At 35.4% G+C, this 71575-nt stretch overlaps 6 protein-coding genes and 1 long non-coding RNA gene across 9 annotated transcripts in view; 3 read left to right on the top strand and 4 right to left on the bottom strand.

Moving 5' to 3' along the window:
- LOC136823780 (green fluorescent protein-like) overlaps positions 1 to 5601 on the bottom strand; it is a 9579-nt gene extending 3978 nt beyond the window's left edge. Inside the window, exons 1-3 of one of the 3 annotated variants that reach the window (XM_067079951.1) lie at positions 5320 to 5600; positions 4285 to 4573; positions 3326 to 3899 (exon numbers count right to left, since the gene is read on the bottom strand). In XM_067079951.1, the coding sequence (XP_066936052.1) occupies positions 3699 to 3899; positions 4285 to 4573; positions 5320 to 5528 (699 nt within the window). In that variant the 5' untranslated portion in view covers positions 5529 to 5600 and the 3' untranslated portion in view covers positions 3326 to 3698. Of the gene's footprint in view, positions 1 to 2138; positions 2507 to 3325; positions 3900 to 4284; positions 4574 to 5319 lie in introns of those variants that run through there. The other 2 variants (XM_067079950.1, XM_067079949.1) reach the window with 2 other exon arrangements.
- A 5662-nt stretch (positions 5602 to 11263) lies between these two features.
- LOC136823779 (green fluorescent protein-like) lies at positions 11264 to 16971 on the bottom strand. The gene is made up of 3 exons (XM_067079948.1): positions 16716 to 16971; positions 14961 to 15249; positions 11264 to 13048 (listed from the first exon to the last, which is right to left on the bottom strand). The coding sequence occupies exons 1-3, from the start codon at positions 16922 to 16924 to the stop codon at positions 12845 to 12847; spliced, it is 702 nt and encodes a 233-aa protein (XP_066936049.1). The 5' UTR covers positions 16925 to 16971; the 3' UTR covers positions 11264 to 12844.
- Positions 16972 to 30309: 13338 nt separating this feature from the next.
- On the top strand, positions 30310 to 32383 carry LOC136823864 (green fluorescent protein-like). The gene is made up of 3 exons (XM_067080020.1): positions 30310 to 30593; positions 31173 to 31461; positions 31754 to 32383. Exons 1-3 carry the CDS (start codon positions 30385 to 30387, stop codon positions 31952 to 31954), a joined length of 699 nt encoding a protein of 232 aa, XP_066936121.1. The 5' UTR covers positions 30310 to 30384; the 3' UTR covers positions 31955 to 32383.
- Positions 32384 to 36166: 3783 nt separating this feature from the next.
- On the bottom strand, positions 36167 to 40258 carry LOC136823856 (uncharacterized). The gene is made up of 2 exons (XR_010849076.1): positions 39619 to 40258; positions 36167 to 37857 (listed from the first exon to the last, which is right to left on the bottom strand). It is a non-coding gene; the product is annotated as an uncharacterized lncRNA (long non-coding RNA).
- Positions 40259 to 46296: 6038 nt separating this feature from the next.
- LOC136824024 (peptide methionine sulfoxide reductase-like) lies at positions 46297 to 60285 on the bottom strand. Its single transcript, XM_067080184.1, has 5 exons — positions 60082 to 60285; positions 53070 to 53195; positions 48312 to 48563; positions 47393 to 47629; positions 46297 to 47077 (listed from the first exon to the last, which is right to left on the bottom strand). The coding sequence occupies exons 3-5, from the start codon at positions 48542 to 48544 to the stop codon at positions 47071 to 47073; spliced, it is 477 nt and encodes a 158-aa protein (XP_066936285.1). The 5' UTR covers positions 48545 to 48563; positions 53070 to 53195; positions 60082 to 60285; the 3' UTR covers positions 46297 to 47070.
- Positions 50089 to 52844, top strand: LOC136824023 (para-nitrobenzyl esterase-like). The gene is made up of 2 exons (XM_067080183.1): positions 50089 to 50195; positions 50423 to 52844. Exon 2 carries the CDS (start codon positions 50435 to 50437, stop codon positions 52160 to 52162), a length of 1728 nt encoding a protein of 575 aa, XP_066936284.1. The 5' UTR covers positions 50089 to 50195; positions 50423 to 50434; the 3' UTR covers positions 52163 to 52844.
- Positions 60286 to 67018: 6733 nt separating the features above from the next.
- LOC136824022 (NADPH--cytochrome P450 reductase-like) overlaps positions 67019 to 71575 on the top strand; it is a 6840-nt gene continuing 2283 nt past the window's right edge. Inside the window, 5 exon segments of the mRNA XM_067080182.1 lie at positions 67019 to 67300; positions 67978 to 68324; positions 69501 to 69680; positions 70636 to 70840; positions 71538 to 71575. The exon segment at positions 71538 to 71575 is cut by the window's right edge and continues 453 nt beyond it. Of these exon segments, the coding sequence (XP_066936283.1) occupies positions 67021 to 67300; positions 67978 to 68324; positions 69501 to 69680; positions 70636 to 70840; positions 71538 to 71575 (1050 nt within the window). The 5' untranslated portion in view covers positions 67019 to 67020.

The raw sequence follows: 71575 nt of genomic DNA, 5'->3' as shown, positions 1-71575 counted from the left end.
TGATAGCCTAATTAACTTACGCTCCAGTGGTTTGGTGAAATAGCTCCAATTCTGGCTTTCCAAGTTAGGATGGACCTTCCCGAAGGCATTTAACGGTGGTTAGACTAGGTACACAGACAGTCATACAGAAACACCATAAAGTAAAAGTATATATAGCTATAAACTCAAAAAGTCTTGCTTCCTGAAGGCACGTCTCTTCATTGTCTACGCTGCGATCATCCTGAAAAAGTACTACCGTGCGTTGGTCTAATGTCGACACCCCTCTTCTAATTTCGACATCCTTCTTTAGAAATAGAAGTAATAGGACGGTTGGAATCAGTGATGGACTCTTCAACTGATTGCTAAGCAAAGAAAATTTTTTCAATCAGCGATTCCGACCTTCCTATTATTCTTATCTCTAAAAAAGGGTGTCGAAATTAGAAGAGGGGTGTCGACATTAGACCAACTTACGGTATGCACTTGAAAAAAATTTAGGCGCATTTCAACTTTTCTCAACTGTACGTCTGAATGGACCACAATGGCATTCCTTTATTTTTCTTTTGACCAATAAAATAGAAGATTTTGTTTGAGAAGTGCAATCACAGCGTAAGCAAGTGGAGGCCGGGCCTTAACTAGGATTAGTTTCTATTTCACCCTATTTAAGATGGCGCAGAACTTTTTGATGAATTTCATACGCAGTATCCTCTTGACTATTGTTTAATAGGCAAAGTTGCAATAGAAAATTGTTGAAATATAGCAGCCAATGAAAAAACAAGCTATTTCTGATTGGTTACCTTGTTGATTTATTCACCACTATATATTTTACCTACAATCTAAGATGTCTGTGGCACTATCAGAAAAGGTCTATTTAGTGAATAATAATCACGATATATATTGTTGTAAGAAAGAAACTAGGAGAAAAAAACAAACAGGAGATGTGAAAACCTGTAAGCTAATGATACCATAATTTTTGAAATATATTTTTGAGAAGCTTTTCCAGCTTTTCCTTAAATTTTATTGAATTATCAAGCTGCGAATTCTTCAAGTATTTTGTTAATGGAATATATTTTTTTTTCAAGCAAATGCCTCAATCAATCAATCAATCAATCAATCAACCAACCAACCAATCAAACAATAATTAAATCAATCAATTATTCCTGATTATTTTTTTTAATGTTTTAATCTTTGAATGCATTAAAGCTTTATAAGTGCTTGACACGATCTTTATGTGGGGGCATTTAGTGAAAGCTATGACTAGTTAACTTTGTATCATAACTTTATATTGAATAAACATTTTAATGAAATTTTTTCACAGTGATGATCTCCTAAGATCAAAGAATCTCTCCAGTGAAAATGATAGTTATAGCACTTTTCTACAAGATCTTCATTTTTTTCTTCTTCTTTTTTATCTTCATTTTTAGAATTTTTTTAAAGATTTTTTTATTTCAAATTGTTCCACTCACTAATATCTTTTCAATGATATCAAATTTATAAAGATTGAAGAATTCCTTCAAAAGTTATAGGTAAAAGAAAAAAGAGTGCACACTTATCGTGAATAGACTTTAGATTTCATATTTCTACAGACATCTGTAGAATTACGGCAAATTAGTAGATTGCCACACAACAGAGTCTATATTGTATACACCACAATGAGTAATTTAGCGCTGACAAGTAAGGGCGAAGAATACAGTATGGTTGAGTATAATATCGGATAAATAGCAATCTAGACAGCTAGCCTAACTCGTCAGTTAGACTGTTTACTCGTCACTACAAAAGTTCTTGGGTCAGGGGTTTGGAGCTCACCGAGGCTAGTCAGCAAGGATAGTTGTCCTAAGATTCGGTAAGAATCTTGAATCGATGTAACGCTGATCAAAACTATCTCGCGTGGTTAAGTTAAAGATTTCATCCAAGGATAGTTGTTCTAAGATTCGGTAAGAATCTTGAATCGCTGTAACAGACAAGAATCTTATTAGCATCTTACAAAAGAATCTTATCAGATCTTTAAAGATCTTAAAGGATCTTGGCACGTTCGTAGTAAGAAACTGAACAAGAACTTGCAAAGTTTCTTGATAAGATCTTATCAAGAACTTATCAAGAATTTTTACCAGGGTTTGATTGTAGTCCTCTGGTTATTATGTTAAAAAGTATGAAATACTTACAAAGCTCCATATGCCATTGTGCTTGAGATTGAAGCCCACGGTACTGGCAATTTACCAGTGGTACATACGAATTTGGTGTCGATGATGCCAGTTGTTGCGTCCCCTGTTCCTTTGCCACGAACTGCAAATCTGATTCCGTTAACTTCAGCGTCTAGCTCCATGATGAATGGGACTCTTTGATTTAAGAGAAGTGCGCCTGCAGAAGCCATTGTTTTTGTGGTTAGAGATTGTTTGTTGCGAGTTTCTTTGATTCTAGTTGCTCTGTGAATGATTCACTAGGAAACTTTTTGCTCCTTTTATACTAAATTTTTGACTCGGCCCCAAACGGTGTATTATTTATATCCCGTTGTCAACCACCAAACAACAGGAAAGCCCCTTTTGTTTTTAAAATAATTTGTGATGTAAATTAATGGGGGGACACAAACTAACAGGACATTTATCAAGTTCTAAAAATAATTAAAACCAAAAAAATAAAGGCAATATAAAATAATGGTGCATTTTTGTGCAAAGTAATTGGGAAGGGAAAAACACAAATTTAGCGAGCCAAAAATTAGTATGAGATTATTATTTTCCCACTGCACTATTAAGTGAAATTACCAAATATTATTCAAAGAAGTCTAAATAATTGGCTTTCCCCTTGTTTAATTCCTGGTGCGTTGTAAAACATTATAATATTAATTATTGTTGGTCTCTAATCACTTATAATTAACTGTCTCTTGTCGCTGATTGATTTATTTCATTAGCTGGCGTATTATCGGATTACAGGCGGAAATCAATCATTACGATAGAAAACTTCAGATGAAATTAGCGTAATAATTTGATTGCAAGTTCTTCAAGGAATAAATGTTGACAAGTTTTTAAAACTCCTCAGTAATTAGTCCAACCGTTTGTTGAAATTTGAAACAAAACTCCTAACCCTTTCGCCGTTTGTTACTAACCCCAATACTTTTAGGTGCCAAATAAACGGGTCCCACGCTTATTAATTTTTCGAAAATTTTCCAACCCCAACGGACCTTATTAGGACTCCCACGTTTATTAAAATTAAAAGGTTTCTTATCAAATATTTTTTAAGATGGACTGCTAGATTCATGTAATACAGTACTGCGCTTATTTTACGAGGGCTTGTTACAGTAATTTTTTGTTCTTTTGTTGCATTTTCATACTAACCAAAACACATAGTAAAAATGTAAAATGTAAAAAGATTTATCTTTTATTTAATTTCTTTCTTTAAAATTCAAATATAAATATGAAACAATTAAAAGATGGAAGATTACAAAAATTATATAAAAAGACTTGTAGGAAACAAAATATACAAAAATTTGATTTGGATTGGACTACTAAAATTGAATCATATACCCAGTCGAGTCAATTTTCCTAAGGACCAAAAAACTTTCAAGTTGAGTTTAGTAATAAAGGAAATAAAGTGTATGTCACTCAAAACTGTATCAAACCCATCAGTAAATCCAAAAAGTGTTACATATATGAGTGAAAGATTAACTAAATAACTATGACGAGATTGCTGGATAAATTCAATAATAGCATAATGAATAATAAAATTTTTTAGTTATATGTTTCAAGATTTACAGCTCTGACAGTTTCAATCAAACACAAATGGTCTCGTGTTTCTTCGAGATCTTTCGAAAAGATGTTTCCAACATGAATATGATGATAGTTTGGAATATCAACAACTCCTCCTCCGAGTGGAGTATTCTTTTGTTCGTGTGCAGCCAAATGATGTCCTCCATCTTCCAATTTGTAGATCTGTGAACAAAGATAAAGATTCAAAATAAATAAGAACGACAGAAGAAAGAACGTAAAAATTGGAAAGGATTAAGACTGAAAAAACTGGTGCAAGCTGGAATCCGATATAACATCATGAGGACATAAGAAAAATCTACATACAGTAGATTTCTGAAACGTTTGTCTTTGGAATACGTACACACCTGTCTCATTGCCACGATGGAATTCTTTCCCACAGGTGGGGATGAAAGTTTCAATCAAAATCATGTTTTCCCCCGTGGATGAAATTTTAGTCAAATTTTCCTGTAGGGCAGTGGTCCGGGTATAGTTTGAAGCTATCAAGAATTATTTGTTGAATTCAATATCGACAAAAACAATAAAACATATATCTCCTAGAAGAACTGACCTTATTATAAACAACTCTGAGTCCGTTGTTTTCTTTGTCCGGCAAAACGTAAACTGCATTATTCGGACAGCAAAATTCGTATTGTTTTTGAAGAATGAGTCCGTCTTTTTTGAATCCTTCTCCTTTAAGTGTGACGCGATTGTAAATAGAACCATGTTCGTAAGTAACTACACCACGAACTTTGTATGCGCCATCATTTTCGAAGCTGATGGTCCTTTCTTGGATATAACCATCTGGCATTGCTGATTTGAAAAAATCTTTAACGCTGTCTGGATATTTGGTGAAACATCTAAATGTGAAACAAAATCGGAAAATTCAAAAGCTTTTAGGCAGCTGGAGAATTGTTTCCACGAAGGGCCACAAGACAACTCTTATTGAGTAAGAAATCCGCCTATTTTATAGGATTCGTGCATTTGTTACATGCTATTTCAAACTCAATTTAATTTTAAAGATGATCACTGTAGTTACGGAGAAATAGGCTAATAGAACTGTAAAGGAAGAATAGCCTCCCCCCTCGATGCCAATGTTATTGATCTCGGGATAATTACCCAGGTTAGGGGAATCATAGCGCTCGCCAGGCTTGCAAAACAATAAATCCGTATGGTATTGGTGACATTACTCGAAAACTTACTCGAAATGAACAGCTACTGATAGATAGATAGATATTTTATTACATATGCAATGCTGGACAAAAGGTTGTAGATAAATGAAATTTCAGTGAAAATTGATGAGAAATAGACAGACAGCATTTGATAAGTTTGGAAAGCACCCAGAACCTCTTGGGAACTTGTTTTTGATCGATATTGAAGTATTTTGCAAGCTGAAGTGTCTACAAACTTTTTGTCCATGATTATGAGATTTTTAGATTTTAGAGTTTTCGATCGTGATGTCATAAGATCTACGATCAACAGGGTTGGTTATCTATGAATTGAACGAGAATATGAGTATGAACTGAAAACTTTTGTTTGTAGTGCTTTTAGACAAATCGGTTACCGCTCTTCCTCTTGCTATTCTGTCAAAAACAGAATTACTTACAAAGCTCCATATGACATCGTACTTAAGATTGAAGCCCACGGTACTGGCAATTCACCAGTGGTGCAAACGAATTTGGTGTCGATGGTGCCAGTTGTCGCGTCCCCTGTTCCCTTGCCACGGACTGCAAATCTGATTCCGTTAACTTCAGCGTCTAGCTCCATGATGAATGGGACTTTTTGATTTAAAAGAAGTGCGCCTGCGGAAGCCATTGTCTTGATGGTCGGAGATTGTTTGTTGCGATTTCTTTGATTCTAGTTTCTTTGTGAATGATTCACTAAGAAACTTTTTGCTCTTTTTATACTAAATTTTTGACTCGGTCCTAAACCACAAAGCCATTTGATCACTGTAATTTATAAAAAGTTACACAATACAATACGAATTCAATCACGAATTGACAAATCAACAAGTCACGCAATGGGGAATGAAACATTATACAACAATGGTATGCCACGATATAATGTGGTCGATATTAGTTTTTAAATAGACCCTGGGTTAACAGTTTGGGACCCCTTTCCATTTTAAACAATCGTCCCATGATTTCTCTTGCAGCCTGCTTTTGTTATCAAAATCCTATTTTATACACACGGTCACTCAACAAGGAATAAGTTAGAAGGCGGGATAAATTTGAATATGGTAAAAACATCTCAAGGCTTTATGGACTCAAAAACAGTCAAAAATACTTACAAAATAGTGAAGATAAGGGTATTTTGATTAAAGAACAATTTTAGCCAAAACACAAAAATATAAGAAAATGCGAAGACTTCAAAAACTTAGCAAGTTCTAATAATAAATGTGTCGAACGGTATAAAAGTTACGAAAATCTAAAATTTTGGAAAGGTTCGTAAATTCTTGACATTTCGACCAAAATTTGATAATTGTGGCTGAAAAAAGGGTCGTAGAAACATCAAAAATTGGTCAAACCTTTCAAAATTCAGTTCTTCAAAGGGTCAATTTTCAAACTTTGGTCCATTCATACCCGTTTACTATCAAACCTAATTCACAGTGGGGGTGTAAAAATGGTTTGGGAAGCAATATGTTTGATAAAATCCTAGTTTAACAAGTTGGTTACTTGAAATCTCGGATTATTCTATACACTGTGGCCGTAAAATACCACGCGGACACTTTTTTGTCTGTTGATCACCCTAATCTGTAATCTGATATTCTTATGGCCGACTGGCGGCCGCCTTCTCTAGCGGGCCAATTTCTCATCGGAGAGGAACGATAGTCAGCTTTTGATATGCTGCATCCCCGGTCCGGTTCAACTACCCTCGCCCGAAAATTGAGGGCTGGATTACCAGATCACCCGCTGCAAAATCCTTGGCGTGATCTTGCAAAATTCTGTAATGTAAACCTTCCAGATGTTTCTGTATCTGGGTGCCAGATAACCTAATCGTCACAATTCTACTCTATTACTATTGTGTATTGTAATGTTTTATACACGTTGACTTTTTTCATTTTAATCATCTTTCGACAACAGTTGAAATGATGGATCGAAAAAATATCGATCGTGCTTGGCAGTTCATGGCCACTATAATGGTGTGTCCTTATTCTCTGTGCCAGTGAAAGGTAACATTCTCAATCTTTGAACCAGACACTTGGTTTTTCAGAGTAAATAATCTCTCAAAGGAGAAGATGAGTTCAAAAGACACACGAAGGCGGAGACTCGGGTGGATTAGGGCGTTTCTAGATTTCATTTTTGAAATCACAAATCACAAACTTAAGGTCGACCTGTTTTTTTTCACTGACACAGGGCTGTTTTACTGTCTTTGAGCTTGGATAAACTGTACAGGAGGGCATATAATGTGATTGAAACGTTTAAAATACATCTACAATCATAAACAAAATATTTGAAACAAAAGGGGAATTCTCTCAAAACTTTAAAACCGCAAGTGATTTTTAAGCGGGTTAAACTCCCGGAGGGGTACTAGGGTTGGCGAATGAGGGGTATGTGCGGACGGGACCTCCGAAAACCGACCCTTAGAGAGACCAAATTTTAGTGAAAAAGTGACCCTTAGAGAGACTTTTTCGAAAAACTTTCTCTGATTTTCAAAAATTTCCTACCCTTAGTTAGACTTTTTTGTAATTTTTTCTCTCAAAATCAAATTTTTTTTTTAAAAAAAATCGTGATTTTTCCCACCCTTAGAGAGACTACTTTGAAATTTCCTGATTTTTGTAACCCTTAGAGAGACTTTGAAAGGTGAAAAACCCGACCCTTACCGTCCGCACATACCCAGCACCTATTTTTGCCTAAGTACCCCCCCCCCCCCCGGGGTTAAACTACAGTTGGAAAGTAAACTTTTAACTCTGAGTTTTAACATGAAACTTAAAACTCAGTACCTTAGGATCTCGCGATCTAAAAGCACAAAAATGTTTCAATAAGGTTGAGAATATAGCCTGGAAGCCACTTAACCCCTCCCAAATCGAAAAATCCAATGAAACAAAGTGGAAGTATTGAAACTGCAATTCTCGCCCGATCTTTAAATTCGTTGAACTACCCAGAATTACCAATGCATTTCAGCGCCGATTGTAGGTGCTTTAATTTAACGTTGTTGGTTTATGTTTTAATTTGCAAATTTTTTGTTAAGGATAGATGAAAATTTAACAAATCTAAATCGATCTGGCCAGTCAGGGTGCAGTATGCAGTGTTGTCTACAGGCTTTAAAAATTCCTACGAATATGGATATGATTTCGAAAGACGATTAGGAGGAATAATTTATGCTTCAAAAATTATGTTGATAAAATATATTACAAACTTATGAAAAAATTTGAGAATAATTCTTTTGTGAACTATATACGAGTAATGTTCAAACTCTATCAATTCTTTTAGTTAAGTAACTCAAATAAATAAAATTGCGACGGAATATTGTCGGATTTTTCATAAAAAATTTTGATAAACAGGCGCCAACGAAGCTCGCTTCAAAGACACAATTTAAAAGATAGACGTCCCATCGTTTATATGTTCATGATGTAACTTACGATAATATTCCATGACACGCAAAGTCGTGTGCAATCTAATCTATCAGCATTACATGTTTTTGTTAATCCTGTAAAAATCCGTAATCTGTCAAAGTGGAAAACCCCCTGTTACTCTTACCAGAGTGTATCTCACGTTTATTGTTTCGTAGTACACTCTGTGTGCAAAGGTTTAAATGCTCTTACGATGTTAGGGAAATCAATGAATAACTTATGGGACCCTTAGTCGGGTCAAAACAAGGGTAAAACCAAGGTTAAAACCAAGGGTAAAATCAAGGGTAAAACCTTTCACCGTGGAAAATATTAAGTCAGGGGAACTAAGTAAAAGAAAGGTTTTTCTCCGGGAAAAGCTTCGTCACTTGTCTAAACATTTCTTCATTTTTCACAAGTTCTGGTGACTAAACTGCATTTTCAACTTTCTGAATAAGTATAAAAATAAGATGGTTGTAAGCCCCGGGCGATGGGGCACTGACCTTGAGGATCGACGGGGACGTGCCGCTGGAGTTTGAAAAGTAGACCCTGGGAAATCCTTTCAGAACGAAAAATCGATTTTCCCATTTCAACCCTGAAAATTGAAAGATTGACCTTGTCAGTTCAGCACCTTGAAAATTATCAAATTTGGGACCCTGTCAGATATCTCTAGAGTCTGAAAAAGGGACCCTGATCGGCGGCACGTCCCCGTACCTCATTTTGCCTAAGTGCCACCCCCGGGTTGCAAGTGAAACGAGAACCGAAAGATTCCTTGGTGACTACACTAAGAAATCAAGTCAGGGAAAATATACAGAAATATTATGGGTAGAAAAATAATGATCTCCAAGGTTACCTAAAAAATGATTGGATTCGATAATTTCATATTTTGCCTACTCAGATTTTTGAGGGGATAAATATTTTAGACTTGACACATTATGTTTTGAGCATTCTGGTGACAGCATCAGTCAATGCTAACATACCCAAGCAGCACTGACGAGTCCTGGGAAGGATGAAACACGTATCTGCGGATAGATGTATTACGCTCAGAACTTCTGTTCTTTGAGCAATCTATAGACTCTTTTGAGGAGCTACGAAAGGACAAAAGACGTGTGTGTGTGTGGATAGATGTATTTTAACGTTATCCAGATATTGGGTAAATCTGATAGAAGTAGTAATACCAGATATTATTATCCATATAGCGGTCATTAAGTAAGCCATTAAAGATTCAATCGGCGGGCGGTAATGAAAGGTTTTGTGACTCAAATTGTCATTACCGCGCTGAGGAAACTAAAGCACCAGGCTTCAGAGGGCTGAAATATCATTAACCGCCCGGTTATGGGGTAGTAACATCATTTGCAGCCCGCTCGGAATTGGATTGAAGTCGTTGCATTGAAGCGAAGAGACTAAACTAACGTCAGAAAAAACACTTCTTGGTCATTTGCGGCCCGCTCGCAAGGGCACTCAAAACTTGTTGAAGACATTGCATTGAAGTGAAAAGACTTGGCTGACGCTAGAAAAAAACGTTTGAATGTCCTATATGGATAATAATAGTAATAGCGTAAAGTTTTCGTTCGTTGTTGTCATTAATTCTGCCCTTGCAGTTTGATTATTAGCCCTCTTGTGCCATTTGCGCCCTCCGCTTCGCGTCGGGCCCAAATGACACTATCGGGCGAATAATCAAACTACGCGGGCAGAAAATAACAACAACGACCTCAAACTGAACGCTATTGTTATAACAAACACAAAAAAACAAACACTTAGATGACACCGTACGCAATTGGAGCTGGAATTACCGCCCTCCAATGGATGTTCAACGAACATACAGATATTTAGCACAGCATTACTGATGAAAGAACCATTCATCCCTAAAAGTTAATAAAAAATATTAACTGCTCGAATTATATAAAAACCAAGGTCAAACACAAACCGCTTTACAACATATGAGATTAGATTACAAAATAATGGCACTATATGGCTCCACTTGACAAATGGGCTACTAGTATTTTGCATAATCTTTACACAACACAACAAATTAATAAGATTAATAAAAACAGATCTCGGAGTTATCTTTGACCAAAGTCTCCAAATTGAAGTTCATCCACGAGATGACACATGACTCATGACATCCACTTTTCAATTTAGAGATTGAATATCCGTGGGACCATACCATACTTTCCACTGAAATCGAAGGCGACCCAAAGGCTCCTCTTTTTGAAAAATGTCTTCACGAAGGTAGGGGAAGGTACCACTCTTTCTCTCAGGATTAGTTAAGATTTACACCCCCTCCCCACAGACCCAGTAGGATTTTTTCAGCCAATGGGGATAAAAATAACGAACTGAAACTCTATGGGAATCGATATTCACATTTTTTATGGCTTGCGATATCAATTCTTTTGTTTTCAAGTCAGAAAATTCAGTGGGAATTGAAAAAATGGCATAGTACTTTGCAGTGAGAATTGGTTTATTTGATTACTGTCAGTGGGGACAAAAATTAGAGGATAATTTTTCACCGGGGACGATATTTTAGGCAATTGTTCTAGTAGGAGAGTTCCCAGTGGGTCTGTAAAAAGGGGGTGTATGAGGGTAGTAAGGGAAGGTACCGCTCGTTCTATCAGGATCACTTAAGAATCATTATTTCTATAAGAATGATACACCCCTGTCTCACAGCTCCGGTGGGGAGGTTTCTCTCAGTGCGGATGAAAATTTCTATCGAAATTCTAATAAGGATATAAATTCTATTGTTTCCAGCAAGAAATAATAATTTTTGTCAAACTATATTCAGTTGAAAGCTTTGGGTGACAGAGCAGCATATACATTTCGTCCATAACAAAGGTGACAACAATTGAAAGAGTATTTTGAATTATATTGCTTAAAACTTAAAAGTCAAGAAGGATTATGTAGGTTTCAGAGCGTTTCCCAATGGTTTTTAAACTTTTCTTGGGTTAAATTTATAGATATTTCTTCAGGCTGATCCGTGATCAAATGAATTTTCGGATACAAATTTCTTGTTTGTTTTTCTTCCTTTTTAAAACAAAGACAATTTAAAAAGCTTAATATGTAAAAAAAATATATAGAATAGAAATATTAAAGATTTGGCTTTAAAACAAGCCAGGGGGCACTCGATTTCTAAACGATGGCATGTACTTAGGCAAAAATTGGTGCTGGGTATGTGCGGAAGGGTCACAAAAGTCATAAAAATTCCAAAGTAGTTCAAAGGGGTCGAAAAATTTACGATTTTTAGGATATCTTTTGTAAAAATTATCTCTTTAAGAGTGAGACATTTTTCAAAAATCGAAGAGATTAAAAAAAGGCTAAAGGGACACTTTTTCACTAAGAGTTTGGTCTCTCTAAGGATCGCTTTTTGGAGGTCCCATCCGCACATACTCCTCATCCACCAACCCTAGTACCCCCCCCCTCTGGGGTGCAGAAAAAAATGGGTGTGAGTCAAAACTATAAAGATACATCAGATTTTTACTGTCAGACTTGCAATTCCACAGTCTCCAAACACACCCTTACAGTGTATCAAGCTAAAAGAAGACCCTTGTAGTGCACTCTATCAAAAGTACATACTTTTACAGTGCATTTCGAGGGTATCAAAAAACCTACCCTTAAGGGCGGCATATACCGTTGGTCAGACCATATAAATACCCCCTCCCCGGGAAAATAAGATAAAGCTGTCAGAAATATACACATAAGTTGACCCTCACTGAAACTCTATAGCTACTTGTAGTCGCCTTGATAAAATGTAGATAGTGTATGATAAAAAAGGTTGGTAAAATAATATAAGCTTGCTCGGGGAGCAAAAATGTAGAAAATAAAGCCTGGTAGAAATTTAGTTAAGTTCTAAAAAAAATTTTCCTAAAACCCGAAGGTTTTACTATACTACAGGGTGTCCCTAATAAAAGTATCGAGTTTGAACATGCGATTGAGTAAAAAAGTTTGTGTGTGTTATCGCTAAAATATAAGAACGTTCTCCATCACATAGGCTCATTACAAAAGGTAGTTACAACGTATAAATTAATCAATAGCCCTTTTTACTATTCCCCTGTTGCATAAATGTACGTCTTTAAAAATCAAAATTAATAAAAATTTAAATTTTCTTCGTTGCATTTGTAAACAGGCAGAGTATGTTTTTATTGTTACGTAATGACAAAGAAAAAAGAGGGAGAGCTTAAAATACAATTTTGTGAATACACACTTAAAACTTTCTACTCAATCGCATGTTCAAACTCGATACTTTTATTAGGGACACCCTGTAGTAGGCCTTTTTCATAAATAATTTGAGTACAACAACTGCATCGTTTTGAAACAATTTCCAAGGTGATTATATTCCTTGAGACTTCAAGTATTACTTTTTAAATAGAGTCAACTTCTTATGAACTCCTCTGAGAATCAATTACCAAAAGTAAAAATATTTTGAAATTAAGGTTTGAAATTAAGGTACATTGCTCATGACGTAATTTATGAAAAGGTCTATTTGGGGAAAGGTTTTACACCCACTTTAAATAAAACGAACTCTAACTTCAAATTAAAGCTAATGTCAATATCGGTAGGGTAAATATAAATTAATTGAAGAATATGTTCAGTTATTGTATGTTTCAAGATCTATAGCTGTGAGCTTTTCAATCAAACACAAGTGGTCACGTGTTTCTTCGAGATCCTTCGAGAATATGTTTCCAACATGAAGATGATGATAAATTGGGATATCAACGATTCCTCCGCCGAGTGGAATATTTTGTTGTTCGTGCTTAGCACAATGGTATCCTCCATCTTTCAATTTGAAAGCCTATGCGAATGTATAACAAAATTAGAAACTCCATTTTGCAATAATGTTGTGAATTTAAAGTCTAACTCGAACCTTTTTAATTAGGTGTCTTCGCAGCTGGAAATGGTGTAAAGTGTGTCCAGTTGCATAACTACAATCGGCGCCGAAATATTTGACACAAAAGGGAAATTCCCTCAAAACTTTAAAACTGCAAGTGATTTTTAATTGCATTGAAGTACAGTAAGCAAGTAGAATTTTAACTGTGAGCTTTAACATCAGACTTATGACTCAGGATATAAAAGCTCAAAAATGTTCCAATAAGGTTGAGAATATAGCCTGGGAGTCACTTAACCCTTCCCAAATCGAAAAATTCAATGAAGCAAAGTGGAAGTACTGAAACTGCAATTCTCTGAAAAACGTTAAAAACACCCCTGCCTCTGTGACCCAATGGGATCCACTCCACTGGTCACCCCAGTGAATTATTTTTCCAAAAATGGCTCATTTTTCAGCCCCACTGGACAAATCACTCACCCCACTGGAATGTTGTAGTAAAAAAGCACCCCATTGAAAATGATAAAAAGTTTACACATACCCCACTCGAAAAGCCCTTGTTTTAACGTACCCCAGTAGAACTTTTCTTTCAAAAAATCGCCCCGCTAGAATTTTCTACTTCCCCTTTTTTTAAAGTGAAATATCCGAAAAAACCAAAAAAAATTTGATCGCTTCGCTCGCTCGCCATCAAATGTTCCACTTAAATATATTTACTGTATTCAACCCGACTTCTATGGTCATTTTAAAACGTGGAAAGTGCCAAACGAGAGGGGCTGAAAATCAAAAATTTCTCTGTCAGCGCAAACCACGGTTGTACTTGGCCCTTTCTTTCTTAAAAGCTAGGTTCTAGCCTCAAAAGAGAGGCTTTCTCACTTGCGTAGATACTGAAAGAAAGACCTCTACTTTAACCATGTTGACTAAACATTGCTAGGTCCCAGAGTTTATAAAATTTGATATAACCATACTGCTCCTCTATAGCCCCCTTCCCCCAGACCTCATTACATTACCTGTTACAGTGCTGTGAGAGTATATCCACCTGATCAAGATGATATTTCTACTTTAGTAGCATGTAAGAAGCAGATTTTGACTAGACCAAAAGTTAGCCAGTACCTTCCATCGTTAAAACACGATAGAATTGTTAGACGAATAATAATTAAGCGGTTTTCGTCTAACAGAACCAAAATTTAGCTCATGCAAAAAATTCTTTCTCACCCCCAGTGAATGTCAATGAAATTTTCGCCACCCACTCAATATTTGAACGAAGATTTTTTACCCCAGTGAATTTCAGGTTTTTTCATTCTCACCCCACTGGGTACTCAACACCCACTGGGGCACAGAGACAGGGGTGTTTAAAATACCCAAAATTACCAATATATTTCGGCGGTGATTGTAGATAATGGTATTTTACAAATATTTTCATTGTTTTTGATAGCGAAAAGGAAGATTTTGTACTTGAAGGTTGTTAATGATTATTCAGTTGAAACTGGAAGGGAAGGGGTGGGTACTAGGCAAAATAGGTGCTGGGTTGGTGCAACCCATAAGGATCCTTTTTTCACTCCCTCTAAAGTTCCTAAAAGGGGTAAAAAAAACCATAAAAAATCAATAGAGCCCCTGTAAAATGGTTCTAAAATTACGAAAATCAATGTTTGACTCAAAGGATCATAAATTCTGGAAATTTGGATTAAAGTTATAAAAAATGTTGGCTGAAAAATGTTGGCTGAAATTTTGCTTTGCTCTCTCAAGGGCTGGCAAAAATGTCGAAAAATGGACGAAATTTTCGAAAGGGTTGATTTTCGAACTTTGGCTCGAACATATCTATCATCTCACAAACCTAAGTACCCCCCCCCCCGGGAGAGTAATTGACAAAGGTGAAAAAGCTAACCTTATTGAAAACAACTCGGAGTCCGTTGTTTTCTTTATCCGGCAAAACGTAAACTGCATTATTCGGACAGCAAAAGTCGTATCTTTTTTGAAGGATGTGTCCGTCTCTTTTGAATCCTTCTCCTTTAAGTGTGACGCGATTGTAAATGGAACCATGTTCGTAAGTGATTACACCACGAACTTTCCATGAACCATCATTTTCATAGCTAATAGTCCTTTCTTGAATATAACCGTCAGGAAGGGTTGATTTGAAGAAATCTTTAATATTGACTGGATATTTGGTGAAACAGCTGAAAGAATAAACGCGTGTTTCATGAAGACCGTTAGTCGCATTGCCTAGACGTTGTTTTAACGTTTATCCCCCGTTTATCTAATGTTCACAACGTTATTGGCCAAACAGAGCAGCGCAATGGGCCTTTAAGGGTTCTGACCATAAATTTGCCACTTACAAAATATAAAGTTCTACTTGATGTAGCCCACAAAACTGTGGCTTGTTATACATTTTCTGTTAGGCCAATTATCCTTGAGTCTGAAAATTTAAGAATCACAATGAAAAAATTTGATGAAGAAGCAAATAAAGACTTTTGTAGTGAAGAGTATTTCAACTTTTAAGAGCTTAGTTTCGGCGAAGAAAAAACATTTTGAAATTTTTTTTGCGGTATATGGTGTATCTTTTATTGAACTAAAATTATTTTTTCGGAAAATTTTTCTAAAAGCTTGTTTCCTTCAAAATCTTGAAAATAGTGCTTTTTGACCAATTTTCCATCCCAATTTTTCATAGAAAAACAGCCATAACTTTTGATGCATTAATTTAGAAAAATTTTCCGAAAAATGTAAAACAGTTCAATTCTTTGCGGACATTTTGAAAAAAACAAAAAGGTTAATTACCCATTAAAGCTTAGCACTTTTTATAAAAGAAGGTGATGCAACATATTATTAACGTCCTTTTAAAGTTCATAACGTCATTTTTGCAATGAAATTCTTAATTACTCTTAAGGGATTTCATTAAAAAGCAATTTATAAAGGCAATTCTTTGTTGAAAGTGTTAAAGAACCTAAAACATAACTTTTATGTTCAAATACTAAAATCAATTTCACGACTATGGTCAGAGGTAAGTAAAGTAATTAAATCTTTATTTCTCGCCCGACTCGAGTCAATAAATTGAATAAGTTTGCCCCTGTTTTGTGGTGATTCTGCAGCGGAAAAATATGCTGACAGTGCTAACACTGCTGGGTCTTTACGCCACTTAGACTTTCTTGTATTAACGTTAAAACAACGTTGTGTGTCAGCTGGGTATCTCAGTGACAAGATAGTATAAAAAGTAGAAAGCCTGTTTTTTCTGAAAAGCATAAAAACCTTTCAAAAATTTCAGTTAGCAAACGAAAGTTACAAAGACTGTCTTTCTTTTAAGGATGTCCACTTTTATTATAGAAGTAAGATTTTTTTCAGCAGGGAGTAATAATTTCCCAGAGGGGTTACAACCATTCTGGGTACCAGGTAGTATCTATTTTCTGGGAAATAAGTAATCTCGGGGTAATTGCTTCTGGAGTGGACTTTTTTATTCTTCCTTTTTGACCTTTTCGATATTTTCGATTTTTGATTATTTTGATCTTATCAGTTAGGGTAAGGGTTGGAGCTCGAAACATTGCGTCATTAGTTAGATGATCTGTAAAGTGTAGAAGAGTCTTTCTGGGGGAAATTGTATAATCTTCGGAATAGGACCTTTCTTCCCCTCTAAGAGTACTGTGATACTTACAGAGCTCCATATGACATCGCACTCGAAATTGAAGCCCACGGTACTGGCAATTCACCAGTGGTACATACAAATTTGGCGTCAATGGTGCCAGTTGTTGCGTCCCCTGTCCCCTTGCCCCGGACTGAGAATTTGATTTCGTTAATTTGACCGTCTAGCTCCATGACGAATGGGACTTTTTGTTTTAAGAGGAGGGCGCCTGCAGAAGCCATTTTGGTTGATTGTCTATGTGCATGTTGTTGCTCGGATGTTTAAACTTCAAGATTTTCAATTCATTTATACCGTTTTACTTAGGACTGGGACTAGATTGTTGACGTCATTATTTTGAAATTTTTCTTAATGTTAATTCATTCTTTTTCCAAAAACTACGTGGTTGTAATAATATCCAAGTGCAAATCTTGATTGAAAAATCAATCACTGTCTATAAATGACATGTCAGAACTGCCATGCAAAAATTCCTTACAAATAAATTTGAGGTCAGGTCAAAGATAAGAATTAAGTTCTCTTCCATCTTAGATGAAATAGAGTGGATGTCATTTTTTTATTGATTAACAAAGAAAATTATAAGATAGGTCTGTGTTTTCAATTTTCAGGCTATGTACCTTCAAATGAAAAATCATTAAATTTTGTCCAACCCATTACTGGACCCCAAGCGATTTGCAGTGATATCCAGTAGCGTGGTGGCAGGGAGGGGGAGGCAGGGGGACTAACCCTCAGTGGCAGATTTTTACGGGGGCACCCAAATACAAAGGGCGCAAAAAGATGCCCCAAACTACTAATTTCTACGCCTCTTTTCTCTTTTACATCTTATATAATGACAGTTTTCGGCCTAAAAGAGAGAAAATACCCCAAAACTTTCGTACTCGTATCGCTCGCGTTATTTTTACAAAATTATTGACTTTTTGTATGGGGTGCCAAAATCCCCATCTTCTAAAAAATTGCCTCCCCACTTTCCCCGAATTTTAGCCGATCCACCACGCTTCTGGTGATGTCGTGATAGAGATTTTTTCTAGCGTGATTACGGGATTTTTAATTTTTTTCTTCGTGATTGCGTGATTAGAGTTCAAAACGTGATCGTGTTTTGAAAGATTTTTGAGCCGTGATAACGTGATTTGGACTTTTCCAAAGGGATGCGTCAGGGTCGGATACAGGAGGTAGGCTATCTTATTCATGGAGAGTAATTAGTTTCCATATAAGGTAATACGATAATAAAGTGCACTCTCCTCCTTTGGTTATAGCCTCCCTCTGTATCCGAGCCTGTGCGTAGTTATCCAAGTTTTTCGCTGTCATACGTGATCGTGATTTAAGAAAAAAAATTGCATGATATTGGGATCAGAGTTACCGCTGGGCAAGCCTCATAGTTTGTCAGAATTCACCAAAAAATTCCTTATCTTAAAAAACTGGACACACTTCCTTTTATATGGGAAGCCCGGTCAATTCAAGAAGTAAGAGATCATTGTTTTACCTGGACAACAGTTTGATACTCTTTAACAAGCGCAATGCGTGTGGCGTTGTTGATATTCTTCACTTTGTCGCAAAATTTACGCTCCTCCTTTTTTATTTGTCTTTTTCTCCTCGTCTAACCTGAGATACAAACATAAGATCAGCGACATGCTAAATGAAGGGCAAGTCTCCACTTGCTCACTCAGATCGCACATTTTTTGAGCAAAGTTTCAACGCTATAGGTCAAAAGAAAAATGATGCAACCCATTGGCGCGATCTGACGGAACGGTTGGAAAAAGTTGAAATATGTGCAACTTTTTTTTTGAGCGCGCGCTACATTTCTATTACGTAATCGTTTTTTTAATCAAAGAGGATTGAAGCCAAAAAGTGCGATCGCAGCGCGCGCAAGTGGAGACCGGCCTTAAAGGCCGAATGCTCGGCCCGATGCTGGAACAAAATTTCAATTTGATAGTTGAACGTTTTACAATACCATGACTTCCAATCGGCTCGACTGGAAAAATCTTGTCGCCGGAGGTTAATATTTTCTCTGAAAACTTGACCTCATGTGCTCAGCCTAAAAGAAATTTAAGCGAAAAAACAGTGTTGACCTCGTTTCATTTTTGGGGTAAACTAGATCGATATAGCAGACAAGTTGAAATCATACGGAGCTGGCAAATGAAAAATTCATTAAACAGCTATACATAATTTAACTTGTCAATATTCTAAAATGAAGTAGATCGATACAGCAGATAAGTGTGTAGAAATTGCCCGAAAATTTTATCACGCGAGGATAAAAATGTTAATTTGTCCATTTTGAAATGAACACAATTTTTAAACCTGTAAAAAAAATCTTCATTTTTTATCTTCATTTTTTTTTTTTAATCATTTTTCTATTAGATTGTTCTCCTTAGAAATATCTTTGCAACAATGTATAGCTTTTAATATATGTAGCTCAAATGCGTGCTGAAAAATTGTCAAAAAAGTATTTTTCAACTACCTCTGGCCTGGGATAGTCTTTACTTTTATTCTTTAAAGAGTTCAAGCGCTTGCAAAGTACAACTAAAAATGACTTTTAATTTTAAGTTTACTACGCATCGATATTTCATCAAACAAAAGTCATGGGGTCATCGTTTAGTTTCGTTTCGGTAACAAGAATACTTCGCCTTTATTATTTCCTTCTTAGTTTCAATGGAAAGTTTAGAGCTAGTTTCGAAAGGTGTAATATATACTGAAGATAGTATCATCATGATGGTAATAAAAGTCCATTAAAAAGTTAATGTTTGGATTAAGATCTACTGTATATGAGCACGTATGAAGGGTTGCTCGAGATAATAAATTCAGTTCTGACGATTGGTGAAAAACAGAACGGGTATGCTGTTAAAAGATGTAAAAATGGTGGAGAAAATTCAGGACAATCTATAAAAACAACTGAACTGCCCATCTGAATGTATTACATGTGAAGAAGGAAAATCCAAAGACACACTTGAATGTAAGAAGTGCAGTCGAATCGTACACTACATTCGTTCAAAGCTCCCTGTCTATCAAATCCATGTCTAACATACAAATTGAGAGCTTTTATCTGTCAAAACTGTGTCATGATCACTCCTGATCTATTGGAACGGGTCAATTTATGTGAAACGTCAAAAATCTCAGGATTCTGAAAAGAAATAAAAGCTTGCAAAAACGTAATGAAAACCCAAGACGTAGAAATCACCCGACTAAAGTCCAAAGACGTCAATACTATGATCAGCGAAATAAAGGATTTGATTTTTGAGTTTTGAGAGAGTTTTGAGACCAGAGTGGCAACAATCGAAAAGAACATGGAAAACATCATTGAAAAGAAAGTAGAAATAAGACCACGAAGCTACGCAGAAGTCGTGTCGAGGCAAATCGAGAAAAGCATAGAAATCGTATTTCGAAGGGAAAGACAGGAGGAACGACTGATTCAATCCACAGCATGCAATTTAATTCTTCATGGTGTTGACGAATCCACTGAAGATTCAGAGGAGTCAACCAAAATTTACGACGAAGAATACCTTAATGAAAAAGTCTTACCCTTGATGCTACGCTTATTAAGGAATATGAAAATAGAAGAAGCACAAAGAATCGGGAAATTTTCTAGAGAAAGAGAAGATGAGAAACGCTATAGACCGATCAAAGTCCGATTTGCAAATGAAGAACACAAAAATACAGTCTTGGTAGGAATAACTAAAGGAGCAAGATTTCCCTTCCAGATCACGGAAGACCTAACACAAAGTGAAAGGAAGGCAATTAAAGAGTTTTAAAATTGGTTTAAATTGGTTTATGATTATAATTAAATTGGTTTATGAAAGCTCAAGAAACAATAATTCAGTAGTAGACACATGGGGGAGCCTTAGGAAAAAATCATATCATAAGAAAATTAAAAACCGAACAAAGAGTGGTTCATAGAGGCCCATGTGCTCGTATGGTGACCTGCAAACTTGTATAACATTATTATGTATTATTCATTATTATTATTCTAATCTTACTCAAGTTGTTCAACCATGACAGATAATGTCAATCATCTTGCCAAATGTCAGACTTTTTGTTCATTCTAGACTGTCACAACTAGAAATTACAATTTGTTGTTCAAAATCCAAACAAAAATCTTCGTGACACCAAAAAAAAAATCTTCGTGACACCAAAAAAAATTTTTTTCGTGACACCAAATAAATTGTAAACAAGGTCACCTTCGAGCAAAAATTTTGACATTGTTTTTCCTTGATATTAATAATTTTTAATACATTGATTTCCACCTTACGTAAGCACCTGTGCAAGTGAATGTGTTGTTCGGTTGTGATGTCAAAAATTGTGTCTCAAATTGAAGAATCGGCGGCTTCTCAAGCAATGTATAAAATATGTGTTTCGGTTGTTTGTGAGCCTTAAAATATGTATAAGTTATAGTGGCCGGGTAGCTTAGTCGATTGCAGTAGAGTATTCACCCTTGGGGGCGTACTTAGGCAAAATGGGTCCCGGAATCGAAAATTTCCTCTCTCAAAGGTTTGTTATTTTCAAAAATCTGGACAAAAATCGAGTGAAAATCGACAAAAGAGTCTCTCTGAGGGTCCCAAAAACGCTCTTAAATTCGATTTTCGATTTTTGGCTCAGCTCGCAAACCTAGTACCCCGTACCGTGAAAAGCACAGGTCAAAATCATATATTGACGCTGTGCCGACGAATCGAGATTCTATTCATCGCGCAATTAACGAAGACAAAAGTAACCATGACAACCATCCAAGATCTTGGATGAAGTTCAAAGTTGATATTTTTATTCCCGTCGTTGAAAACACAACTAAAAAATATCATCAATGCATTTTAAAAAGAGTCAGTGATAGAGAATCATAACATAAAGTCTGTCTATTATTTCGATTCAATTAAAAGTGACATTTCCATAATTAATAGTTTAGTAATTACTGTTATACATTTGGGGATCATGTAAAAGATTTCTTTCGAAAGAAACTCACTTCGATTACACTTGGAGGTTTCTGGGGAATTCGTAAATAGTAAACTGTATACTGATACAGTCTGCTAGACATTAATACAGGGTGTCCCTAATTAAAGTATCGAGTTTGAACATGAAATTGAGTAGGAAAGTTTGTGTGTTTTATCGCTAAAATATAAGAACGTTCTCCATCACACAGGCTTATTACAAAAGGTAGTTACAACGTATAAATTAATCGTAATGACAAAGAATACAATTTTGTGAGCACGCACATAAAACTTTCTACTCATAGGTCGTGTTCAGACCAAGGTTTAAAGCAATTAGGTCTACATGTTTCTTTTATATTCCTTTTGTATCTAACGGCACGCTCCTCATTAATTAAACCAAAGTTTAAAAAGGAATCACCCTCTGGTTTAAAAAAAAAGTTTTTACGATTTCGTTACAGTTTTCTGAATAGACGAAATCAGAATTCGCAAGTGAAAAGCATGCTTCTTTTGTAAATGAAGAAAAAAGAACGTGAAATTTATGACTTAGAGACGCTCGGAGCATCTCTAGCAGTAATGGCTTCAGCGAACACGAATTAGTGTTTTGCAGAGGGATTCCCTGAAATCCTTTTTGTTTCAAAGTATCTCAAGAGAGAAGATGACATGATTTCAAGTTAGGAAAGGAGATTCCTCGAGATCGCCAATCGATGATGACAAAAGAAAAGTGATTATAATTGAATTCCCATATCAACAAAGTAATACTTAAACCTTAAACTTAAACTTTCAGGTCTGAACACGACCATAGGCTGCGTTTAGACCAGCCTGGCATTTGTAATTACTTGCAGTATTCTTTTGAATTCTATTGTTCCGCGCAATTGTTCGGTTTGTCAAATGCCTAATGATGCCAGCGTGTTGGCATTTCGTTGGCATTTGAAATGCCATTTTGAGCAAAGGAATCCCCTTTTCTGGCATTTCAAATCAAACAAAGGAACCAAAACAAAGAGAAAAAATGACATTTTTGATTTTTTAAAGTATTTGCACGTTTTTTATTCAGTTCTTTCTATAGATTGTAAAATTTGCAAGATTTGCCATAGGCTAGCCCTACGGCAAAAAGTTTCAGTCTTAATGACTGCAGATTTTGAGAAATTCCATGCTTTTCTTTGTTTGATCTGTCAAAGTTGAACTTGAGGGAATCACCTTTTCAGTAATGACTCTAAAAAGACGATTCCTTAAATGCCATGACAGAAAATACAATGGAAAAGCTATTACAATCGACTCCCTCGTGAGCAAATGCCCAATTACAAATGCCAGTTGGTCTAAACGCAGCCATAGTTGTGTTTCGACTCGATACTTTAATTAGGGACACCCTGTATACTGATACAGTCTGCTAGACATTGATAAGGTAATATTTGCTCTTCATATTTGATTCTTTCTACAGTGATTAGATTGACACATGCGCGATAAAATTTCTATTATTGGTCTTCAGAGGTTAATATATTCTTTGAAAACTTAACGTCTGATACTCAGGGTAAGTACCCGGGCATCAACCTTACAATCTAAGGGTTGTGGGTTTGATCACCGGTCACCGCCAACTCAGCAAATGAATAGATTAGATTTGGTAGTCTGATCTAGGTTGAAAATTATTGGGAGTGACAGTAGTTGTGACGCACCATCACATGAACATTGATATGAAAATTCAGTGTTTTGAATAATTGGATCTAATTATTTGCGAATCTGAAAAGTTAATATATTTTCAGAAACTAATTAGCGAATCTTTACAAATACAGATCCAAAAGGTTAACTGTAAAAAAGATTTACAGTTTAACAATAAGGTTTTGAGATAGCTCGGCTGCAGGTGATATGGTTAACTTTTGAAGGTCATATGATTGAATTTTCAGCTATTTGTTTCAATGGTACGCCTTCATTTGATTATTTCATCATAGTACCAAATATGACCAAAATATATTTCATCTCCATTTGAACAACCCTATTGACGGTTGACCTTATCACAAGATTGGGTAATACGAAGCCCACACTTGCACCCTGCAGAGAAAACATGTAAAACCTCATGATCTGATAAATCTGTTACACGCTTCTTTTTTTTAATAAGAATACACTTTATAAGAATGTCCATGATGAAAATGGCCAAACAAATTAAGAGTATGCTAAGAATATCACCATCATGGAATTTTGCTACTCAAGCTAAGAATGCCATTTTTTAGAGCATTTTAAACTATAAATTGCCAATTACCCCCAAGTAATAAGAATGCTGTAAGAATATTTTAGGATGATTTTCCCAAAAAGGTTAAGAATATCCATGATGAAATGGATTTACACCATTCTTATAAAAAAAATGCGTGTAAATAGATACATTGCTTGGGCTTCTATGCAACTTTGTGTCTATTATAAACACCGAGTGTTGATATACTTTATACAAATTATATATGTTAAAAATAGCGGGGATCGTGATGATAAGTGATATGCGGAGACACGAAAAAATAAGCAGTCTTGTAAACGCAAAGTCAAAAAGCCGAAAATCACCCAAATGATAACTTCGGTGACCAAAATATTGAAAACAAGTTAAAAATATTGTTAGGCTTTGCACAATTTAAAACACTCAATTCTTAGGTAATTTTACGACAATATTCACAAAATGGTTTAAAATAAGAACATTTTAAGGTGGTAGTCTACCGCCAGATTTCAAAAGTCAAAAAATCACATTTTTTGCAATAACTCAAGAACTTCTTTACATTTCGTAATGAAATTTTCAGGAAATGTATATCAACTATTAACATTTCTAAAAATAAAAAAAAATTCTAAAAATAACCAAAGACGGGGGTAAAATCAGTCAGGGGTTAAAATACTTTATTTTGCTTGTGTCAGGTTTTCTGAATAGTCCGCTTGACCTATGAAGTTAGTTTTTTTTTTAAATGACTAATATTTAAAAAAGGTCTGGAATGAGTGAAAAAAAAAATTTTTTTCCAGGGGGTAAGAAACTGAAAAAAACGCTTTTTTGAGATTAAAAATCAGGAAACCAATTTTAAAACTTTTTAATCCATTCATTCAATACACAATCATGTAAGGAAACTTCCCTGAAAATTTCAAGTCTGTAGCTACTCTCAATCCTAAGATATTTCTGACAAGGTTAATGCAAACCCCCGGAAACGCGTTTTCAGAAAATCAAAGAAAAAGGCAAAAGTCTGCAAAAATGGGTATTATTTTAAGTTGGAAAGCTCTTTTCAAAAAATTTCTTCACTGAATACTCATCCAACCAGTCAGGTTTCAAAAGTTAAAGTAAAACATTTCACAAAAATTGATAAAATATCCAAAAATCAACAAAAACATGTTGCGCTAAAGTCATGTATACATAGCAAAGTTTGCGGTAATCTTGCGATAACATCAAATTTGGGTGAAAACAGCCACATAAGTGTGTCAAAATGTTCATTGAAAGTCCAGCATAACTCTCTGTAGGCATGAAAACTTTTTGTGTGCATATTTTTATTCACATAGACTAGATGACAATGAGCAATGAGCTGGCTTCTTGACCGAAGGAAGGCTGTTATGAGTGGCGGGTGTCAGATGAGAATGTGCGTCTCCAGAAGTTAGGTCCAGTTCATTATAATGCACATTGATTTCCATCTCTGTTACATCATGTTGTGCTTGGAAATATCTCAGTTGCATTTAAATCCACTACAAAACATTATGTGAGCCACCAAAAAGCACACACCGCCTCTCACCGCCTATATGCTCCTCAAAACAAAATGGCGGCAACTTAAATGTTTTTCGTAGAAATCCAGCAACATAACCAATGTACAGCAACTTTATGGCTTCTGTAGAGTCTATTCTTCATTTAAACAAATCATTTCCATCAAAGAAATTAAGTTTTGATCTAAAACCTGCCAAGAAATCTGCAGAATCATGCTAACAGCTTGCTTTTCAGCTTGTTTTGATGTGTTACACTACTGAAGCTACCATCTTTAATTTTAAGGATGACGTAATGCCACGGAAAATAATATTTTGACGCTCGAAAAGGGCGTAAAAAGAGCTTTCTTTTGGCGTATCACATTGCTATGTTTCGGCCGAGATTGAAAAAATAAGTCCTTAGCAACGGGATTTTTTCCGTTGCTAGGGCGATTTTTCAAGCACCCAGCAGGACAAAAATGCTCACTGCGACCTAAAAAATAAAGATATATCTCTGAAATTTCCAGGAGATGTTCAGAAAGACCTAAGGATCTCAAAACACCCAAAAACCAAAATTCGACAATTTTTTCGATGATTTTCCATTTCTCGGTAGACTACCACCTTAAAGCTTAAAACTCGAAAAGTAAAGAACATCCTAGACTTAAAAAAAATTTGGACTTATAAATGTAACACGGCTTCTCCATCGTGAATCCAATTTAAGATTAGCCAGTTTATGTATCTGGTGTGTTTTCCTGCGACGGAAACGGTAAGCTTCCAATCAACACTTTTACCGTCCTTGATTTTGCGGGTCAAAACAGCAGGTTATTCCATATCGATTTAGTTACTCCCCCTCCCTTCCCAAATACATAAACTCGCTATTCACGGGCTTTTGATGAATATTTTTTCGATGTTATGTTATTGCTATTGGCACCCTCCTCTCACATGCCATGCTTTTGTTCATCCCCGTATTATAAAAAAATGCCTCGGGAATTCGAACTTTGCTTGAGTCACGTGTAAAAGGTCATATCTTGCCATTTTTCGTGGTTCATTGCATAACTTGTTGAATTGCATGATTTATTTCATTATATCAATATGATGAGACTGTTCATCTAACGTTTCCAGACTATCTAAAAAGAACGACAAATAACCATTAAAAAGCGAGAAAAAGAACAACAAACCCTAACCCTAACCCTAACCCTAACCCTAACCCTAACTATCAAAGAACGACATATTTTGCTGTCCCAAACCCTGACCTTGGTCAGTACATATTCCTTACATATTTATTACTTTTTGTACTTTACGCTTTACTAGCGGTTTAAAAAATGATAAATTACGCATGCGTATAAGTCTCTATTTGGGTGAGCTGGAAACATTAGATGAACTAGTAACTAGAATAGATCGAGACCATCCAGAAAACATCATTTGTTAAGGGTGTGACATGGTTTTGATTGACTCTTTTATATTTAGAAGTACAAAGTTTTTAGAAAGTTTTTAGAAGTACAAACTATATAAGAAAATAAGGCTTTGGTGACGAAAATGTTAAGAACAAGTTAAGAACATTCTTAGGCTTGAAACCAGAAAAGCTAAGAACGTCTGAAGGCTTCAAAAATTTAGATGTTCTTATAAAAAAACAAAACGTTTATGTCTCTTTACCAATATTCCAACAAAATTAGTCTTTAAAAAAAAAACCTTCTACTATAAACATGTTGGAGGCCCACTTTTATAAGTTATTTTTTGAAAAATTCTACATAAGGTTAGCGTTAGCCGAACCTAAGTTCAAGAAACGATACGGCCACAAGTCATCCTTCGCCAACGAAAAGTACGAAAAAGAAACTGAACTTTCCAAGGAGATTTGGAGGCTGAAACAAAAGAATCGTTCACCAAAGATTGCTTGGAAGACAGTCCGTATAAATGTCCATCGTTCAATCGTGCTGAAAAGTTCACTCTGCCTTCAAAAAAGCCATTGTATTGTTTGAAACTTTGCCTAACGACAAACGGCGCTATATAATTAATGTACAAGCGAAACTAGATCTAGCACTCTCTCCGCGGGAGAAATAACTCCGATCATAATATTTAGCTTGGCCGGCATTGAGTAACTTGGTCCAGTCATATACAAAGGTCAGTGGTCACTGCAATCCCTACCATCCCTTCGAAAATCCTATACTTAGAAATCTTTGGTCACAAATTTGAAGGAGATTCAAACGCAATACCTCTTGAGCCATTTTGTTTGGAAATGTCGCAGGAGTCGCTGCTGAATTTCAACTTTTTCTCAGCCAAAAGAAATATGTAAATCTTTGGGACATTTAAACCCTACAAACCCTACGGAAATTTTACAAAATGTGCCATATTTGGTTTCATTCTATGGATTAACTTACTTAGATTAAAAAGCCGTATTCGTTAGTGATATCAAAAAGGGTGAAACTGACCAAGGATAAACAAGGCGATTTTTATTTCTTTATTATCACAGCAAGCGGACTCATCTTTCAGACTAATTTTATCTTTTTTTAGTCAGCGTTCGTTATGGCGGAGATCTACAAACCTGTAGATTTGAAAATCTTCCGATAAAACAGGAGTTGAATATCTTGTAGATGTTGTAGCAGGTGAAGGTATAACCAATAGTTTTGTACTATCTATTATTTTTTGTAAACTTGAAACGAATTTTCTAGTATAGAATTTTTGACTGAAGATCGTAACGAAAAGTTGTGTGAAACTTTGAGTATCAAACAATTCTAATCTCGACTTCAATTGGGTAATGGGTCCTACTCCTTAAGTCGGAACGCTTAGCGCTGTCCAGACACCGCTGGTTCTGTGCACGTGAGACACAGATATCATGATGCATATACCGTGAAAAGCACAAGCCACTATCATATATTAACCTGTGCCAGCCAATCGAGATTCTATTCAGCGCGCAATCAACGAGGAGAAAAGTAACCATGACGACCATCCAAGATCTTGGATGAGGTTCAAAGTAGATATTTTCCCGTCGTTGAAAACACAACTAAAAATGTCATTAATGCTTTTTAAAACGAGTCAGTGATAGAGAATCATAACATAAAGACCGTCTATTATTTCGATTTAATCAAAGTGACATTTCCATAATTAAAAGTTTAGTAATTACTGTTATACATTTGGAGATCATGTAAAGATTTCTTTTGAAAGAAACTCATTTCAATTATACTTGGAGGTTTCTGGGGAATTCGTAAATAGTAAACTGCATACTGATACAGTCTGCTAGATATTAATATCGTAATATTTGCTCTTCATCTTTGATTCTTTCTGCAGTGATTAGATTGACACATGCGCGATAAAATTTCTATTATTGGTCTTCAGATTGATTGATACTCAGGGTATGATGCATAGTGATGACACTCGAACTACGCGGGAAAGCATATAGCTTATTGCAGGTGCAGAACGGATGAGTGACACCACACACCGCGATGTCTGGCATATCACCCACACTCGTGTATCAGAGTAGTGGTGACCATAGATTTGTAAAGCCCGAAGGGCTAGATATCGTGCTTTTGCTGAAAAGTGTGCCGAGGTTAGGTAGGAATTGAACTGTTTTACGTTTTTCGTAAATTTTTCTAAATTAATGCATCAAAAGTTATGGCTGTTTTTCTATAAAAAATTGGGATGGAAAGGTGGTCAAAAAGCACTATTTTCAAAATTTTGAAGCAAATAAGCTTTTAGAAAAATTTTCCAAAAAAATAATTTTAGTTCAATAAAAGATACACCATATACCGCAAAAGAATTTTCAAAATGTTTTTTCTTCGCCGAAACTAAGCTCTTCAAAGTTGAAATACTCTTCACTACAAAAGTCTTTACCATTTGCTTCTTCTCACTACAAAAGTCTTTACCATTTGCTTCTTCATCAAATTTTTTCATTGTGATTCTTAAATTTTCAGACTCAAGGATAATTGGCCTAACAGATTATGTATAACATGCCACAGTTTTATGGGCTACATCAAGTAGAACTTTATATTTTGTAAGTGGAAAATATTAAAAATTCACTATGGTCAGAGCTCTTAAAGCACGCCATATCTAGCCATTCGGGCTTTATAAATCTATGGTGGTGACCCAGGCAAAGGTGTGTTTACTTACGTTCTTTGTCTTAAGAGGTACCAAACAACCTCTTGAAACAATGACCTAAACAAGGGGAAGATCGGTTTAAAAGGATTTGTATAAATAATTTTGGGCTTTTGTTTTGTTGATGTTCTGGGTTGTTATCGGCAAAAGGATTGTTAATCGATTTATCGGCGATCCAAAAAATATCTGCAATCTGATTGGTTAAAAAGAGTACTTGTATTTTACATGTAAAAATATAAATTGACGAAAAGATGTTGTTGCATTGTAGCAGTAGAAGCAATCTAACGTCACTTTGCTACAAAAGTGCCCTGCGCTTTTTTCCAACACAAAAAGTGCATTTTTTGGGTCACCGATAAACCAGTTATCAGACATTTGCTAGTACAATATGGAAATATTTTACTCGTTCCAGATTTTCCGTATATTTTCCGAGCCTTTAGGCTATATATTGTACGGAAAAATCTCGGAACTCGTAAAATATTTCTCATATTGTACTCGCAACTGTCCGATAACTATTACGTAAACCCACTGATGTAAAGCATAGATTTATAAACCCCGAAGGGCTAGATGTCGTGCATTAAGTTTTTTCAACCAAAAAAAGTGAATACCGCAAAAACATTGCTGCTATTGTTTTCGAAAACCCGCGAAACTTCTTATTGGTCAAGTGCTGAAATTCTATTGTAATGTCACATGACCTAGGTAGGATTTCTTACTTAACCTCTTCACACGGCTTTTTACTCAATCTGATGATTGATGAGGTTGTCATTAATGATTGACAGTGATTGATTTTTCATTCCAGATTTTCATTATTGTCTTAACTTGGATACTATTACAGTCACGCAAATATTTTTTGGTTAAAAAGTGAATCAGGATAAACTAAAATTTTCGCACTAGGTCACGAATACCATAATGACGTCACCAGTCAAACTGTATAAAAGGCGTTCGTAAATCTTAATGTTCAACATTAACCAACAAGCAAACATCAAAGCAACAATTATCACAACCAATAACCAAACAAAATGGCTTCTGCAGGCGCACTTCTCTTAAAACAAAAAGTCCCATTCATCATGGAGTTAGACGCTGAAGTTAACGGAATCAGATTCGCAGTCCGGGGCAAGGGGACAGGGGACGCAACAACTGGCACCATTGAGGCCAAATTCGTATGTACCACTGGTGAATTGCCAGTACCTTGGGCTTCAATTTTGAGCACGATGTCATATGGAGCTTTGTAAGTAATTAATGTTCTTTTTGCGCAATTACAGCGCGCGCAAGTGGAGACCAAGCCCATTTCTCATCTGGTCACAGTGCAAAGGGTGACATAATAAACAAATTCCTTATGTTATAAAAGCTAGGTGATGCGACTAATGTTATGCTTTTTAGAAAAATACACCCCTTTCTCACAGACCCGGTAGGATTTTTCAGCCAATGGGGATAAAATTAACGGACTGAAACTCGATGGGGATTGATATTCACATATTTTTTATGAATAAGGATTTCAATTCTTTCGTTTTAAAGTCAGAAAATTCAGTGGGGATGGGAGAAATAGTGAATATTTTGCAGTGGGGATTGGTTTATTTGATCATTTTCAGTAGGGACAAAAATTGGATGATAATTTTCCACCGGGGACGATATTTAGCCAATTTTCCAGTGGGAAGGGTTCCCACTGAGTCTGGGAGAAGGGGGTGTAAAAATGCAGGCTTGATAATATAATTACCTGGCCACTGATACAGAGATGTTAAAAAAATAAAATCTAAAAGGTAAGCAATGCGAATACCAGTCTACATGGACTACACTTTTGTTCTTTCAGCTGTTTTGCCAAATATCCAGACAATATCAAAGATTTCTTTAAATCAGCCCTTCCTGATGGTTATATTCAAGAAAGGACCATCAGCTTCGAAAATGATGGCGCTTATAAAGTTCGTGGTGTAATCACTTACGAACATGGTTCTATTTACAATCGCGTCACACTTAAAGGAGAAGGATTCAAAAAAGACGGACTCATTCTTCAAAAACAATACGAATTTTGCTGTCCGAATAATGCAGTTTACGTTTTGCCGGACAAAGAAAACAACGGACTCCGAGTTGTTTATAATAAGGTTAGTTTATTCGCCTTTGTCTAATACTTTAATACTTCAAAATTCTTATTTATTTCAATATCGTTTGAAAATAAAAAACAACTAGCAACAGCTAGTCCTCTCAAATTTCGTTATTAAAGGACCATATCGAACCATACCCCCTTGGAATGAAAATGGACCTGCTCAACAAGGGGTATACAGTTTTTTAAAATGAAAAAGGACTGACCTTGATTTATACCATTTTCTAGCTGATCAATGAGAGAGAGAGTTGATTTTATATTCATACAATCCTTATCTTTTAACATTCTCACAGACCTACAAATTGAAAGATGGAGGACATCATTTGGCTGCTCACGAACAAAAGAATATTCCACTCGGCGGAGGAATCGTGGATATCCCAATTTATCATCATCTTCATGCTGGAAACATATTCTCGAAAGATCCCGAAGAAACACGAGATCACTTGTGTTTGGTCGAAACTATCAGAGCTGTAGATTTAGAAACATACAACTAAAAATTTTATTCTTTAATTTAAAACTTTTTATTTAACTAGCCATTAAATTTGAGCTTTGAACTTAAGTTTGAGGATTTTGTTTTGAGAGTTCAAACATTTTCCCGAAATTTGTCTTCGAATTTCTTAGGGTTTACGGGGTAAACAACTATCAATTTAACGCCTGCTCTTTATTTTCCCATTTTTACTTTCGATCCCTTCAAATAATTTATTATCTACCTTTTTTTATCATACATTAACTATATTCTTTCGTCTTACAGTAGTAGCTTTAGATTTTCACAGGGTTTTAGCCAGGGTTAACATTTGTGTATATTTTCTGACATCTTTAAAATTTAGTTTTAAAGTGAATTCTTTAATAATATTTCTAATCTTTATTTTTTGTATATCAAAGTCGAGGGGTAAATCACTTGAAAAAAGTTGTACGATACTTTTTGACTTTTTGAATTTTCATTTGACTTTTTTCAAACTTTCAATTTGACTTCTCCCGACATAAACGCCCACCACCTTCAGGCGCCCAATATTTTCCGCCCAAATCTGTCCAAAAACGCCAACCGCCCATAAATTTTGCTCCACCCATACGCCCATTTAAGAAACTTTTTGACTTTTTCAAGACTTTTTTTTGACTTTTATTTGACTTTTGACTTTTTTCTAAGAATTTTTGACTTTTTCTTTGACTTTTTGACTTTATTTTTGACTTTTTGACTTTTTCTTTCACTTTTTGACTTTTTCTTTCACTTTTTTTACTTTTTTTTTACTTTTTGTAGATGTGTACGATAATCTTTCGAGTGATTTACCCCTCGATCAAAGTTTTTAGCTTTGTCTTCGTTTTAAAAAGGAAGAACAATAAACCAGAAATTCATGCATTTTCTTGAGATTTATTTGATCCTGGCTTAGAAATGAAGAAACATCCATAAATTTCTTCAAGAAAGTTTCCCTGAAGTCTAAGTATCATTGGGAAAGGCCTAAAGATACCGTGAAAAGCACAGGCCGAAATCATATATCGACCTGTGTCGACCAATCTAAATTCTATTCAGAGATAAGTAACCATGACGACGACAATCCAAGATCTTGGATTAAATTCAAAGTTATACTTTTTTCGCGTCGTTTAAAACACAACTCAGAAATGTCACCAATGCTTTTTAAAAAGAGTCAGTGATAGAGAATCATAACATAAGTCGGAGTTTTTTACACTTGGCAAAAACGTGACATTAAATTTTGTAAAAAACAGTTTTTCTTGAATAAAATGAATTTGAACGAGCATTTTGTGATGAAATCTTCCAAAAAGCTGTAACACACGAGCTTAGAACTTTTGGTTCTGATCCCAGGAGCGAAGAAGGATCCAATATTCCAAAATATTAGATTTTAAGAATTTTGGAATAATGAGAGTTAAGTGGCTCTTGGATTGATTCTGATGGTCTGGACTTGTTACATGATCTCTATATTTTATAAAACAATGACGAAGAGCACTTTTGGATCCGAAATTCCATCCGAAAAACATCTTTGAACTTGAACAATTATAAAGATGCATTTCATCGTTAAAATGGACTGATCACAATCTAAAATATCAAATAAACATACTACAATCCTCGGTTTAAAAAGTTTTGAACTCAAAGAAAAATTGGAATAAGTGATCTCAAACTGCTCCCAGCTGGAAGATTTTTTATTTAGGAATAAAAAATACATAAATGCTCCAGCCTGCCAAATTTCAGTTCTAAAGCCCCATTTTCATTATGGAGTCGTTTGATCCTAACGTGCTCCTAACTTTAAGAGGTTATAAGTACTGATGGTTTAGTTTCTCTAGAAGGCTCGGGGAAAATGGAATGAAATCTTCAATCCGTTGCCGATTCCCTGATATCATATTAAAAAAAGGTGCATTTTGTATAAAAACCTGTTTAAAAAAACTTCGCGTTTTTGCCAAAAGTGTAAAAAACACCGACACAAACATAATAGTTTAGTAACTACTGTTATACATTTGGGAATCATGTAGAAGATTTCTTTTGAAGGAAACTCATTTGAATTACACTTGGAGGTTTCTGGGGAATTCGTAAATAGTAAACTGCAGTCTGCTAGACATTAATATGGTAAAATTCGCTTCATCTTTGAATTTTTCTACAGTGATTAGATTGACACATGTGCGATAAAATTTCTATTATTGGTCTTCAGCTTCAGAGGTTGAAATATTCTCAACCTCTGATACTCAGGTTAAGGTTTCACTTCTTTTGGAATGAATGTATGTAATAGTTTATTTCAATTTGAAAAACAGGTAGCAACAAAGGCTAATAAAAGTTAATGCTACTTTACAATTTGTAAGGTGATTACAAAAATTCGACACCGTCAATATAGGCCCAGCAGTTTCTGCACGGGCATGATGTAGGCATCCACTGCTTAATCTTTTCCTTAAAAATACTAAGATCTTTATACTTATCCGAAATTACCATTCCCAAACTTTTGGTCCTAAAAATGAAATTGACTCTGAACTGTGAAAAACAGATTTTATTTCTCTTGATCTGAAGTAAGGCGTTTTGCGATTTACTTTGATATTTTCATCATGAATCAGAGAAATATAACGGAATAGAAAATTAGCTTCCCTGTGACTCTCACTTACAGTGTTCTATTGAAAGTAGGGGAGTCGGGTATTTCGACCATTTTTTCTTCGGAATTTCAGAAATTGAGAAAAATCCCTTCGGTATTTCGGAATGCTGAAATTGTTTCGGTATCGGAAATCCATGAATAGTAGGCCTACCTCATTAGTGTAATTATCGTGCAAATTTGGAACAAAGTGCCAAATTTGGACCAGATATATGCCTAACACCCTATGGATTGATATTAGAAGGGCAGTCCAACCTCGTCACCATGACGATTTTCTTTTTATATAGGTTGTAGCAAATCGAAACGACCATCAAAATCATAAAAAAGAATCGGGCCCTGGGTACGAGGTGGCCCAGAAAAATTTTAAGGGTCCCCCTTATTTTTGGATCCATTTATTGAAAACCTAGACTAAAGCCCAAGGGCCCAATTTTCATGGAAGTTTCAAACTCATTTTAGGCCAAAACCAATTATAGAATCTGAAAGCTCTCGAAAAACTATATAAAAAGAAGACTTTTAAGCGAGTATGGTCGATTTCTGTACTGAACGGGATATTTGATGAAGAAGTATGGTGGTTTCCTCCTCATTTTGGCCATAAATTGCTTATATAAAATGACACTTTGATTTCGGCCAATAATGAGCTTGAAACTTCCATAAAAATTGGGTCCTTGTGGGCTCTAGCCTAGGTTTTCAATAAATCAGTCCAAAAAAAGGGGGACCCTTAAAATTTTTCTGGGCCGCCCTTCTAGTATCAATCCATAGGGTATTAGGCATGTCTGGTCCAAATTTGATGCTTTGTTCCAAATTTGCACCATTTTCATGGAATGTGTTACAAATCGGGCCTACTGCTTCGGAATTTTGGCATTATAATGTTTTTATCCCCCTTTTTCGGAATTCATAAATGAAAATATAAATCAAAATTGATGAAAAATTAGTCAAAACGAGGAAAAATACTCAAATAAATCGGTATCGGAAAGTATTTTTTACGGGATCTCGGAAATTTTAGCAAAATTATTCGGTATTTCGGAAATCGCAAACCCCATATTCAATAGGTTTTCGTTGGTTATTGGATTTATTAACTCTCGGTGATGTACATTCAACTCTGCTTCGCCTCGTTGAATATTACATCACCTCGGGTTAATAAATCTCAATAACCAACTTTTACTTATTAAATATCTGCTTATTACCCCCTGTTATTCCTTTAGGTATCAAATCGCATTTCTAATTGAAATTTTCATAAATCAATCTTATAATTAAGAAGCATGTAGTTAGGAAATGAAACTATTCATAAGGTTTTGCGAACTTGAATTTCTGAATTTTCCTAACCTGGGATCAGATTGTGATTGTTTTCTGCACACCACGCTGAAGTTCTAAAGGGATGTGTAAAAACATAACAATCTGACGAATACGCAATCTCGAAATCCTAAGGACCTCGTTCGTCTAAAAGAACTAGGAATGACAACAAAGTTGCATGATTGTGTTTATGAATAGGGAACCGTATCAGTTTTTGACTTTCCGGCGCACAACGAGGTAGAATTTTCCGCGGGAGGACTGTTTTCCTCGGATATTTAATTTTCAAGTGCCTTCAGAGGTTTACCGTGCGCGTAAGAAAATTATGAACAGCTGTCATCAAGTGAAATTTTCCTAACTGTCTTCAACCTTTCTCTACTTGAACAAAATATAAATTACGGATTTCATATTACAGTTGACGCTCTCTAATTCGACGTTCTACTATTCGATAGGCTCCCTTATTCGATGAAATTTAAACTCCCCGTCAACAAGAAACTCTCATAAACGACGCTACCTTATTCAAAAAGCTCCCTTATTCGATGAAAATCCAATAACCCTTGAAGATCGAATTAGAGAGCGTCAACTGTATCAAGAAAGACTTTTCTTCATTTATATTAAAAAAAAACATTAGATTATTTGGAATGTTACTACATTAAAACTTTACAAAAAACTATATTTCCAATTGAATTTTAGGAGGTTGATTTTGGGACAGAAAATATTTTTTGATTGCTTTCTTCTGGTGTCTTTAATAGTTCGAAGGTTTTTGTAGCAGCTAGCCAAATATAATTGTAACATGCGTAAACATGGTTAAATGAATCAATCATACTAAAATCAATTTTGTGGAGCATTTTCCCGTTAACAAATGATGATCAAGCGTTTAAAAATACCAGTAAAAAAATCTCTTGAGGTTTGGTTCCCTTCTTTTTTCTTATGAATAGAGTTTCAGTATTATAGAAACGTGTCTTCGATTATTTTGGATTCATAAGCAATAAGCCAATTTTTCCCCCATGAAGGAGAATGTGGAAACCGTAAAGCCAAGTCCACTCTACACCCAATATATCGGTAACCCCATCAATGAAGTACAATCCATAGGTTATAATAAAACCTCCAATTTAGAGTTTGCAGCCATTCATTTTCTACATGATTATATGGCTGATTACCATCACATAGTTGTTAGTTTTGTGTTCCAAAATCGTTGCGGATTCCAAGAAAGGGTGAATTCCAAGAATTAAGTCTGGAATAGTCTTTCAATATGTCAAAATTTAATTTTCATAATCTATACATCTCATTAATAGAATGCGTAGAATCGAATTCCAAATTAAAGCTAGTTATTTCCCATTCTAAACGCATGACCCACGTGGTTTTCATACAAACGTCGGATTGAATGTAAAAAAGGTTTCGTAAAAAGCACTAGATTCAATCCGTCATTCTGAATGCTCACAAATCTTTGGACCTTCACATCTTATTGCTTGCAAAGTTCATCAGGATTTTAACTCAATAGTACCGACATAACAAATCAAAGCTTAGTGGATGATTCCTCAACTTCTTCCTGACCACTACTGATACCATCCAATGTCGGTGAATTCGAATTTGTCATGCGCGTAAACTTTTTGCTACCGTCCGATTTCGATAGCTCTAAACTAGCCTCTGAATGTTTTTCTCTGGAACGCCGTCTAATGATGTAATAAACAATTCCGTTTAGTATGCCACCGACGTTCGAAAATGTTGTCACGAATTGGAATAGTTCTATCGGCACTTCAACTAACATTTGTACTATCCCGTAAATACACATTGCCCACCATTGTATTATAAAGGCTGTTACAAATAAAGTCATTGTGCGGGCCGCTCGATGTGACGCGCGTACGATTCTAGCCTCGCGGCCATTGATGCCTTTAAATTTAGGTTCTTCTTGTTTTATGCGACGCCAAGTTAGAAGATATAAGATGATATTGGTCAGCAAAATAACAGTCAAGGGGACAGTCGTAAAAAAGAGGTTTGCGAGTTCTCCATTCACACCATCGAAATAGCAGCTGAAATGAAAAAAAAATAAATAAATAAATAAATAGATCGTGCATTTTCGGATCTGTCGATTGTCTTATCGGTAGACAATCTTCGTTGGCAATAAATTTCGTTGCTTGGTGATTTTTCTCGCAACGAACTTTCTATCAATAAGGTATCATTTTCTTGTAAACACAGGGTATCAGAATTGTAGAGCAAAATAAATTCAATTAGTTTTGCACAAACAAAACGAAACTGTCAGCAAATCTCAAGAAAGAAAGCATTCATAAATAAAGATTTTTAATTCCATCGCAATGATATTAACCCCTGTCTCAATTTTATGCACTACCACAAGGAGCTTTTGGGTACCACTACTCTGATACAAGAGTGTGGGTTTTATGTGGGTGTGTGGTATCACTCATCCCGTTCTGTGCCTGCGACGAGCTATATGCACAGTTCGAGTGTCACCACTATGCAGCATGGTATCTGTGTCTCGCGTGCACAGAACCAGCGGTGTCTGGACAACGGTAAGCGTTCCAATTTGAAAAAGGAGGAATTCCTACTTCGTAAGGAGTAGGACCCATTCCCCAGTGGGGAGTGCTCCATATCACAAGGAGCTTTTTCATGTAGAGATTCAAATAGGCCTAAAAGGAGGAAAAAATAACTGACCCTTCTCCACCAGAGGGATGAACTATTTGAAAGACAAATGACAATAAACCTTATCGGAGTTTTTGGTTTTTCTAAAAAAGTGATACACAAGGGATTGTTTTGGGGGTATTACAATAGAATTCCCTCGAGGAATTCCTAAGAGATTTTTATTGCAATTTTCCCGAAGCAATCCCACAATGCATCGCTTTTTTAGAAGAATCAAAAACTCCGATAAGAGCTATTACCGGGGAAGCCGCCCGAAAACAACGTGTGGATTGCACACTCCACACGTTGCAAAATTTCCTAAATTTTAATGGTTTTAGAATGAGCCTATCAAAGCTTTCTAATCGGCTTTCAAGCCGAAAATTGCAATATTCCATTTCTTGCAGAAACGTATTCAGACAAAAACAGAGAAAATATTTTTTTTAAAGTCGATTCGCAAAAATTCTTATCAAAATATTAATAAATCTATGTATGTAGAAAGATCTTACTCATTACTCATGTTATTGCAAGTTTTGCGAAAGAATGTTGAATATCTTGTTGTACATTTTGTAATATTAGACTTTAGACAAGCTCATTCTAGCCAGTTGAAACTCTATATTACAGAACACAAAAGATCATCACAAAGGGAATAGTTTAGTAGGCTGGATAAATTTGAAAACGGTGGTTAGCCCGGGGGCGGAGTAAATAGTGGCGGAGGTGTTTACGGTGAGATGTCGGGTGATGTCGACATCAGACGTTAAAGCACCCCTCTGGGTCACATCTTTCCCGAAGGTCTGATTGAACGTACTCGTATTTACTGTGCTTTGTGCTTTTTGGAACCTGGTAGTCCCTGTAAGGGTTAGAAAAATCAGAAAATTAAATTTCAGTCTCATTAAGGGTTTGAAAAAGTAGAATAATTTTAATTTTTTTACCCCTAAAAACATCGAAATTTGGTCAAATTAGTCTAAATATGGGATGAAATTCATAAAATCTTTATTCCTTTTTACCGAGTGTCGAAAGCCGGGCGACAACCCCTGTCATCATGTAAGTCTAATACACCCGGGGGAGGGAGTTAGGGTCCAGGCAAATCGAAACGCTTTAGGATTTCCTGAGAAACTTACCCTTAATATAAAGGATAAAATGAAAATTTAATCTGAACTTACAAGGTCCCATTCGGCCCCATGGTGCCAAGGGAAAGTGCTACAATCGCCGCCACAAACGGAAGTCCAAAGGTCCACAATAACAATTTGTAATCACATTTACCAAAATCCATATTGGTTCGAAAATAGATCAAAACAAATGCATTAATGGAGACAACGTTAACCATAAGGTTTTGGGCTGTTATAAATTCAGCTAGCATAAATCCATAAAACTCGCAAAGGCTTTTGGGATACGGGTGATCATGTGTTATGAAGATATGTAAATGATCCAAGGAATGGCATATATTAAACAGACCATCACAGATTGCCAGATAAACAACAAAACGTTCGCTTTTATTCCACATGAAAAACGTTCGAAAACTTTTCGTCTTAAATGAAAATACCAATACGCAAATAGCGGCAATCAAACTTAGAAATATACACGTTAAAGCTGGGATGTGGATAGCAGCAAATTGTCCTTGCTCGATCCCGTAGACGGGGAGATCCCAGCCGTCAATCAGTACTTTCTTAGTAGGTATAATAGCCATCTGTGTACTGATGGATTGGTTATTTCCTCTTGTATTTACGATTAGCATTTTCACCGCAAGATTGCCAAAACCAAAACCAAATGTCAAATAAAATCCTTGTATTGTCGTTCTTTCCTGTATCAAAACAAAACAGATGGATAGATATTAGTCTCCGAAGGAGTAGGAACCACCGAAGTATTTCACAAAGTAAACGTAACCTACCAGATCATGATATGTACCTCGACACTCAAACGACACTGAAAATCTCGAATCGTAATAACACGGTTGATATTGTCTCCCAGGACTGACGTCAAAGCGTGAAAACGAAAACTACTATCATACAGTTTTGAAAAAAATGGAAATCAAAAAAAGTCTGAACGACGAATTTAAAATTGGTGATTAGAATCTTGAGTGTTTTAAGGTTTTTCTTTCTTGATTATCATCATCGCAAACAGCCTTATCGACCTTTTTAACATAAAAACAGATTTTTTACCACAATCCAATCCCTTATACGAACAAATTAATCAAACATAATCAAGATTTAAAATTTCAGATAAAATGTTCCTTCCCTTCAGTTAATTGAAGCAAAAATGATAAAAAACACACGATGAAAAACATAGTTCATCTAAATATGTTTTCCATTTAAGATTCAGTCTATACCTTCGGTTAGACCAGCGACTAAAGTCTATATACTCTTTCAAACAAATGTTTAATATTGAAATTTTACTTTCCCTTTTCAAAAAATATGTGTGTGGATTTTCCTTGATGTAACCATTAAAAAATACAAATTTTTCTATGTAAGAAAATCTTAGAAAATCTCTTTTGAAACATTTTAAACATCAGAAAACCAGCATAAAATGTAGTGTATATTGTGCTAAAATTGACTAAAATCAATGCATTAAAATTACATATATACATCCAAACAGAAAACCTTGATCAATAAAATCGATCACTTTTTTGGTGTCCAAACCCTTCTTGACCAGCTTCTGATAAAAACTACTTCTACATTGTTTCTACCTCACAACATTTCTTATACAAAACACAAAACATATTATCATTTTCAAGATAAGACGAATTTCCTTGTTCAAACTTGCTAGTATAAGATAGATTTACTTTGCAACACTAAACCATGTCTTAAACTTTTTAATGATGAGACACATGTGTATCAATATTTGTACAAAATTGTACATAGTTCCTTGTGATAGGAGCAAACGCGTTTCTTGCCTTAACCCGAATAAAAACACCGCCTCGACGAGGGTTTAATATAAAATGTTGAAATTTCGCTCTCCTCTGAAAAAGCAAATTTTTGAAATATTTCAAAATATATGTACTTTAGGATTTAAAAGAATTGAACCCCCCTTTTTTGTTTATACATAATATTTGGGGAAAACGTAAAAATTGGGATATCATTTTTTTTTTCGATTTTTTTTTTATTTTCTATGGATTTTACTGTAATGTTAATGATTATATTTTGAAAATTTTCTTTTTCATATTTTCATGATAAATTTTCTCACCCAGACGATGTTTGTCAAGATAAAACGAACAAAGTTATAAATAGAAATAGCATCCTGCATATAATAGAACGATTTTGCTATGTCTCCCGAAGCATGCTGGGATAGTCTTCTCAGTCAAAAAGAGTCGCTACTAAATTATTCCTTATGAATCATATGATTGCTGATCTCCATGGGGATGTTGCAGAATCATTGATTTTAAAGCCTTGAGATGGAATACGGTGGGGACGTGCTGCTGGTCAGGCCCCCTTTCACGCAAAAAATACCCAACAGGGTCGCTAAAATCACTAAATTTTGATTTTATTTGACAGGGTCGAACTTTATAATATCCACTATTTTTCACTACTTCTCTGATTAGATATTCAGGCTGGACTAGACGGTCCCCGTCGTGCGCCACAAACGTCGGGGAAGTTCTTACTATACTAGTAAACTAGCTTGTTAATTAACCATGTCAGAGGGCGGGACATAAAGGTGGTGGGCGTTTTCTAGAGTGGGAGCTGCGTAGGAGAACGAGCAAAAGTTGGTGAAAGGCTGCTTTCATCCCTTGCTGCCGACAAAATGTCTTCCTACGCTTACCTAACTCCTACACTCACTTTTCCTGCGTGATACCGTTCCAGCCTGACTGACATGCCAGTCTAGTTACCCATAAGGAAGGACTCAAAGATTGATAAAAATGGACTTATAAATAATTTACCACCAAGTATTGAAAACCGTAAGCCTAATGTTCCTTGCACACCTCTTAAATTACTAAGGATAGACACGTTGATTTGATCGAAAAAATCATAATCAAAGTTCGAAAACCATCAAATGATACTTGTCTGAAAGTTTGGTTAAAATAAGCTGAGGGCTAGAGACGAATCTGCAACCTTTCTCAAACAAGCAAAAGTCAAGCCGCATTTCAAATGAAAGATTGATAATCTAACATTTTCGTTGTTTTTGCATTTTACACCTTTTTTTGTAATTCTTACAGTAAATGTATTTCACTTCCTCTGATCCGTGTTGAATGAAAACCAAACACTCCGCGCAACTTATGTAGGAGATACGTAAGCTGCTGGCATCCACTAACGAATTCGTGCTCCTATACTACTTACAGTTTTGTAGAGGTCTGTGATTCAACGTTCATCTAATGTTATATGGACGTTGTGAACATTAGATAAACGTTGAAACAACGTTAAGTGCCAGCTGGGATTACCAGTACTAAAATACTTTCAATTCTTTACAGAGCGGAACGGGAGCCACAGCATGCAGTATGATCTAGAATAGAGAAAAATGTTCAACATGTTCAAGATGTAGGCAACAATTTGATTTTCCTCAGCCAATTTGATAAGGTAACGATAACAAGCTTTCGTATTTTGTGCTTATCAAAGGCTAGCGAAATCTAATTATAAACGTATATCTACAATCATTCAATTTGTCACCAATTTAAATTTACAATTCATATCAGAATACTTTTCGAAGACGGGTTTATCTTTTAGCTGCGCGATCCACGTGGTCTTAGCACAAATGCTGGATTGAAAGTAAAACTTACACTGATTTTAGAATACAAAAAATCCAGAAAATCTACCACACAAAAACTAAAGAAAAAATTCAGATTGTCAGCTGGTCATTGTTTCAAAAACTAAAGGAACCACTAGATTCTATCCATCGCTAAAAATGCGACGCATTGAGAATGTTTCATCGCAGGCTTACTTCACTGATTGAATCATGTCAAAAATTAGTGTACTGTAATTAAGAATAGGGAAAACTTCCAAGTTTGTGGAGATTAACTCCTCTAAATCTAAGAGCTCAATATAACCAAACATAAAGCAAAGATAGCTCTGTATTTTAGACGGCCTACTTTTCGTCCTATCTATTCTAATTGTGAAGTAGAGTGGGTAGAAATTTGGCTGTCTAATGTCAATACATTGCTCTCATTCGAATGACATCTTTCAATCTTATTCAAACAAAGATCTTTAATTGCCAACTTTGTGCCCCCTTTTTGCCTACTCTAACAATTAGAATAGACAGGGTAGAATGACAGCCGTCTAAACTAGAACAGACCTTCTTAGCAGGGACAGAAAGCAAAGCTGCTGCATTTTCTCGACTTTGTTCACCTGTTCGAAGAGTATATCTAATTTATCGGTTCTAACATTGTCTAAACACAACTAGCGAGCACCTCATCAAAAAGTCAGGATGTTTGTTGGTGAGTTCCCCCCTAACGATTTAAAAAAAATAGAAGCCTTAAGATTACGTAATTCAAAAACAAAACGTCAGTCAGATTTCATTTGTTCTTCTTTTTTGAAGTCGTTGCATTGCAGTGTAACTTTGTAACGTCAGAATATTTTATGACGTATTGTTTTGAGAAGTTCCCCCTCTCAGAGTCCCCGCATCAGCCAACACCACAGTATTCTCTTCAAAAAACTGAATGTTTAGAGCTCGAAAACCTGGCCTCCTCAAACATGCGAAAAAGTCGCAAAGTGGAATAGACGTTAAATGTGTAGAAAAAATGAGGGTGACGTCTAGTATAGGCTAAACACAACCGATGATCTGCTAATTTTACGGTTAGTATCCATGACTGTGCTAGCTAACAATAATCCACCAAGGTATACAAAAACTCACGAACGACTTTCATAATCTTTCAACACCGAATCTAACCATATTCATCCTATACCAAACTCGTATCCAGTCCTTTAATTCGCTTTTTGATAATTCTGGTAGCGCTCACCAAAGTGTTACACCCCCTGTTTCACAGACCCGCTGTGACTCCAGCAGCCCCACTGGAAAATTTGGCAAAAATTTCGTCTCCGGGGTGAAAATACCTTGTTAAAAATTGCACTCCAAAACCATCCCCACTGGATATTTCAACCTTGGAACAGTAAAATTTCAATCCCCGTTGAGATTTTTTATTCCCAATGATGAAAAAGTTCCACCGGGGCTGTAAGACAGGGGTGTAGTGTTCTATCACATCCATCAGTAAAATCAAAAATTGTTACAAGTGGCTCTGGGTACGAGATTGACCCTCAATAGCACACATACTAACATCTGACAAGTATATGAAGTTATCAACTTCTTCATATATGATAAAAGCTCAAAACTAATATCAATTTAAGAAATTAATGATCTAACACATTAAAATTCTTTTAGATATGAATCAATCAATTTCTTTTCATTTTAAAAAGGTTTTACTCTAACGTTTATGTTCTCTTTAGCCTATATCGTTTAGATAATGAAGTAAGATATGACGTATCATAAATGGGCGTTCCTTATCAGGGAAAAACGTCGGGGTTGAATACTATTTTTTCATCGTAGTGACCCAATCAAACAAAATTTTTTTTCATCAACGGACCAGGTCGCCGACTTGGGTTTTCTAATTGCAAATAAAAATTTGAAGGTAATATTGAAAGAAACTACCGAGTTACCATCCACCTAGAAAGGGTCAAACAATGAACTCAGAAATCATGCACCGGTACAGGCTATCTCATCTCTTTTCGCTGAACAAATTTCGTTAAAAAAAAGAAAAACCACAAATCCTATTTTCATTACATCATATTTTGAGTACATGATATAAAATTGATGATACCTTTTAACATGAAATGAAATTAAGATTAGCAGTCCCCCTTTAATAAGATATTCATCAAAATGATGACATGTTGACGTAACCTTATTAAAATTATTTCTGAATGTACAAATGACCCACCATTTTGAAATTATTTTATATTGTGTCTATCGAACTCTCAAATTGGACGGACCCCAAAGGATACACCTTTTCGACCGTAGCCGCCAATTACAGCGCGGGCATTTTTTGTCCACTTTATCCCACTAAAACCGTACCAGTCTTCTTTTTGCACCTATAGACAATAGCAAATAAAGGTGTAAAAATCGGGTTGGATCGAGTTTAGGGGGTAATTAAATAATTAAGTGGCACGCGCCTGACCGCGCGAATACGGTCGAAATGGTGTATTGCGTGAATGCGTGCCCGTGAATGGGCTTTTTTTCTGGGTGAATTTCGAAAGAAAATTGCGTGATTGCGTAAGGTCCGCTCAAAACGATAAAAGTTTGTCTGAATTAACATTATCCATAACTGGTCGAAATTTCAAGTTAATAACTCCCAATCATTAGATACATATCACGATATAATTGCTGATACGGGGGTAAAATGAATATTTAAAAGTAATAAATGGGAATTTCCCAAAAAAACAAAAATCAAAAAGTCAAACAAAAATTTTCCGGCAAAAACGGCTTCAGCCACTTTTTCCAAGACTCTTACTCACTGTCTTTATGCAAAAAATCAGAAATAACTAATGAAGCAATTTCGCACAAAGTCTAAAAAACCCGATCTTTTTCGACCCAACTTTACCTAAAAAGATTTTAACGAAAATTTGACTTTTTTGATACTGTCATTTAGCCTTATTATTATGCAACAAACCAATGAGCCGATCTCGAGTCAAGAAAACCTGGCAACAGACGGACAAACGGACAAAGAATACCTTTTTACACGAAAATAAGTAGACACATAATTAACGGCATTGAATTTCACACGAATTTTATTTGGTTTTAGGAAACTAGGGCTGGTTTAAAAAGGTTTTAATTAAAAATAAATGTTTCGTGTTATTTACATGTCTACTTATTTTCGTGTAATAAGGTAATTTAAAGGACCTCCGGGGTAAGTCCAAAACACAAATACCTTACAGTGTTAAACATAAATAAATTTTAGACATTTTTATTCCACATTTCTACAAAGATACCAAAAAAAATTGTATCTATATCAGATCTATTCACAACATATAAAAAGATATAATGTTTTAGTGAAAAATCATCATACATAGAAAAAATTGAAATAAAAAATGGCAAAAAAGTTTGCGGTATTTTGCGCGTGCATGATATAATACCAAAAAAATATTTTGAAGTCATATTCATGTTTGACAGGAGTATAAAATAAAAGTCTCATTATATTTACAAACTTAAAGAAAAATAACATTTTTATGAATCTTAAAACAGTTTTGTTTCATTTTTGAAAATTTTCAAAAAAACAAACCAAATGTATAATGAAAGCGTTCTTACACCTTCATATAAAAAAAAAAAGATTTAGTCCAAGATTTGAAAAAGAAAATTGATTCAAGAGCTTTAAGGCCAAAATTTACTTCGCATATTACCAGCAAGCGAAAAACGAAGACCATACCACATTGCAAAAGTCCTCAAACAAAATGGAACTTTAGCAAGCAGCTCAAGTTTCGGAGGAGAATAATTTTAAAGCTCTAATTGAAAAAAAACGTAGGTGAAAAAAAGTGAGGGCGTTCAGTTTAATACTCACATAATCATCGTAAAATGATTCTAAATGAGAGAAAAGTTCGAAAATTGCGCAAAATTATTGAAGACTCATATTTTGAAACAATATAATATAGTTATTTAAAGATCTACTTGCACAGTCAGCACTATCCATCTGTTTGTAGAAGAGATTATTAGTACCTATAATGCGAAAATGAAATACAAAGCACAGGCTTTTTCTTTTTATAAGCATAACCTTAAATCCTCACAGGCTGAAAGCTAAATCTTAAACCAAAAGCTTAAGAACGACAATATAATTTAAAGCATATTTCGAGTCAAGATCTGCGAATGCTATATACTAAGTGATCCTCGCCAGTTAAGACATATATAAAGCCAGCATTCTTCGACATTTTGTTATCGAACCCTTGGCAGATAGCTCAGTATAACCTTGATCGACTGTATTTACAAAAATAATTAAAATAATATATAAGTAAAGCAAAGCAAAATTCTTTTTACCTACTACATGATCCACCAACACATCTTACATTTGCCACCGCATCGCGTATCATTTCTTCTTGTTTCTCATTCAATTTCCATGCACCAATCTCATTTAACAGGTCCGCCATTTGACCATGTCCGTTAATGTAACCGTTTAAGCGGGTGGCCACGTGTGACGTAATGACTTGAGGATCGGACAGGTTGAGCGATTGGAAGATTTTCCAGTGTCGCCGTAATAAATATTTCTGGTGATAGCTGGAAGAAAGAATGAAGAGAGTGCTGAAAACTTAAGGAGCAACTGAATTGAGTATTTGAACAGGACTACAATCAGCGCTGAAATATATTGGCAATTTTGGGTATTTTAACGTTTTTTAGAATTTAAAAGTTGGGCGAGAATTGCAGTTTCAGTACTTCCATTTTGCTTCATTGGATTTTTCGATTTGGGAGGGGTTAAGTAGCTTCCAGGCTATTTTCTCAGCCTTATTGGAACATTTTTGAGCTTTTAGATCCTGAGATCCTAAGGTCCTAAGTCTTATGCCAAGAGTTAAAACTCTACTTCCAAACTTTACTTCAAAGCACTTAAAATTCACTTGTAGTTTTAAAGTTTTGAGGGTATTCCCTTTTTGTGCCAAATATTTCGGCACCGATTGTAGTAAAGTTGCAAAGAAAATCTTTCAGGGCCCTCAAAGAAGGGATCTGAAAAATTTATTATAATATCAGGGGGTTCAGTTTCATGGCTAGCGAGTCTAAAATTTACGGAAATTTAATGAAAGTTAAAATTCAAATTTTAAAGAACATTTTCGTGCAGGATTTTTGTCTTTTCTTTATAGAGGAAATAGAAGGTATAATTTGATCAAAAGGCGGAATCAATCAGCCTTAAAACCCTTTTGATTTCCTTACAAAAACAAAAACAAAATCAGAATCTCGAGTCACTTACTCTTCCGCGTCGTAGAAAGTTTCAGCAGGTAAAATTTTCGTCGTGATCGGTCTCGGAACTTTTTTCTGATGTTCCAACATGGTTTGTTCCGCCAGTTCCCGTTGTTCCTCGTCATGGAAAAAGATAGCCGACATATACTGCGCTTTGTTCCGTGAAGTTGCATCGTGATTCTCCCAGAATAATTGTAAAAGGTTTGTATAGTTTGTTTGGGTTGGATCGAAGTCGACTTGCATGGTTTCAGTATGATCACCACTATATAGCGAAAAAAAGAAAGAATTGATTAGAGATATATAATTGACCAGACGGTCACCGATTTAAATCGATAGATGATCGATATTTTTCTCAAAAATAAGGCAAAAACTTTTGGGTTGCCTGGTGGCCAAAAAAAGGGTCCAATTTGGATGATATTTTGCACCTCTGTCTCTTGAGCTAATACTTGACTTTTTTTTTTGAAAACTTTAGCATGGGTTAAATTAAAATTTTTTAAATCCTTTAAAGAGGAGCAAGGTGGGTTTAAATAAAAACATTGGGCCGCAGTCGAAAATTTTTCGGCTTCATGAGCTTTAATTTGAGTAATTGTATTGTAAGCCAACCATGAAGATGAAGTATTCAGCTCCCACGTTAAATGATGAGATTTCAGCTTAGCCTAGTTAATTAAGCCCGTATTCACAAGGCTAGGACACACGGCTAATGGCAATATAGCCATTGAAATATAAGCTCGAAGGGCTAGAATCGAATCTCTAACCTTTCTCAGGCAAGAAAAAGTGAAGCCTTAAAACATGCGTCGTATTTTTGACGACGGATTGGATCTAGCAATTCTTTTGTTTTCATGTGATATTTTTTTCAAAATTTAGCAGTAAATTTTAGTTCCAATCTGCCATTTGTGTAAAAACTAGGCGGACCGTGTTAGGCCGCGCAACTTTGGTAGGATTCGTTGGCTTCAAATCCTACCAAGGAGATTCGATTCTAGCCCTTCGGGCTTATACTTCATTGAATATAGCATTTTCGGCGCTTTAAAGATTTTTAATATTTACGGATTTTAAGTTTGCCTTGGAATACTGTTATTATACTATTATCCAGTCACAACTGACCATCAGATTTATTCTAGTGACTGAATCAAACTAGCTTAGATTTCTAGGCTAATTTCAGCTCAGCTCCCCCCAAGTATATTTAGGTCCCCTAAATATTTGAAACATCTTTACCCCCACCTATTTTTGGCTTTTTCGAGGGTGTAAATAGCAGGGGGGCTGACGCTATAGGGATATCTAGCATTCTTGCTCTTCTAATCAAGCTTTTTAATTTGTTTTTTATTGTTATTTGCTGAAAGAAAAGATCTGACTATTGAGAGGGTTAAATATAAACTGATGAAACAGTTAATGAAAGGGGCAAAGTTCAGTGCTAAATTATACTTTGTTCTTTAGCTGGTGAGCTAAGCAGTAAAATGTGCAAATGAATCAAACATCAAAGGTTAATTGTAGTACTTGAGGACGACTTATTTAAAATGGAAACCATTAAGATAAGAACAACAGAGGAAAAGAAATTGTTAATATGTATGCGTGAAAAATTTAGTAGTCTAAGTTCCAGTCCAGGAGAATAAAATAGCCTACCTGATATCGAAGAAGAAGATAGAAGATTAGAATTTAGATTTAAATTAGATTTTATTTCGCAAAAAAAATGCTTAGGATTTATGAATAAGTTTCTTATACTAAATAGCGTATCAAAAATTGCTTATCTTGAGCAAAAACATTGGTTACAATGTAGAATAATAACATAGGTTCATATTACAAAACAAGGTCAATAGAGTATATGAAAACAGAATTCAAAATAGCAGTAGAGCTCGTATAGGATGTTGAAACGTGGGACGATAGTGTGAGGAGTACTAAGGTAAGCTTACATAAATTTAAATTCGTTTTTCGTATATTTTCCCCCTAATTGAAATTCAGATTGGGACTTGTTTTGGGATTGAAAATCTACTTCAAGCTTTCTATGTCATATCTTACATTCAAAACAAATGCATTTACTCTCCATAATTCGAAATGGCCTCCCATGAGAATGTCAAAGCAAAAGACAAAGAAGTCTAAGGGTAATGGTAATTTTTCCTTTCTTTTCAGCTCTCTAAGAAAATGAAAGTCAAATTGCAAAGAAAATTACTTCTTTTCACGATTCTATGCGTTCACATAACATCTACGTTTGCCGTTCCGCAGAACCGAATCCCTGATGCCGACCGGGATTACGTTAACATAGATACGGAATGCGGCCCGGTAGAGGGTAAGAGGTTTACGGAAAACGTTAAGTGGCATAACGATTCTGTAAACGTTTACGAGTTCCGTAATATACCTTACGCAAAACCACCCGTAGGAAAACTCAGATGGCGCCCTCCAGTTCGTTTAAGTGACGATCCCGCCCAATGTTGGGATGGTGTTTTGAAATACAACAAAAACGTAGTAGCGTGTAAGCAAGACCATCCTTTTACACCGTCCGTTAATACTAGCGAAGACTGCCTGGTATTGACCGTACGTACCCCTAATCTGGATCCTAGCTCTAAATTGCCAGTAATTGTATGGATACACGGAGGAGGAATGCTATGGGGATATAACGAAATGTTCGCTTTTCATCCGGACACGGAGTTTTCCGCTTATATGGAGGCAGTAACCGTATCAATAAACTACCGGTTGAACGTATTCGGATTTATGTCTTTGAAAGAGTTATGGATTGAAAATGGACCAAACAAATCTTATGGAAATTATGGTATTCTGGACCAGATTGAGACACTAAAATGGGTTAAAAGTAACATCAAACAATTTGGTGGAGACTCTGAGAACGTTATGATTTATGGTGAATCAGGTGGCGGTACTGGTGTTTACTGTTTATTATGCTCACCCCTGGCAAACGGACTATTTCAGAAGGCAAGCCCGCAATCCGGAGCACCGAACATACGGACAACTCATGAAGTAGCTGATATGAAGTATCGTAGTATTATTGACAAAGCTGATTGTCAAAAAGAGAGTCCAGACAATATTGTTGAATGTTTGCAGAACATAGATGCTGATGACTTTCTATCGCTCTTCAAAGGAACTTCCGTTACACCTTATCATTGGAAAATGCCAACTAATGAACCATATAATGGCTACCCTGTTGAGATTCTGGATCCGGTTGTAGTGACAAAATCACCAGACCAAATTCCAGTCCACCAGAATACTCAAGTGGAGCTCTTGATCGGGAACTGTGCACAAGAAACCGGTCCGTTTCCTCACAAACCGAAACCAGATGCCAACATCACAACGTGGGCAGACCTACAAGCTGCACTAGAGCCTCAGATGGATACTTTTAAGAAAGGACATTACCCTCATTTTTTAGACCAATACCAAAATGATTTGAAAAGTCCACCTCAGAATATCACACCTAAATATGTCTACGAAGTTATGACAAGCGACGCGCTAGTTCTGTGTACAACAAATTATGTTGCAGATCATTTATCAAAAGTTAAAGGCTATACAGTATCACGGTATGTTATGAGCCAACCACCCACTAAAGAAATCGGTCTTGGTTTAGAAACTGCATATCACGGATGGGATTCAGTGCTTCTGTTTGGGTTGAAATTCTATAAAGGAGAAACGCTCCCTGAAGAGGACGAAAAATTGATGAAACTTTTCCGAGGAATGTATAAAGATTTCTTGTTTTCAAATTTCATGACACAATTTCAAGGCAAAACAACTGACTTTTGGGCAGGTTTCACACGTTCTGAACAAGGAATGTTAACGTACCATCAGAATCGATGTGAAATGTGGAATGAATTGGGAATTTTGAACCACTCATGGGGAAATCTTGGTTATCCCGCCAGCGATGATTGAAACAAATGTTCTGCGAAGCTGATAAACTTTTTTTATTGAAACAAGTTGAGCTAGAAAATGACTGACTCTTTAGGAATCAGTTGTAAAAATAATGTTTACTTTAATGTTTATCTTAATATTTCTTTTTAAAATTTATCATGACTTTTCCCAGCCTTAATTAATAACAATTTCTATGTATTTTCAAGAAAATTTGTGATTTGAAAAAAGTTTGTTTTTATGGTGACCTCGATAATATGATAATCGACTTTTAGCAGCTAACCCTTTCTGGATTATTAAATTACCAGCTCCAAAGTATTCCAAAGCCACAAAATGTACCACGAAATCTCAATCGAATAACTTATTTTCTATCTCCTCATTTAAAGAAGCTTTCCCATATGATCAACCACTAGCCATTAATTTAAAATCTCAATTCAGCATGTTGTCTTTACTTTAAATTTAAGGCATGTATGCTTTACGGACGATTTAGATAATTCATAATGGAAAGTTGCCACAAGTGGAGAATAGTTTGGTTTATTGGTTGAAATGTTAACGCCCCCAACCCTTTTTGCCTTGTATTGAATTTTGTGTGAGGTGAAAAGTGTTGTTTTTTTTTTGTATTATTAAGATATTCAATATTTGTCTTAATTTATATAAAAAGGCTTGTAATTCAATATGCTTGAATAAATCTAAAATAGTTGAATAATCGAAAATAATATCAACTTATTTAAAAACAAAACCTTTAAATACAGAAAGAGATTATAACGTTTGGGTCTGAAAAATCATATTAAGCTACCGATTTGATCTGGTCGACCAACTTTTTCCATAACTAGGATGTCTAAGGATACCAAAAAACCACCTTAGGAGTACTCCAACTCCGGAGACGAAAGTTTCACCTATCTGACCGACTATTAAAAAGAATATGACTTACAGTGAATGGTATGTAGGATTGACTTTGCGTCCACCAGTATAACCAACTTTGGTTCTTAGTACTCCCCTCGCACAACCAAATTGTGCCTCGGGAAACCAAAATCATGACATGGCGAATGTTGCTTTACTAAATAAAAATTAATAGTTATTTATAAACCATCTATTTCATTAGTGATAAAATAGATCAGACAGAGTAACGACTAAAATTACTTTCCAATTCTGCTTTAAAATGCTACTTAAGTTGGTCTGGAAAATCTGTTTTTTTTGTGTCAAACTGATAATTGAAGCAAAACTTTAATGTTCTAAATCTATAAACTTTGAACAACATTAAATATATAATCAAAGCAAAATATTTTCTGTCCGCTTTGTTTTTCAATTGTTTTAACAATACTTTGATCTCATTTCAATTGATATCTTCTGAAACATATCATGTTTACTACTGAACAGTCAAACTTAAAAATGCTGCCTCTTTTCATTTAAACATAGTCGTCTAAGAAAACAGCTATTTTTTTTTAGAATCTTCCTTACAATCTAGTTTTTCTATTTATAAAAAGTAGATTACTGACGTGTGGAAAGGAATTTCGGCATGACTGATCCTTTTGTTTCGATAATAACATCAAAGCGGGAATTAATTTTTTTCTCGATTCTTTCTTTCCTTTTTCTTTCATGCTTTCTCTCACTACTTTCAAAGCGTGGTTAGCTCGAGCGGTTAGATCGTCTGTCTCATATGCATGGGGCTCCAAGTTCGTCGATTCCAATGGATGTCCAATTTTTCAATTCTTGTGTTTTTTTGTGATTCTCTCATCACTTTAATTTTATATCACATTTTCATTAGAGTGAAGAGATATCAACGCGTTATGTAATGTTAATTGCTATTAGTAATTAAGCGTTCAATTCGAATCTATGATCTGTTCCCTCCTAGTGAGGAGTTTAATACTCTTATAACAACTGTATTTTATAAGCATTGAATACTGAAATTCAAATAACGACCACGCAAGAAAGATAAGAAAACGATTGGATCAAGTGCCAAACATTTTGACCCGGAAATCAATTATTATTCTGCCTTTAAAGTATAAAACGAGAAGTTCAATGATTCTGAAAGAATTTATTTGATGATTCTATTACAAAGAATTGCTCGCTCACTCGCTGGCTGAAAGTGAAAGTGAAACTGTCAGTCAGCAAACGCAGGCGCAAACGCCTATACCCGTTCTTATTAAGAGCCAGTTTTTTTTAAGAGCAGGGCAGGCAATTTTTGCTCAAGATTGAACAGAAAATGAGCCCACTCAGATAATAAAATCTTGGTTTTTGGAAAGTTTCATGGGGATAGTACAAATATTCATCAAGATCTTTACCTTCTGATCTACCATTTAAGGATCAAGTCTGTCAAAATGTGCTTCTAAACTCTCAAATCTTTAAAGGTGGACTTTACCAACCCCACAACACAATTTTGCTATCAGCCTGTTTGCTCTTAAATGCAGTTAATGAGCCCTAATTTCAAATTATCCAAAGAGAAGGAAAGGTTTAGGAATATTTTGTACTTTTGGACTTATCTCTAAGTATTTAAGGGCAGAAAGATTGATGGCAAAATTGTTTTATGGGGTTGGTAAAGTTCACCTTTGAAGATTTGAGAGTTTAGAAGCACATTTTGACAGACTTGATCCTTAAATGGTAGATCAGAAGGTAAAGATCTTGATGAATATTTGTACTATCCCCATGAAACTTTCCAAAAACCAAGATTTTATCATCTGAGTGGGCTCATTTTCTGTTCAATCTTGAGCAAAAATTGTTGTTTTGAGCAATATTGTCAAGATTTTTAGGATTTTAGAGTTAAAACTGACTTTGAGCTAGCCCTAATCTTTAAAAGAAAAGAAAAGGTTCCAACTTCTGATAAATTCTTGAACTATCTATAGGATGCTTTCACAAAATCAAGAATCAAGTAGCAATGGGTACTCATTTTGGGCAAAAATTTCAGCCAAAAATGTACTTTTAAGTCAATTTTACAAAATTAAAGGGGGTCAGGGGAGTTTGAAGCCGCCTTTGAGTGAAAATTCAGCCTCTATAAGCTTTCGAAGAGTACCATATTTGATTTTCCTAGAAACCTTTCTGGAAATGTGATGAGGAATCATGATTTTCAGATAAAATTTACTTTCTAACTGCCAATTACTGGCTGCAATAGAATGACCTCAGCTCTAGTCAAAAAATGGAAAAAAAAGCCTTTTTGGCCCAAAAAAGCACATTTGACAACTTTTTTCACCTAGTTTCATTGATTTTATATAAAAGATTCATCATAGCCCTTATATTATAACAAATTCAGTGACCTAGACCCCTTTGAAGTTTGCCAATGGGCCAAAATATCCCAAATTTTAGTCATTTTTCGAGCGATGTTAAGAAAATTTTTAAATCAAGATAAAAAATTAATGGTAGGAGATCACATAGGTTTCTCTTTTGATCCTAAGAGACCAGGCGGTTGTCTTTCAGGAACAGGAGAGTTGGAGGTCAGACAATGTTGGGATTTCTAGGAAAATTGGGCTAAAGTTGGTACTTTTATGAGACCTTATTGGCTTTTCGGGCCTCTAGGGGCTAGTAGGGCCGGAATTTTTTATTGCAATCACTTCAAATGGATAGACCAGGGACTAAACTAACAGAAAATATTATTTTGAGCAGTAAGAAACTCCCCTGGGACAGGTCAGATGGCTCTAAAATACCCCTAAAATCAAATTTGTAGTGTTTTTGTGGCGTCATAACTCCAGTTACCATTTTGAAAATTTTGATTTTTTTGGAAAATTGTATAGTTTACTGGCCATAGTTTCAGAATCACCCAAAATCAATTCCTCATTTTGATTTGAGAAAGCATGGTTCTATATCAAAAAACTTTTTAAGTGCAATGCCCAAAAATGTCAAAAACTTCAAATTGGCATAAATCTGCCATTAATGGATTTTCAGACCAAAATATTTTGGGATTTTACTCAGTTCATTGTACTTAACAACATATCCAAAAATGAAAAAAATCTAAGTTTCAAACTATTGGAACTGCCCCAAACTGCCCCATTCTTAAAAAAACTGGCTCTAAGTGATGCTATTCGTGCTATCATAGCTTATAAGTAAGTAACTAAGTAAGTAACTATTTATTTACCATTTGAACACTTAAAATACATGAGACGGTATCCACAAAATAAAAAAGGATGGAGACCGCCTTATAGCCTGGACTAATCATAAAATGCGGCCACCTAAGTGCAAGTAACAATTGTAAAATACATAAATTATTTCAGTAGATTAATTTGAAAATTTTTATTTATTTACGGATTAAAGATAAGCTGTGGGTAGGGAGTGTGCTCAGTATTCCCTAAGACAGTGAGTAAAGGCAAGAGATTTGACAAAGCTAGAATCAGATGAGCTCAGAGTAATATTTGGATAAGATCGCTGAATACTATTCCATTGTATTATGCAGATTTTAGAAAAAGATTTGTTACCAAAAGTAATGGTATTGTAGGAAGGAACAAAAAGGAGCTTCAATCTTGCTCCTCTGGTACCTTGATTATCGTCACCTTCAGCTTCAAGCTGAACAAATTCAAAAAAATTAAGAAGATCTTGGGGTAATCTATGTTCAAGAATTTGTGACAAATGAAATATTAAGAGATTTGACTAGGTCAAAGATTTTAAGAATTTTAAGATCAGAAAAGAGTGGAGAAGAAGGACATTGAAAGGAATTAAAAGTCATGAGACGTAAGGCTTTCTTTTGAAGAATAAATATAGGTTTGGATGTGGTGTTTTCAGTGAGGCCCCAGAGCTGACAACCATATTGGAGATGAGAGTGAAATAGAGCGAAGTAGATGTTAACTAGAGTTTTTGTTGGAACGTAGTGCCTGAGCTTAGATAAGATACCATTTGCTCGAGCAAGTTTGGCTGACAAAAAAGTGGTGTGAGCTTTCCAATTGAGATGCGAATCAATCAAAATACCAAGATATTTGATATGGGAGCTTTGAAAGATTTTCTTACCTCCGATTTTAAGAAAAGGGATGAAAGGAAGAGGTTTGCGACAATGTCTAAAGATTAAAAATTCTGTTTTCCCTGCATTAAGGGAAATTTTATTCGCTTTCAACCATGTTTGGAGGGATCTCAAGTCACGATTGACTCTGTTGCATAATGAAAGCAGATCAGGGTTAAAATGTAAGAGGTGGGTATCATCAGCAAAATGAAAAGTTTCACTTGAAAAGATGGCATTGTGAAGATCGTTTATATAAATTAAAAATAAAAGGGTCCAAGAACAGAGCCTTGTGGAACTCCATGAGGAATTATTTTAATAGAAGACTCAGTGGAGGAGATGGAAACAAACTGAGATCTATTGGATAGATACGATCTAAACCATTCATTAGCTTTGCCTCTGATTCCATAATGATTTAATTTTGAAATCAGAATAGAGTGATCAACAGTGTCAAAAGCCTTTTGCAAATCAACAAACACACCGCATGCAAAGTCACCACTATCAAGAGATTTACGAATACGTTCAACAATGTTAAGCAAAGTGTGGATTGTTGAGTGAGATCTACGAAAACCAAATTGACGTTCAAAAAATACGCGATGAGAATCTAGAAAAGTAATGATACGAGAGTACATAAGTTTTTCAAGAATTTTTTCGATGTTGGAAAGTAAAGAAATTGGGCGGTAATTAGAGATCTCAAGAGGGGAGCCTTTGTTTTTGAAAACAGGAATTACTTTGCAAAGTTTAAGCATTGTGGGGAAAGAACCACATTCAAAAGAAAGGTTAAAAAGAAAAGATAGCGGTCCAGAAAGGTCAAATTTTAAAAGGCAAAGGATTTTTTGGGGGATGCTATTGGGACCAGATGATTTATTTAGGGGAAGGGATTTAATAATTAATAAAACTTCAGCTGGGTTGACACGGTCAAGAAAAATAGAATTTCTGATGCGGTTCTTAAGATAATGGGAAAAGTGATGGTTGGTTGGACCAATTTTGGAGCGAACAGTCTCTGCAATGGATGTAAAAAAGTCATTGAAGCCATTGGCAACAATTTTTGGATCTGAGGTAAGATGACCATTAACACGAATAGACGAGGGAGATGATTTAGAATTTGAGCCAATGATCTCTCTGATACCTTCCCAGACTTTTAAAATATTAGTAGCATGGACAGAGAAAAACCTGGAATAATGATTATTTTTGCTCTTACGTGTAAGAGTAACTATGAGGTTTTTGTAAGTTTTGTATCGTTGATAATAAAAAGTTTTCATAATTGGGTCTTTGGTTTTGATATATTTCCTTGAGTAATATTGACGTTGAGAAATGATTTGATAATCCCAGGGGTGATCCATGGTTTAGCTCTGGTTTTTTGTTGGCGTTTTGTCACAATTACAGTTGGAACATGTTGATCAATTAGGTTTTGAATTAGATCATAGAATGTTTTGAAAGCTTGATCAACATCTGTTATGTGATATAATTTGTTTGCCCAATCAGTGCCAAGAAAGTCTAGAATAAAATTATTTTGGTCAAAATTTTTCCAATCTTTCCTAGAAGATTTACCAGGCTTTGGTTTGTTAGAAGAACCACAGATAAGGTGAAATTGGGGAAGATGATCAGAGATGGAATAAAGCAGATTACCTGAAAAACTGTGTTTTTCAGAAATTGAGGAGAAGATATTATCAATAAGTGTCATAGAGTGGTCAGTAATACGAGTAGGAAGGAAAATATTAGGTATAAGAAAGTGTGATCCAAAGTTGTTCAGGTAAGATAATATGTTAGAATCGGAAGGAGCATTGAGAAGATTAATGTTGAAATCACAAGAAGAATAATTTGTTTATTTTCTTTGTTAATTTTATTTAAAAATGATTCTATGAGTTTGTTGAATTCATCAAGAGAGAGAAGTGGGTGTTATAGATTGATCCAACGATGGTGTTAGTGGAATTCGGACAAGATATTTCTGCAAAAGTGGATTCAAGAAGAGTTGGATAATAGAGCATAGAATCAAGATCTTTGCGAGGTTCATAGTCTAGATTTTTTGAGATGTATAACATAGTGCCACCAACAGAAGCCTCCGTAGGAGTATGAATTGGTACATGAAAGTTCTCAAGATTGAAGTTAAACGAAGGTTTTTTGCCTTTCAAAAGACGGGTCTCGGTAATAGCCATTACGTCAAAATTGAAGTTAAGTTTAGAAAGAAGAGTAGTTAAGTCATCAAAATGTAGAGCTAAGGAAGCAATATTCAGATGAAAAGAAGAAAAGGAAAAGGGTCCGTTTTCACGAACAAGTTTTTGAAAATCAGAGGTTTTGTAATACTTACTTACTTATCTAAACCTTAGACAGAGAGCGGAGGTAATATAGTTATAGCTAGTTACAAGTTTGTTTGATTGAACTTCATTATAAAAGAAAGAGAATTAAAAAAAGAAAATTGAAGAATTGAAAAATTAGACACCCATCGGAATCGAACTCAGAGCCCCATGCATACCGTGAGATTGGGTAACTTGCATCAGTGGAGGCTAACATGCATAGACCTCAAATGAAAGACCTGGCTGGTCATTTAAAATACAAAATTAAATCAAAACAAAAATGGTAGAGTAGAGCTGCAAACAGAGCTGCGAGCAGAGCCGCGTAGTTGTATTTTAATTTCGGACTTTCTTGAAAGCAATTTGCTACGGAAATTCCATAAAATAGACCTTTTTTCAAAGAGGCCACCCTGTTGAATAATTATGTAGTCCAGCAGAAAAACAATGATAAAACCATGCATAATTATTACAATATGCATGATACAGTAATTATGCATGGCTCTATCATTGTTTATGGCTGGACTACATAATTATTCAACAGGACGTCCTCTTTGAAAAAAGGTCTATAAAAACTGGAAGGGCCCAATATTTAAACATGTGTAATAAATATTTTCATTTCATAATTCTTTTGATATTGAAATTTCAATTATTAAACAAAAGGTTTTCCTATTTGTTAAAGACTGAAAGAAGACTGCTCAATTCTAGTCCTTGACATGCAACAAAAATAAAAATAAACTTACTTAAATTCTTTGGGTACCATTTCTTCAGATGGCATATTTCCTGGAACAGCACTTGATGAAAAAATCGACCAAGCCCTAAAGATTGTTGAGGTGAAAATGGTTCGTATTGATACACTCGAAAGCATCGAATTTATAAGGATGATCAGGCCACAATGATGCTGCAAAATCAAAAAGTGGATTCTTCTTGATTCTTGCAAAACTTTTTTAAATACACCTTTCCCGTAATTCGTAAAACTAATGCGCGCGCATTATTTTGATGCTCTCCATCGTTTGGTCTCTGGAGGTAAACAAACCCGTTTTTGCCTGCGTTCCCTTAGGGAAAGTTGGTTTTTTGTGCTTTTCTTAAGTTCTGTCGAACAGAATCCCCTCAAATTTTAGTATGTTCAATCTATTCATGATATTATACCACCCTGAAAATATTTTGCCAAAGGAAGATCGCTATCAAAAGTTAGAAGCTAAAAACCCACTTTCCCTAACCCCTCGCAGGCAAAAACGCGTTTTTTACCTCCCAAACAATTTTTACACAACGGTGGAGCGCACATTTTCCCGGGCCATTTCTGAGAAATTTGAATTACGGGAAAGGTGTATTTTGCTAATTCCAATACGTTATGCAACCTTTGGTTTTGCTGACGATGCAATTTTCCCGACGATTTAACATTCAACATTCAATTTTACCAAAGATTGCATCACTTATTTATCACTTATGGCCGGTCTCCACTTGCGCGCGCTGCGATTTTTGACAGTTCGGAAGTTGTTTGGTGTTGTTGTGCAACATTTTTCGAGACATCAGACTTTATTTTTATTATGTAAGTATTAAAGTACTTCTATTTCAAGTAGGGTGTCACCTACATCCATTTGATACCAGGCAGCCCATCATAAAAGTTGTGTCGAAAAGGGGAGGGGTCAAAGTCCAAAAGAAAGAGGGGCTGGTGTCTTCTTTAAGCTGGGAGCAAACCATCAAACATGGCTGCATGGTTCTTCAAACATTTGAACTTTCTTGTTGAATGGTTTGCGCGGCATTTTCCAACATTGTCTCAAACATTTATTTTGTTGCATTACAACGGCTTCTTTCTTTTGTTTATTTTTCAAATCATGCGTTCAAAATCATATTCAATGTTCGATTAGCCCCAGGGAAACCCCAAGTTGAATGTTTGAAAAAATGATGAACTTGTTCAAACATTGTTTCAAACATATTTTTTGATCTTTTTGTTGAAAAGATAGGATTTTTCACTCCGCAAACCGTCAAACATCGATTTCAAACATGAAACGTCACGATGTTTGAAGAACAATGTTTGACGGTTTGCTCCCAGCTTTAAAGTCATGATATTCATGACGTAATGTTTTCTACGGAAATACCCTGGTTTTAGCCAGTAGTGGCAAAATTAAACTAGACAAAATTTGTATAAAATTTGCCACTACTGGTGGCAGTATAGACCCAGACGATGTCAATCGAACGGAATCGAACGAAAATTCCAATCAAATCAATCGAATGCAATCGAACGCAATCGAATGATTGCGATTAGATTGCCGAACGCAATCGAATATCAATCGAACATAAAATTCTGGGTAAAATTCGATTGATTCGATTGATATTCGGTTACGTTCGATTGATATTCGATTACGTTTGATTGATACTCGATTACGTTCGATTGATACTCGATTACGTTCGATTGATGTTCGATTACGTTCGATTGATGTTCGATTACGTTCGATTGATGTTCGATTACGTTCGACTGCGTTCGACGGGTGGTCGATTAAATTAGATTCCAATTTACCGTAAACGGCCATAACTTGCAACGAAAAACAGCGTTTTTTGACTAAACGATGCTATATCTTTTAACCTAGAAAAGTTATAGCAATGAAACTTTCACAAAATAAGCTTCTACCTTATTCCTTTTTAGATTACAATACATTGATCCAAACAGAAACTTCAATTGAAAACGTCGTTAATCCAAAGATGACCAAAAAATTTTCTTCAAAGTCCACAACTAGCAACGGTGCTAATTTCATAACAACAACATACTGAACACGCGCCAACTCTATCACATGAAAAAAAATTGATTTCAACAAATTTTAATAGCATAATTAAAAAATGGCGTAACGATGGAGTGCGTTGTTGTAGACAAAAGACGGATCAATTTGTGAATTACGATTATTTCTCACACATGCAAATTCATAATTGGTTTGGCTTTTTTACGACGATAAGGGAACATTCGCAAAAACAGCGATAGAAAGACGGGGGCATTACTAAGCGGAGAAGCTCCGTGTAACGAAGATCTGGGATTTTGTACCTTCGACGAGTTGAATGATTCTTCTCCACCCCCATCTCAAAATAAAGACTAAAGGTATTATTTGATTAATTTTCGCGAGCTGTAATTTTGCGAGGCAAAAGATTCGTTTTTTTGAATTTATATTCACTAATCGGCGATTGCAAAACAAAAGTTTTGCGAGTATTGAATTTCGCAACTCAGTTTTCTCTCGCAATTTAGCAAGATTTTATTTTCGTGAATGAAAGGCAAACATTTGCAAAAAAGCGAAAATATAAATTCGCGAAAATTAAACAAATTAAAGTATGCTGAGATGAAAAGGAAATAAAATATTGAATTAAAAGTTGGAATAACGACGGCAGGTTACGGTAACAAAATGTGGAATCCTCCAAAATTTACCAATTTTGTGCCAATTTTATCAAAAAATTGGCCTTTTATCACAATTTCCTACCCTTACAATGCAGTTCAGTGCAGTTTTGTAATTTCCTACCCTTACAGTGCACTAGCTGAACTATCAAAAACCTACCCTTAAGGGCCGAACGTCTGGTAGGTCTTTTACCTTGAGTGCCCCCCCCCCGGGCCCGTACCTTATTGTGATTTACCATCTTATGGGAAATTTGGAAATAGCGCATAGATGGATTCCCATGAAAATGTTTCAGTGAAAAAAGTTGCCGAATTCGCCAAATTTGTAAGGCAAGAAGTCTTCCCTTAACAAAATGGAAAGTTTTAGCGAAATATAGTACTAGATGTTTTTGACTGCGGAGAGATTCAATCAAATATAATATATACTTTCATAGGGATAGAACACTAAAAACGTAAAAACTTTCTCGGGAAGAATCTTTAGCGAATATTATTGGGTATCACTATTTGCGTGTTTCCACAAAAAAACAACCACCTTGCTCTTTCAAATTTTAAGTTTGACACATTTTTTGGTGGTGATAAAACACAAAATGAAGACATCCGAGGAAGATTATAGGCTCGGGAAAGCTTATACGTTTAAATAACGGTTTAATATATTATTTGTTTTAAGTCTTTCGCCTTCTACCGTTGGAATCCCCGATCCTCGTCATAGTATGCCAAATTCATTCATCGTTTTGCTATTGAACTTTACTTCCTGGGTGAGAGAGGAGAGAGAGTGTTTTCGATCTTACGTGTAATAAATTACAGAATCTAATTTTTGCATTGAATCGTTGAATAGATACAAAAAAATTCGTCCCCGTTGGAAGAAATACCCAAATGCTCACTCGGAAAAAATTGATCTTGATTTCATCCCCATTCGAAATCCATCCAATGTAAAAAATTGCACTCCAAAACCATCTTCATTGTGTATTTTAAAGATTTTGATAGAAATTACTGGCCCCGTTGTGGGAAAAAATTCCACTGGGGCTTTGAGGCAGGTGTTTCGGCATGACATGATTTACCGTATGGAGATTTGTAAAAATTCGAGAAGAAAACGCAAAGAGTGACACCTCTTAGACTGAGAAATGATTGTCTAATACGCTACTCCTTCTCTGGTTCCCATTGACGAGATACCGGAATATTCATCAGAATACTCATCTCATCTTCATCAGTGTTACATATACTTTAGTTTACTCCCCTGTATCTTAACTAAGTTCGGAACAGGTTTGAAGGAAAAATAATCACTTTTGATTAAAAAAGTTCTTAAAAAAAATTCGCAATTAGCGTGTACAGGGTGTGTTTTTCTTTTCCGAAGCTTGTATCCTTCATGCATTTCTTATACTCTTACAAAATTGGCTCTGATATTTACTCCTCATTCCTGAAGGGTTGCTTTTTTTATCCGTCCTATCTTTTGGTCATTCTTTTTCCGTAAATCCAACGAATTGTAGAACTTATTTCAATTAAATTTTTCTTATAAAAGAAAGGCACTTGAACAATCCTTGACCCCCTGATCGTAAAATTGATGATTACAGTTTAACGACGAATGATTTTATTGATTTCTTTTATGACACCAGTCTTGTTATTAACATGATTAGTTTTCGTATGGGACATTAGGAAGCAGAACTTCAGCTGAGATCCTTCAGTTACAATGGTTGATCAATTTAACATGTAAGCATTGGTAATTATCCAATTTATGCATCGAAACGTCTTTTCGTTGTGAAATCTAATCTAGCAACTTCAATCGAAGAATACGGAAGAACGAAAAACTGCACAAGCTGCGGATTTCGACCCAGCAAGGCCTCGTCTTTCTTCATTCGAACCTTCTAGAAATCGCATCGTAAAAGAACGTCAATCGCCCAAGCGTGGGGGTTTATTGGAGTGACCTAATTATTTTCACTTTTTCATCTTCATCTTCGCAACAAATTATTCAATCGGGCTTGTTTTGCTTGATTAACGTGTAGTTTACCATTTCGAACATTCCCTCAAAAAATGAAAGAAAACGAAGCAATCAACGTGGAGAAAACGTAAATAAACAAAGCTGTTGCAAGTTAAGTCCGTGTTGCAAGTTATGGCCGTTTACGGTACCTCAATTCATTTCAATTTCGAGTGCCTCTTATTAGGGAGGTTAAGTATCGATACGATAGATAAATCAACGCAACGAACGGGCTTTGACACACAACCTGCAGTAAACATGTGGGCCTGCTGCATGATCTGCATTTTCTAGAATCCAGGCTAAAATGATTCATATCATCTTGTTTAACTCTTCAAATGTTGAACGCGAGAATCAACGTTAATCAACAGAATCAATTAGTCGAACCAGTCGATTGCATAAGCCAACCGAACGTAGTCGAATCAATCAAATCAATCGAATACACTAGTCAATCGAACGCTATCGAATCAATCGAATCAATCGAATCCAGGCACTAATCGAACGCAATCGAATCAATCGAGAAAATCGCGGTCATATTCGATTGGCATTCGATTGCGTTCGGCAATCGAATTTCAATCATTCAATTGCGTTCGATTGCGTTCAATTGATTCGGCGTTTGATTCGTTCGATTGACATCGTCTGGATAGACCCAGACAATGTCAATCGAACCAATCGAACGCCGAATCAATAGACATTTTTTCAAAGAAGACGTCCTGTTGAATAATTATGTAGTCCAGCCATAAAAACAATAATAGAGCCATGCATAATTACTGTATCATGCATATTGTAATAATTATGCATGGTTTTATCATTGTTTTTCTGCTGGACTACATAATTATTCAACAGGGTAGCCTCTTTGAAAAAAGGTCTATTGAACGCAATCGAAGGCAATCGAATGATTGAAATTCGAAATATGTAAAAAATTAATGTAAACAACAAACCATAGATGCCAAATAATGACAAAATGACAATTAGATCATGTAAATAATGACGTTATCACAAAATACTGTACGAGGTGTAAATCAACTTACAGTACAACAAAATGTTTTTTTCATCAAACTTATCAGTCGCTCGGTCGTTATTTGTGATTGTGGCCTTACAAAGTTTGCAAAGAAATTTCTGCTGGTTGTTTTGTTTTTGAATAGATATGGCCACCGTAATCATGAAATCATTTACTGTGAGATCATAGGTAACTTGCATCAGTGGAGGGAAACTTGCATAGCCATCAAATGCCTGACCAATCAAAGCAGCAAAAATTCAAAACAAATGTTCCGCTTGCAGCCACACAAGTATTTTTGTCGAGTTACTTTCCGATAGAATCGGGGGTAAATAAAACAGTGTGGTTGGATAATAGAAATAAAATAAAAATAAAATCCTACCAGATCATACATATTTAGATGGCAGGAATTGAGATGTTTCTAGTTGGTGCATGGCTGCTGGATGTGTTATCTCAAATATAATAGTGATATTAAAACATAATAATCAACATCAGATCACTAAATTTAAGACATCCAGAGTATCTAAACCTTCGCAAAGAAATTGGTAAAATAGCATCTTTTCAGATGTTTTATTAAGTCCATTTTGCCAATGTTGACTTGAAATCCTCTCACAAAAACCAAAAATAATGAAAAAGCTGTGACGCCACACCAAAAGGTTGGCTGAGTTTACAGAAGGAGTCGCTTTAGACCAGACTAGCATTATTTCCCCCAATAATAATTTTTACATTTATTGTTCCATTGACAACATATAAATACCAGTTGTTTCGTCTACAGCTGACTTTCTCCTCTTTTGATAACTTAAACTTTAGAAATTAGCTTTTTAAACTTGTTCTGTATTGAGTAATTCATAATTGGCTGAAATTTTTCTACAAGGACTATTATATTGAAAACTGTAAGTAGGGCAGAAAGCAGTCATGTTTTAAGTTAAACACTACATTCCATCCTAAGTCTAATGAGCGGATAGTTACAGTCTGTTCCTCTAATAAATCAGCTTTTATAACACGCATGTGCAATGCATCGTTTTTTAACAATCATGTAGTTAAAGAGGAGTGAATTCAAAGGTGGTGGACAAACTAGCTGGGTTGGGGTTGTGGACTGTGAATTTTATCGTTGTTTATGAAATTTTATCATTCTTTTTTGTCTATTTTTAGTAAATGTAGAATTCTTTAGATTAACCCCCTCTTAAGCTTGAAGACTGAAATCAAAGGTTGGCTGAGTTTTCCTTTTGAAAGGGTCACAATCAACCAAAAGTCAGTTTTGAATTAGATCGCTGCACTTATTTCTGTTTTATAATTGATAATTGATAGCTCTGACTTGCAGCTGATGATTTCACTTAATTAATAATATGATCAACCTGATTTTAGATTATATAAAGTTAAAAAAAAAGATGACTGAAACTGAAGAAGCTATAGCTGAGAGCGGAGATGCTTTTATGTTAGGTTCGCTCGACATTCTCGTTTTGCTTTCCTTTGTTGGTTTTCTTTTGTACTGGTTCTTTGGCAAGCGTAGTGATGATAATCAATATAAACCAGAAATCACAGGATTGGCAGGTTTGAAACAAGTTTCAACAGTAACAGCGTCATTTACCGATTCATCAGGATTCATATCAAAAATGAAGAAAGGAGGTAATTAAATCAAGTGTAAAAATAGTTCAAAATATATGATTTGTTTTTTCTGTCTCCTTTTTTTATAAGTTTGTTTTGGCACGTGGTTTTTTCTTACTTTTATTTTAAGTATGAAAGTCTTGCCACCACACTCGCAAACAACCTTAATAGCTTTCTACCAGAAGATAGGTAATCTTTGGAATGACCCGACCAGGGATTGAACCCAAAATTTGCACTACCTTTACACTAAGGTGGCTTAACTGAGCAACATACCTGAGCAACATATGGTCTGCACAATGTTTACATTTTATTACCGTCTTGTCCCTTTGACCTCTAAATAATATTTTTTTATTTTTGATTAAAAAACTAGCAATAAAGGGGCTCTTCCAGAAAATGTCCGTACATGGGGGTTGGAGGATATATTGTCTGGGGGGTAGCAAAAAATCATCCAAATTTACTTTGCCCGGGGGGTAAATTTGCTTTGTCCTGGGGGGGGGGGGGTCAGCTGATACTTGTCCGAGGGGTAAAACCCGTTGTCCGGGGGCCAAAAGTTTATTTGTCCGGGGGGTAAATCGCTTAAAATTGCTATATCCTCCACCCCCCCCATATTCCTTTTTCTGGAAAAGCCTAAGGCTCGAAACTGTTGCCCTTTTCATAGCTAAATATTAAAGAAATACCCTAATTATGTTGGCTTTTAGGTAAAACAGTTGCCATCTTCTATGGTTCTCAGACTGGTACAGGTGAAGAATTTTCACAACGTCTTTCAAAAGATTGTCAAAGGTATGGTTTGAAAGCTGGTGTTTTTGACCCTGAAGAATGTGAAATGGAAGAATTATGTGAAATTAAAGATGAAATTGAAGACCATCTTGTCATTTTCGTTTTGGCTACATACGGTGAAGGTGATCCAACCGATAATGCAATTCCATTTTCTGAATGGTTAGCAAACAATGAACCAAATTTGGAAGGTGTCAAATATGCTGTCTTTGCACTTGGGAATAAGACTTACGAGCATTACCAAGCGTTTGGACGTTTAGTCGATAAAAAGGTATATAGATTTTGTTCCTTCTTAATTCTCTTTTGTGTTTTATTTTTTGTTGTGAACATAAAATGAGCATCTATCTAATGCTCATGGGTTAATACTGTTTTTTTTAAGAATATTTTCAGACTTCTTTCTTTGACGGTAAATCGAGAAAACCAAGCATTCTCTAGCAAATCTCTCCAATGGCTTTTATTACAAGACTTAGTAATTGAAATTCTTTAAATTCACTCTCAAGTTTCAAACAGGAGGGAATAACCGTATCCAGACGATAAAATCAAGCCAGAAATTTATATTATTAATAACAGCGTAGGATTAAAAGCGCCAAGGTTCATTGTAAATATTTCGAAACAGCCCATTTATCCCTATTTATCCCAAAAGCACTCGAAATAGCCATGTTATTCACATAGATTTATAAGGCCCGAAGGGCTGGATGTTGTGCTTTTTAAGCCATCGCAGGAAAAAAAATTGAATATCGGAAAAAAATATTGTTGCTATGGTTTTTGAAAACCTGCAAAGCTTCTGATTGGTCAAGCGCTGAAATTCTTTTGTAATGTCACTTGACCTAGGTTGGATTTCCTACCTAACCATGGCACACTTTTAGCAAAAGTACGACATCTAGCTCTTCGGGCTTTATAAATTTATAAATCCCCTAATTTAATTCCTTGAATCCTTTTTTTTACCAAACTGTGTTTTGCTTTGTTTTTCAATGCTGTTTTGTATGATATAAATTAAAACATTTGCATCCAATTAAAAGTTGAAGCAATATTTTTTGGGCCAATAAACTATTTTGGATCTTACTGGAGTGATTACAAAAAGCAGGTTCGTCACAGGTTTCTCACTTTGCTTGCTATAGTCACATTGCCAAGCTATACGTGATTATAGAATGTAACAAATACATCTTTATTTAAGAGCCTCGCGACTCACGTAACTTCCCAAGAACTTTCAAGACCAGGATTCGTAGTATCATAAACTATTGTTTAAATACATTGGTACAAAATTTATTACCTTAAGGGCAGAAATTTTCGTGGGAACCAATTTTCACAGAATTTAATCTCGCGGTTTTTTGACAAACCCGCGAAACACGAATATTCTCAGGATTTAAAAAATTACTTCTAAGATTGGTTAGTTTATGGCGAAATATTTCTTCCCTTAAAGGTATTTCTTCAAATTTATTTTCTTTAGGTTGAAGAATTAGGAGGTATCCGTATTCACGAGATTGGTGAGGGAGATGATGATGGTAATATTGAGGATGATTTTGTGTCGTGGAGAGAAACATTCTGGGATACCGTGTGTGAGAAGTATCATTTGAATAAAGATAAACGTAAATTGTCATGCTCTGTCTCAAGGGATTACACGCTCAAGGTAAGAAGGGAAAATTGTTTTTCATCAAATCAGGGAGGGTATGGTTGGTACTAACATATCAGAGACATATGTATACTATATTTGGGGACATTTTGATACACAATCATGGATGGACAAAAGGTTGTAGACTTTTCAAAAATTGAGTAAAATCTCTCAAAATGCCCTACTTTCCCCTCTCCCCCCTCTGCAACGTTGCACTGGTGCTGGCATCGCTACACGCCAATATCACAACTCATTTTCTATCAACATTGTGGGGAGAGGAAATTTCTAAAAGTCTACAAACCTTTTGTCCATGATTGCAGAGACCACCTAATCTTTGTCTTCTCGGGACCATTTTATCTAAAAAGTGATTTTTGTAACATAATATTCATTTTTTGCAAAGATTTACACTTTTGAACGATGCTACTTTACGAATTGAGCAAACATTAGAGATATTTGCAAAAATATTTTTATAATTAATAGTTATCTTGAGCAAAGCTTCTCCCAATTTCTCTTGCTCAAAACAAAAGTATTTGAAGATTTTTTTATAAAAGCTTACAGATCTCACAGCCTCGCATTCTTATTCAAAAGTTCCTCTGTCATCTCTCATCATTCTTTATGACATAAATCGTTCTTATAAAAGGAAACATTCACACCCTTCATTGATTCCGATATTTTTTAATTCTGTTGCTCAACAGCATTAGTGAGTTAACTCGAACTCCTCTTTAAATCTCTATAAAAATTGGAACTAGTTCTCATTGGAAACAAATTGCTGAATTAAGTCATGATTAACCTCTCTCAAATCGAAAAATCCCTGAAACAAAGTGGAAGTACTGAAATTGCAATTCTCGCCCGATCTTTGAATTCTAAAAAACGTTGAAATAACCAAAATTGCCAATATATTTCGGCACTGATTGTAGGTGTAGCACTGAATTAAGTATTTAACTGTTCATATCATCTGGTTTTTACAATCTAGAAACCTGAGAATCTCTCAGACGACCAGATTTACCAAGGTGAGATCACTAAGCTTGGTTCGTATACCAAACAACGTCCACCTTACGATGCAAAGAATCCTTACATGGCAAATGTGGCTGTCAACAGGGAACTCCACAAAGCCGGTGGTCGATCTTGTATGCATATTGAAATTGATATCGCAGACTCAGGGATCAAATACAGCGCAGGTAATTAATTGTTTATAAATCTATTGTTATTACATTTTTAGTCAACTTGCGACACCTGCTAATTATTTTGTCTTTTTTTCAGGATGATATCCTAGAAAAACTTAGGGTTCCTCTTAAAAAATGGTTTTTATTAAAAAAATTTATTTTCAAAGGGGACGTCATCAGCCCAAATTTTTACCATACATTTTTGTTACATTTGAAAAATTTAGAATGAGACGATCACAATAAGCTATATACTATTAGAAGTTTTTTTTTTTCAATGCGTAATAATATCATATCTTAAAGATGTCTCCTATTCAGACTAGGAAAATCCTCGATATTGCGATTTTGAAGTTATAAAGCAAAACACTATAATTTGAGATCGGGCCAAAATTTATAAACATCTCAGTGTTTTTATTTAAATTGAGAGAGTCTTTGCACCGAATAAATTTGCTTTGCGTAATCAACCCTCTGCTTTGGTCGTTATTTTCTCCTGGGAAACATATTTTTATCAAATGATAATAGTACGAAAGTTGAATAACCAACTCAAACATACCTTTTATCGGAGAAAAATGTCGGGGGAAAGTGACGAAAATCTTGAGGGGTGACGAAATTTTTTTCAACGGATTAAAATCCAACATTTTTTCCCCGATTAGGTAATTTCATCCGTAATTTTGATTAAAGATTTTTTAAACTCTTTTTTCGCACTTTTGACTAGGTGACCATGTTGGTATTTATCCCACAAATGATCCAGAA

Source organism: Clytia hemisphaerica, unplaced genomic scaffold (assembly GCF_902728285.1).
Source record: "Clytia hemisphaerica strain Z4C2 unplaced genomic scaffold, Clytia hemisphaerica genome assembly, whole genome shotgun sequence".
NCBI classification, from domain to species: domain Eukaryota; kingdom Metazoa; phylum Cnidaria; class Hydrozoa; order Leptothecata; family Clytiidae; genus Clytia; species Clytia hemisphaerica.
The sequence above is the reverse complement of the archived record's forward strand: the minus strand, read 5'-3'. Positions and strand labels throughout refer to the sequence as shown.

What these genes read in the sequence shown, in the direction of transcription:
- LOC136823779 (XM_067079948.1), bottom strand. Translation starts at nt 16,924, where the DNA reads ATGGCTTCTGCAGGCGCCCTCCTCTTAAAACAAAAAGTCCCATTCGTC. An exon ending in GCGATGTCATATGGAGCTCT is followed by an intron (nt 15,250 to 16,715) that starts GTAAGTATCACA and finishes TTATTCTTTCAG; the next exon opens with CTGTTTCACCAAATATCCAG. An exon ending in TCCGAGTTGTTTTCAATAAG is followed by an intron (nt 13,049 to 14,960) that starts GTTAGCTTTTTC and finishes ACATTCGCATAG; the next exon opens with GCTTTCAAATTGAAAGATGG.
- LOC136823864 (XM_067080020.1), top strand. Translation starts at nt 30,385, where the DNA reads ATGGCTTCTGCAGGCGCACTTCTCTTAAAACAAAAAGTCCCATTCATC. An exon ending in ACGATGTCATATGGAGCTTT is followed by an intron (nt 30,594 to 31,172) that starts GTAAGTAATTAA and finishes TTGTTCTTTCAG; the next exon opens with CTGTTTTGCCAAATATCCAG. An exon ending in TCCGAGTTGTTTATAATAAG is followed by an intron (nt 31,462 to 31,753) that starts GTTAGTTTATTC and finishes ACATTCTCACAG; the next exon opens with ACCTACAAATTGAAAGATGG.
- LOC136824024 (XM_067080184.1), bottom strand. Translation starts at nt 48,544, where the DNA reads ATGCAAGTCGACTTCGATCCAACCCAAACAAACTATACAAACCTTTTA. An exon ending in ACTTTCTACGACGCGGAAGA is followed by an intron (nt 47,630 to 48,311) that starts GTAAGTGACTCG and finishes TCTTTCTTCCAG; the next exon opens with CTATCACCAGAAATATTTAT.
- LOC136824023 (XM_067080183.1), top strand. Translation starts at nt 50,435, where the DNA reads ATGAAAGTCAAATTGCAAAGAAAATTACTTCTTTTCACGATTCTATGC.